The sequence below is a fragment of the Eulemur rufifrons genome, chromosome 5, assembly GCF_041146395.1.
Source record: "Eulemur rufifrons isolate Redbay chromosome 5, OSU_ERuf_1, whole genome shotgun sequence".
In the NCBI taxonomy this organism is placed as follows: Eukaryota; Metazoa; Chordata; class Mammalia; order Primates; family Lemuridae; genus Eulemur; species Eulemur rufifrons.
This window is the reverse complement of record NC_090987.1, coordinates 1,314,810-1,386,898: the sequence shown is the minus strand read 5'-3', so window position 1 is coordinate 1,386,898 and position 72,089 is coordinate 1,314,810.

Below are 72,089 nucleotides of genomic sequence, written 5' to 3'. Positions count from 1 at the left end.
CACTAAAATTTAAAATTACTAAAAATAAAAATTCTAGTCAATATACATAATTCTACATATAAAATGTACCAAAAATATGTGTAATTTAAAAAATTATAAAAAAGACATTAATACTGTTCTTTATTTAAACAATAATTTTTCTAATTCAATTATTTAAAATTTATTTATAAAAATTTTTAAAAACCAATAAATAAAAAATATTAAAAAGTTATAAACAAAGTTATAATTATAATAAAAAAATTTTTAAAATGTATATAAGTTTTTGTCCTAAAATAAACTGGTTATTTTTTAAAAAGTTAAGGCAAAACAAAAAGTCAAAACATGTCATAGATAGACTATATAAGTTATAACATGGTTTATAAAAAATTTATTAAAAAGTGTTATAAATAATCAAATTGAGTATATTTAAAAAATTGTTTTGGTTGAGACAAGGTTTTCTTGTAGTATTGATATGCTCTTAATAACACTGCAAGAAGTTTTGATTCTAATTCTATATTCTGCTTCCTTTGAAATGTATCAATTTATTTCTTAGAAATTCAACTTTTGCGATGCCTCCCTGTTTTCCGCTCTTTCTCCCCTGGAGAAGGCTGGGATGGTAACATCCTCTTCAGCGCTTTCACTGGCTCCCGTAACTTTCTACCTTCCGGTTCTAAATCTGTTATTACGGCCTGACGCTAAAGTGTTTTATCTTAAAGATTTAAAAAAACAGTATTTTCCTCCAATATAACTTAATTCTGTACTTGGCTTTTCTTGATATGTCCAAATTATTCAATATGGTGAAAAAACTTTTCATGCTGTTGGGAAGAGCCATTTCCCCTCCACTCGGGGTGATTCTGGACCTCTGGTTCTTGCTCCCCAAGTCAATAGAAATTGGCACAAGACCAGGAAGATGTAGGGAGGCGAGGCTGTATTCCGGGCGTTTGCTTGAACGAAAGAGAAGCACAGTAGTTAAGGAGGCGATCAGCCTGGCTGTCTGTGCACAGGGCTGGGGAACTTTATGGGGCTGTAAAGGGAGAAGCAGGTGTCAGCCCCGAGGTCAGCGCGCAGGGCCAGGTGCTGCTGCAGGCTGTGCACCCCCGGGTCACACTTCTTCATGCATTGCGTGAACCAATAGCTTTTTAAATCTCCACCCTGAGCATGATTTTTAGCATTAAAATGAGATGATAATGAGGGAAAAGTCAGGGTAAGGTTAGTACGGGTTTTTTTCCTGGCCTGAGGCAGTTGGATTGGGATAGGTCTGGTTTCTTTGCATCGTCTTCTGTGGGCTTGGAAACATCACTCGAGAGACAGTTTGGCCCCCTCCTTCTGTGGGTATGGGCTGAATTCCAGCAGCTTGGAGGTCACTTGTTTCTTGCTCTTTTACAGCTAATTAGGCGGGGTCTTGCTGTCCCGTGCTGCCTGCCGTTGTGAGAGGTGAGGCCCGAGTCCTGGCCCTGTGCCGTGGTCAGAGGTGAGGCCCGAGTCCTGGCCCTGTGCCGTCGCACTGGGCCGGCTTTCCTCATTCACCTTCCTCGATGACAGACCACGTCACCCGACCCAGTCACAGGAGCTGCCTACTCAGTCTTGACACCCTCAGAAGTAAACTCACCCACCCAAAATACAAGATTATAAAAATATCAGAAAAGGCAACAAATAGCCCCTTATTGACCTGGCTCCTCCCCTTCCTTGAGCCTTTGGTGAAAATCTTGCTTTTGTTCCTTTTTGGCCCTTACATTCTTAACCTTTTGGTGAGCATTGTCACTGAAAGACTCCAGATGACTAAGGTACAGATGGTTGTTACCCAGAAATGTAAACAGCTGGGAACAAGCTTGGCGGCAACCACACCTGCCTTAGGCTAACAGACTGTTGCTCCTCTAACCCGGGATCGGCAATGCCCGGATACGACAAAAAATACATCTTCACCCTTAAACAGTCCACAAAAATGAGAAACAGAGGAGAGATTTTGTTACCAGGATGGCCCTGACAAAGCAAATGGAAAAACTTTAACAGTCTTTTTCCTTCTCTTTTCTTTCTTTCTTTTAACAATTCCCTTTGGTATTCATTATCTAGAAGCACAGCTGCTCAGGGACAGCTGGGGGCCCAAATGCTACAAAGAGCCATGTGACCCCCACCAGATGCCAGAGGTCCACCTGGGCAAAGCACCACGGTTACCTTTAGCTCATTGACATATCATTATACTGCTACAAATCACTCCCCTAAGTGAGAATCGCCACCGTTTTCTGTACGCGTGATGCACAAAAGCACATGCACGCACTGCGTCTGCTCACCTGAAACTCGGCCGTCCGTGCCCACGTGGCTCCCCCAGCCCTCACCGAACTCTTTCAAACCCCCACGTCTCCCTTTGCCTGGGGAAGCGGCGCCTTTAGAGCACAAACTCTCCCTTCTGCCTTTCATTCTTTTCTCCAAAGAATAAAAAACCTAATACCTTACCAATTAGATGTTCTTTCTTTGCGCCTAACCTAAAACAGAAAAAACCCGTAGTTCTTCCGTAACACTACGGTGCTGCAGGCAGATGAGAGCTCCCTCAGCCATCCGAGAGGCCACAGCACGGAGCTGAAATTACCTGGATCGATAGCTTGAGCTTGAGGAGGACGCTCAGGACAAAACGCTCCCTCCTCCTGGCTCCTGGGCGCTCCCTCCCCTGCGGGCCAGGATGGGAGAGGACTCAGGCCAGGTGGTCAGTGCTGCCAGGTGCAGGAGGTGAGGGACAGCCCGGGGCCTGGAGGACTGGGCACTGGGCACAGGGTGGATTCCTAGGACGGGGGGCCCTGGGGAGGTGTGGGGAGCACGTGGGAGTCACTGCCCAGAACGGTGTCCTGAGTCACCTGCTGGAACAGCCTGTGCCCCTGTGGCAGGGCCTGAGGGGTGGTGGGCTGGGCCCCACCTGGCTGTCTCACGGGGGAGGACAGGTGGGGATCCCAGACACACCTCCCACGTGCCCTAGGACACTGAGCTCTCTGAATCTCAAAAGTTCCTGTTAAAATGCTAGCAGCGCTCGGGGACCCCAGCTCACGGCAGAGCGCCGTAGGAGGAGCGTGTTCCGGACAGTCTGTATTGCACCTGCGCACGCCACGCCTCGGGCAGCCGTTACAGCAGTAACTACAATGTGTTAAATACATCATTCATTATTGCCTCCCGGAAGCTTAATTTTAATGGCACAGATTTAATTGAATTTTAGAGCCAGAAAGGATTTAAGAAATCACCAATCCTCAGTGTCTCACTTTGCACACTGGGAACCCAGGGCCCCCCGGTGCAACACATTTGCGTGCCCCCCGTGTTGAAATCCCAGCCTTCAAAGTGGTGGTGGCAGCAGGTGGGGCCTTTCGGGGGTGATTAGGTCACGGGGGACAGAGCCCTTGTGGGCGGGATTAGTAACCTGTGAAAGAGGCCCCAGGAGCCACCTGCCCCTTCCACAGTGACCTCACACAGCGGGGCGTCTGTGAGCCCGGACGCCACCCTCCCCAGACTCCCAGTCTGTGCCCGGATCTTGGACTTGCAGCCCCCAGAACTGAGGGAACTAAACTCCTGTTGTTTGTGAGTCCCCGGCCCGTGGTGCTCAGCTGCAGACCCCAGAGAGGACCGAGATGCTCCAGGTGGCTCCAGCTAGCTCCTGAGGGTATCTCTCCCAGGTGGGGTATCTCTCCCAGGTGGGGGGGGTCTCTCCCAGCCAAGGAAGCACAGAACTTACAGATTATTTAGTTTGAGAAAGGGGAAAATAAATTGGTATCTCAAGCAGTTACCTTCACACCCGGCCGGTGCGGACGCCTCTGGCCTCTCCCGAGGCTGCCTCCGTCCTGCGCAGCGCACCGCCTCCCCGCAGAGCCTGAGGGTTAACTTCATGTCAACTTGCCTGGGCTAAGGAACGCCCAGACAGCCGGTGAAACATTACTTCTGGGTGGGTCTGTGAGGGTGTTTCCAGAAGAAACTGGCCTTCCAATGGGTGGACTAAGTAAAAAGACCACCCTCTCCGATGTGGGTGGGCCTCATCCATCCCCTGGGGGCCTGAATGGAGCCCACGGCAGAGGAGGGCGAGTTCGCTCTCTGAGCTGTGACGTATGTCTTCTCCTGCCCTCGGACATCGCCCCCTGGTTCCCAGCCCTTCAGGCTTGGGCTGGGCTGGAATTCAGCCGCCGCCACCGCTGGGTCTCGGGTTGGCAGGCGGCAGACTGGGGACTTTCCGGCCTCCATCTTCCCGGGGGCCACAGTCACTCTCTTTCCGCACAGCTACACAGTCCTCTGGTCCTGCTTCTCTGGAGGGCCCTGACCCATACGGTGGGTTACAAGCAGCCTAAAGCCAGGGACTGTGCCTAACAAATAGATTCGTATTTTTATTTGTGATTTTTCTATTGCTTCTATTGCTTATTTGAGGACATCAAAAAGCAATTTTGTCAAAAAGTTTCATAAACAAAGTTCAAAGCCATACGACAGCTAGAAAAAACGGTGAGAAATGTAACAGATATTGGGTTCACAACCTCAGACTGTCAGAGCGTGCCCAACCCGGCAGGCAAGGCTCCGGTCAGTGATTCACAGGAGATGGAAACGTGTAATAAATACGCAATGCGCTTTTATTCCAGCAGTACCAAAAGGAATACTGGTCAGCTATAAATTGACAAAAATGAAAAAACCAGATTAATATTCAGGGTTGATCTGGGCCCAGAGACACAATTCTCCCTCTCATTGCTGGTGGAAGAATAAGCTGGTGCAACTGTTTCGAAAGCTGTTTTACAACATTACCAAGGGAAACAGAGATATTCCTACCCTTTGATTCCATGATTGTACTCCCAAAAATATATCCTAAAGGGTTGGTTCCAGAGGCGGACAATAATTTATGCATGTAGGTTTTCATCCCAGTGATATTAATTATATTGAAAAATTTTAATCATTATAGTTAATAGTAGGGATTAGTTAAATACATTTTGAGAAATCATTATAAAGGAATATCTTATAAGCACTGAATGCATTTTTAAGAAGAAAATGCTAATAAAAAATTAATTAAACTCATAAAGGAAAAAAGGTTGCATATAGAGTATGATTCAGTTATATTTAAAAAATAAACTCATTTAAAAAAGGCTGAAGTAAAGCCCATGCAAATGCTAACCAGTGTTATCTCCAGGCTGTGGGATTGTGGGTGGCATCAATCTATTAATTATACTTATTTTCATATTTTATTCCATGAGTATATAGGGGGCTTATTTTTTTTAAATTACATATATTCTTAAATCATATAACCTTCACATCCACCCTCCTCCCAGAATTTGTTACTCTTACAGTTAGGTTTGTAAACTCACTCCCGGTTTTTTTCCTATGCAACTGTGCACATTAAAAACACACACACACGTAGTTATGGCACATGATTTTCTTAATATGTTGATATTGTACTACTATAGCTCACATCTTGTTTTCTCAAATATCTTAGAGATGTTTTCATGTCATGACATGTAGTTCAACTTACTCTCTTTTCTTTTCGACTTGAGAAGCTTGATCTGTAACTGTGAGCACTTCAGCAAGAGTCATTCACACAGCTGGGTGACAAAGGACGTAAGTGTGGCCCGTGTCAGGACACTTTCCCGCACAGAACAGGGGATATTTACCTGAAAGTCTCAGTAAACTATTATACTTTACTGGTCACCTTCCATGTGACAGGCAGCAAGGCAGCCAATGGGTGGACAGGCAGGCATGGTGCCCAAACCTGCGGTTGCAGACACAGCCTCTCTCACCTGAGCATCTCATGAAAACCAAAGGTAGCTGTTGGCAGCTGTTGGCATGGTTGCCACACCTTTTACTTTGAAACATTTCCTTTTTTTTTTTTTTTTTTTTTTTTGCTTCTGTAACGTTATTTTCTCCTGAGTTTTTGCTAATTCTCTGTGGCTGCCTCCCAATGCCGGTTTACTGATCCTTCCTTCTGCGCCATCTTTAACCACCGCAGCTCTTCCGGACTGGACCTTGTTCTCCTTTCTCTCTCTCTCCGTATTGTTCATCTGGGGAACTCACTGATCCATTGCTTTAAATATTAGCTGTATTCTTAGGACCTCCTTTCAGAGGGAATTCATTGGTCTTATCGGCCCAGTTAAAGGCGTGGAGAGTCTAAACCCCAGACTATTTTCCCTCTGTCCATTTTGGTGGACAGTACCCTCCCGTAGCCCTCAGCCTCCTGGTGAGACCAGAGCGTGTCCTCGTCCTCTCCCGCCGCTGTTCTTCTAGCGGGAGCTGGTTTTCTCCTGCCCTCCATGCTCCACACCCCCAGCATTGAGTCATTTAGCTTGGAGGAGGGTCCACGGCAGGAGGGCACTAGGGAGGGAGGTCAGAGGCTGAGCCCATCCCTGGAGACTCTGGCCACCAAATGTCACTGATGAACAAAACAGAGTTGCTGTTGTTTATAGATTTTTTTTGTCTGCTCTCTGCAGAAGCAAATCTAAACATGCAGAAAACTTGCTTCTCTTGCCTTTCTCTCTCTCTCTTAAAAAAAAAAAAAAGAGTAGCTTTCAACTGTTCGTAGATTCTTGTGTTGGGATCTGTGACATACTTGGCATGTCTCTTGTCTCCTGACAGTTGCAAATGCCACCATGATCAGATTAGCACTTGAAACCCTGATGCCATAGCATTCGTCCTGAGCTGGCAGGTGAGGGCCGGTCCCAGCACAGCTGGACGTCTGTCCTCATCAGAGCAGGGTGGTGGAGGTGCTGTCAAGGTCGGGAGGCTGGAATCTTGGGACCACACTTTGGCAGGCAGCACCTGGCCCCGGGACTGATTTCTCAGAACTGATTGGAAGAATAACTGTTTTCTGACAGATAATAATTAGTGTGGACCAAAGTGGTTCGTGATTAATATCCTTCAACCTTGAACACCCACGGGGAGCATAATGCTTCCAATAACCACGTTGGCACATTACTCACGGAACAAAGTGCCCTGGTCTTTATTTCTGTTCTTATTCGAGAGGGACAGCCAGGGAGTTTTGAGATCAAATTCTCTTCCCTTTGTGGTAGCGGAGCATGACATTAAGTGATTCACATAGTGTGGAAAGCTCTGGCAAGATGACATCTTCTCAAGTCAGCACCTTCCAGGGTTGAGAAAAGTGAGTAAGAAGGTGGGTGCTCATTGTTCTGACACAAAAGTGCTAATTTAGAGGGAGAACACTCTGGGAGGGAAGGTTCTTAGAAGAATGTCATTTCCCATGACTTACGATGCAAGCTGAGTGCATCCCCACACTGCCGGCATACTTGCTCTTTTTCCGAGCTAATACAGTTCCCAGAGTTAAAGAGTTCTCTTCTCTTCTTCTCAGAATTGCCTGTTTGTGTGATTGGATTCAACCAGAACCACAGAGAAGTTGGCTGTCCCCAGAGGCCCGGTGCTGAGCTGGCTCACAATGACGCTGGCAGAGTGGCAGCTGTCTGGGCACCAAGTGTGCAGCGACTCAGGGAATGCCCGTCCTGACAGGTTGCTTGATCTTGTGTAAACCGGGGAGAGGTCGGATGACACTTCTGAGATGACACAGGGCGAAGTAGGCAGAGCAGGTGCGGCTGGCCAGAGCCCCCCGGGGCTGGCAGGACACACGACAGTGATGAGGAGACACCTTGAGAAAGATCCGGGCGAACGTGTTGAGTAGCTGTTTGTGGAGCAGGTATGCTCCAAGCTGGTATTTGGAGTTCACGTGAATTTGTATCTTCACTGCTGCAAAAATGACTGCTATATCTATGTTCTTTAAGAAGTGTGCTTTTTCATACCAACGACTTCTCAGTCAAAAAGGCTTTTCCCACGATAACGTCCTGTGGTTGATACTGCATCCCGTGTTGTTGCCGGGTAAGGGGAAGTGCGGGGGAGGAAGTGAATTTTCTAGGGTTGCACAGTCTGGAAACTCTCAGAACCAAATGCGTGTCTTGCCGACCCTAAAGTTCAGGATTTCCTACAAAACCTCCACCTCCCACTACATTACTCATGTCCAAGCAAAGTCTTATTGCACCAAACATTCCTGTTTATTAGATTTAGCTATTCACTGGAAAAATAATCTGAGAAGTCATTGCCTTTACAGACCAATTGACTAAGGATGTTTCAAACTAAAATTAATCTAAATGAATACTGAGCTGCATCAGGGCAGAGGGACAGGCTTGTCATGCAGGCGCATTAAGTCTGTGTGGAGCTCTGTCACTCCCAGAGGTATTGCAGATCACCTCAGCAACATTTGTGGCCAGAACAGTCATTAACTCCTTTAGCTGTACCTGCACTGACTAGATAGTGCACTTCTATGCTTGTCTGCAATGGAGACAGAAACGAAAACCTAAAAAAATTTTTGCCAGAGTCAGTTTTACCATCCGTGTGGAATGGCATCTCTTTAAAAAAAAGACAATTTTCCCCTTTTACATTCTATATTTAAATATTCCCTTAAATATGCTGATTCAGTTTTGGTAATGGTTCAGATTCATCCAATCATTTGGTGAAAATTCAAAAGTCTGTAAGGATTAACTCATAAATACAGCTATTCACATTGCCAAGTCAAAGATGGTGTTTACGTAATGATCCAGTGACTCTGGGACAGTTTTAAATGCCAGTCCAGTAGAATTGAGTTTTAAAATATCCAGGGGCTTTTGTAAGTTATCTAACTTGGTTATAAAGAATGCCATGAAATCTGGTACATAAACAGTTTATAACTTATGTGATAAATGGGTTAACTTTGCTCAGCATTTATTGGCTCTTTCCATATAATAAAATATTGTGGTGCCACTACAATATATCATTTTGCTGAGTCACATGGGCGCCTTGTTGCAATAATATTGCTGGGAGTGTGAAAGGCAAATGGTAATTGGACCATTATTACAGTTGGGTTTTGCATGGTATAATAGAAACAAACTGAATGCGGCCAGAATGGAACTTATTTTCTCTCGTTCCCACATCCCGACCTGTGTGCCCTGCCCTGGCCTGACTTAGAGAGTGGGTTGGGCATCCAAGCACAAGCCAGGCACCCAAGCCAGAGCCTGGAATGCACTCCCCATGATTTTGGTTTTTTTCTCTTAACTCCAGATTTAAAAATTAAAAAACAATTAATAGAAATTAAAAATAAAAAGCAACTAATTATCAAGAGGGGCTGCAGGCATGTGGGGGACACAGGGCTCATGTTCAGGGGCTCAGTATCCAAGGAGCCCCCCAGAGTCTCCCACTGAGGACCTGAGAAGGAGCCCCTGGTGACCCTGAGAGAGAGAGAGGGGAGAGGCCCTTCTCCTCTCCAGTGCAAATGCTTCACCAGAGGACTCCCAGGAACATCACCCCACCTGAAGAAAGGGCCCCCCCCAGCCTGCTGTGACCTTCCTGGAGACAGGCCTTTCAGGGGACAGCCCCAGGATGCTATGCACAGGGAAGGCAGGGAGGGGGAGGAGACCTGGGACCTGGGACCAGGGCTGGAGACATGTGAAGGCCACTGCCACGCCAGAGGGCCCTAAGGGATGAAGACTCCATCAGAGGATCGTAGACGTTCCTCCCTCCCTCACCCCACCTCCATGCCAGGTTTCCAAGCTGGTAGCAGCCGATTCCAGCTGAAACGGCTGCAAGAGGCAGGCTCTGTCTGAGGCTCTAAGCCCAGAGTCTCACCTAAACGTCGTGTTGGGGCACTCAAGGCAGGGCTCACCCTGAGCAAAGTCGTCTGCCGCTGTGAGCCGTGGGACCAAGCACGCTGTTGTGCTGCACAAGGCAGCGGTGGACAGGCGGAGGATGGACACTCTCCCCGCCCCCCCCCCCCCCCACGGAAGCACCAGGAAAGAAGGAAAAGCTGGCAGGGCCCAGTGAGTCCAGGGAAAGCTTCTGTGGCTCATGGGTGTTTTGCCACATCTCCGTTTCTCTCCGCCGTGGACCAGCCGCGCTCCCTGGGACACCCTGTGGGACCGAGGGTGGCTAACCCGATGGACACGCAGCGTGAGGAAGGACCGAGGCGTGGTAAGCCGCTGACACGGGGCTTATGAATAGCTCAGAGCCCTTTTTCTCCTATAGAAAAAAGGAAAAACTTATTAAGTTCCTTAGAGACATATTGGGTAAAAAAATCACCCACTGAATCACATTTTTATAACTTCATTTTGAGAGCACTGAGTATCTTAGGGAACACTGACATACGACGAATACCTATTATACTGATGAGTGATTAAAAATCCATTTCAAAATGTTCTTTTCACTGCTTCTGCATTGGTTCATAGATTGCTTTCTTTGTGCCAGAAACTTCTATGTGTCATTTTGAAATAAAAGTTTAGACTCTTTGGCATTTTAATCTTTTGATAAGTGTCGGTGATGTAAAAGCACTGAGCATGGATAATTAAAACACATTTCACTTTTACTTTTTACTGATGAATTATTTATCATCAAAAATATACATATTGTAAGTTTCACAGCTCAATGATGTTTTTGTTTAATTGGAACTTGCCTGTGCGACCAGAGCCTGGATCAGGGAAAAGATCACGTCACTCACACACACACAAGCCTCTTCGCAGCCTCCCTAGGTGTCTGCCCAGGGCGGGGGTCGCCGTGTCTGAGCCGCATGGACCAGGCGCTCCTGGTTTTGTATTTCATACACGTGGAACCACACAGCATGTGCTCCTTCGTGTCTGGCTTCTCCCCTTCAACTTATTTCCGTGAGCTTCATCTATGTCGTTGAGTGTGCCCTGAGTTTTTGTTTTTCTCTTTTAATTGTTGTGCAGTACTATTCTGCATGAATAATTTGTTCACATATTCTACTAGGGATGGGCATTTAGGCAGTTCTAGTCTTGCTTTGAGTTAGCACAGAAGAGTGCTGCTGTGAGCATTTTCGTACATGCCTTTGGTTAATATATACAGGCGTGTCCACTGGCCACACGCCTAGAAGCACAGTGTTGGTCATGGGGTCCACGGGTGTTCAGCTTCAGTGTATGTAGCAAACAATTCTGCAAAGATCTCGCATCAGTTTCTTCTCTTGCCAGCAGTTCATGAGAGTTCCAGTTTCTCCACACGCAGCTATTTGTCTTTTTCCCTTTTGGCCATGTCTAGGGGTGCATATTAGCGTCACGTTATGGATTTGATTCACATTTCCTCTTTCAAATGTTCAGTTGACAAATAATAATTGTATATATTTTGGGGGTACAATGTGTGTTTTGATATACACACACACACACACACACACACATCATAGAAAGATTAAATCAAGCTAATTAACATACCCATCACCTCACTTACTTTTTTTTTTCTTGTGATAATATTTAAATCTACTCTTTAGCAGTTTTGAAATATGTGATGAACTATTCACTATGGACACTAACCCTTGCTCCTTCCGAGTGGAACTTTGTCCTGTGACTCACACCTCGCCTTCACCGTCCGCGAGGACTGGCTGAGCTGCAAACGTTTTAACATTGTCACTGACCATTTCTGCAGTCAGTTTAGTTTTATAAATCATTTTTCTAACGAGCTGTTTACTTTTTCTTATTCAGTTAAGGGGTAGCTCATACATTTGGATACAAGTCCTTTTCTGGAAACGTGTGTTGCAATTACAGTCTTCTCCTCTGGGCTGCTTTTTCACTCACTTTTTCATTTTTTATTGTTATTGAATACAAGTTCCTAATTTTAATAGAGTTCAATTTACCAATTTTCTGATAAAGTAGCACTTTTCTTGTCTTGTTTAAGAAACTTTTGCCTACTCCATGAGAAAGAAGGAGTTCTCCTGTCTTTTCCTTTAAAAGAGTTTCTTCTTACTTTTCTCATTTAGATCTACAATCTCTGCCATGAATTTTTGTGTATGGTGTGAGAGAGGAGTCAAGATGCAATTTTATTCTAACACAGTTATCCAGTAGATCCAATAATAGTTACTGAATTATATTTTTTCATCAGTTGAAGTATTATCCCTGTCTTGAGTCAGATGACTTATATGCAGAACTGTTTGTGAACTCTCTTTTTTGTTTCACAGGCAATGTTGTTTACATTATCACCAATATCACACTCTTTTGTTATAGCTTCATAATGTCTTGACATCCTTTTTATGAAATTGAGCAAGATTTATTCTGAGATACATGCACAAGTGTGGAAATCTTTGACATAGGCATATAGATATATAATTTCTCTAATATTGTCAGCTTTTCAGAGTATCTGCAGGAAATGTTGCATCATAAACATGTTACTCCTAGAATGAGACTTTTATTTTAGTTATGCCTTCTCTTCTAGGTAGTGGGTAACCTGGGACTGCAAATACTTAAAAGAAAAATTAAAGAGCAACACAGAAAGATTGTGTACTTGGGTACACAATTGACCAATTTTTCATGACGTCTCCTCATCTTCATTCTCGGAGAGGCTGACAATTTTAACCTTCCTGGATCTCAAAAGAGCAGCCGCATGACAACGGCAGTCATTCCTGGGAGTGGGTGCTTGAGATGATGCTTTTCAGTTTTAAAACAAGTAGCAACAGTGGCCCACAGGAAGCCAAGGATACTTGCATTCATTTGTTAATTCAGCAAATTTTTATTGGCACATCTACTCCTGCAAATGCATCAATGAACTAATTAGACAAGAATCTTGGCCCTCTGTGGAACTCACTCTGTAGTGGCTGGAGGCAGACAATAAAAATAAATTAATTAATTATGCGTTTTGAAGGAGGACGGAACATAGAATTTGATAAAGTATAGCATACAGAACACGAGAAAGAGAGCATGCAAGAATGGGGCTACGGTTATTGGCCTGAAGATGCAGCTGTCATTGACTAACACGAGGAAAATTAGAGGAAAAACAAGTGGATCTCCAAGTGTTTATTTAGAAATGGCTATTAGAAATCAAATAAGATATTTTGAGTGTTACGTGGCTGTGTGAGACTGGAGTCCAGGAGAGAGGTCTGGGGCAGACACACACGTCTGGGAGCTGTCAGTGGTGGGGACATTCAGAGCTGCGGCACCGGAGGCTGGCGGCGGGGCAATGAGTGCGCTGGAGAAGACTGTAAATTCCGAACACGTGCCCTGGAACACCGTAACCTTTCGAATTTGGGGAGAGAAAGAAGAACTAGCAAAAATAATTGAGAATCAGAAGCCAGAGAGGTGAGAGGAGACTGCTGTATCCTGGAAACCAAGCGGAGCGGTGCTCCCAGGAGGAGGATGAGACCGACTCTATAAACGCTGCTGAGCGGCGAGCGCACAGTAAACAGAGTGTCGTGGCTTCAGGGGGACAACTGTGGACTCTGAAAGCAGCAGGATCGAGAGGAACGGAGAGAGAATCGGAGAGAGTGAGCAGGGAGAACTCCTGGGAGTGATGATGTTCTTGAGAAGAAGTGTGAGAAAGGGGTTGGCATCTGCAAGGGGATAGAGAGTCAAAAGGGTTTTCTGTGGTGTGTATTTTAAGGTGGAAGGAGGTAGGGTGCGTGTGTCCTGACCCGAGTGAGTCAGCAGAGTGGGGAGTGGGTGGTGCACGAGAGAAGAATTTTCAGACCATAATATACATTCTTTCACGGACTATATTGGTGAAGAATGATGGTGCTAAAAGCCCTTTCACACACAGGGGGTTAAATTTGGTTTAATGTCATATATTCAAGAAATAAGCTAATAAAATGAGTTAATTCCAGACTGTCTTAAAAACCAATGATACAATACCTCACTTCGTGCTGAAACCTGGCAGCAAACAGTCCTGGCCCCGTAAGATGGAGGGAGGGAGGGAGTTTCTTTCAATTAATAATAATACGTACATTTTATTCTTTTAGATTTGCATGTTGTTAACCTGCCCCATGAAACACACTGTGAAATGCTTTCAGGTGCTCAATAAATGAATGTGTCAATGTACCCAAAGCAAAGTTATAATATGATAATTTAATTCATTGAAATCTGAAATCTATGTATTCAGTGTAAGTTGTTTTTTAAAAAAATATTTGTTCTAAAATATAAAATGTTACTATTTTTGAAATAAGGATAATTGTCAATTTTTGATCAAATGATGTATAATAATATGTCATGTATTAATGGAAGATATAATTTGACATAAATTCAAACTTAGTCCATGAAAATAAAGGTATTCTCTTTTTTTATAGTAAACCATGACCAAATAGAGTTTATTTCATAAAAGTAAGGATGTTTTTATGTTAGCATGTATCTTATAGTATTCATCATAATTGTCTTAGGAGGAAAAAAAATTATCCCCATAAACCCTGATTGGGCATTTGGAAAAAACAAAAATCCATCCTTCATAAGTAAATCCATAATAGAAAATATATCTCTTTTTAAAAGGAGACTGTAAACATATCTCAAAGGCTAACTTACAGCTTACAGGTAGGTGATACATCAAACTTGGCACAGTTCTTGGAGAGTGTTGGCCAGAACCAGGAATGAAATGGTGTGTAAGACCCGGCACCTGCCTTGGGAAGCTCGACCTGCAAATTGCTACAGCCCGAGACAAGCTGTGAGTTGTGAACGGGGTTGCAGGGTCACGAAAGAAGGTTCTATCTCTGCTGACTTTTCGAGGGGATGATGTGCAATGGGGTATTATTTATCTTTTAATCATCAAGCTACCTCATTTCAAATATTTTGCAAAAATAAATTCTTAAAAACTTGAAAACTAGTGGAGCCAACCAAGGCACAGCATTTTCTATAGATTTGTAGCTTCCAGTATTAGTGAAGACGTCCTGGAAGAGGAACCTTCCGTATCCTGCATAATGGCTTAAACGTTCTCATTGTTCTGAAGCTTACTGAGGGGGTTATGGTTCGGGTATGCGTGATTCCTCCTAATTCTGAATTGCAATAATCTAATAATCAGGTTGTATTTTCCATTGTGAAGTTCCCCGTCTGTTTGAACTCAAAAAGCAGTATCGGAGATTTCCAGTTGTAACCAAGGAAACTCAATTAGGTTTTACCTTTAATCTTTTATGCTGTTAAGGTTGGTGTGATGAAGAGGTCAGTGCAAGCCTTTGAAATGACAGTGCTCGTTTGTGCTCCTTCTGACTTCTGCGGTTTCCAAGGAACACTGCCATGTTGTGCATCAGAGCGAGTAAAACGGCAAAATAAATGAGAAAAACTATTTGAATGTCGTGCTCCCCTCAAGCTGTGCCATTAACCTATTTATGTAATAAGCCAGTTTTACCAAATTTGCTAAATCAGACGCCTCCTGCACTCCTTCTCCCATCTCTGTTCCAGCTGTGGCGGGTCCGTCATCGTGGCTGGAGGTGTCTCGTACAACCCTGGCCTCAGCCGCTGCTTTCCACCAGGTGTGGTGGCACTCACAGCTCTTTTGGAACCCAGAAGCGCTGGGGAACCTGTTCCCGAGGGGTCACCTTGACCAGCAGTGCGCAGAGCCGGCAGATGAGAAGACAGATTTAGTGTTGCCACTTGGATGGGTCCTGTGACGGATGCCCGGCCTCCGCTCTCTCTTCCAGACTTGGCCGCCTGGGACAGAAACTCCCGCCATGGTGAGCAGAGGTCTGCCCTGCAGGGGGCTGCTGAAGTCCACGTTACTCCTGGCAGAAGAGCTCCTTACCTGGGGAGGGGGTCGGAGCAAAGCCAGGCGCCTTGTGGTCACTGGGCTTCTTGCCGGCAGGTGCCACCAGCATGCTTAGACCTTGCTCTGCCTGGTCATCTCCAGCCAGGCAGGGAAAGGGCTTCCCAAAGTCGGAAGCAAATTGGGGCCTCTGACGCCCTAGCCTCCACCTGCCCGCCATGAGGGGGCCTCCCTGCACACCGGGCCCAGCCGTGCACTGGTCTGAAGGCTCTGCTGGAGAGCATGGGACACCTGGGGGGTAGGGTCGGGGGTGGGGTCTGGGTTGGGGTTGGTGGTAGGGTGAGGGCGAGACAGTGTTTGTTTTCTGCTGGAGCTGGACTAGACTGTAAACACATTCCTTGGAATAGTTGTTCTTTTCCCTCCATGAGCTGCCGCTGAAAGCAGAGCAGAGGGAATTTATACTGAATTATTGCAATAGTGAGGGACCAGGGGTCGGCGAAGTTGAACAGACACTGGGGACCCTGTAGCAGCTAGTTTTGAAAGTAGATTTAGAGAAATTACCAGGAGGAATAAGTCTCCGGAAGGTTATTTTGCCGTTGATAGACTTGCTAGGAGCGGTGCCGGCTGGTGTCGTACCTGAGGGTTGGCTACGTGTCACCAGTTGCAGACTGACAGCCCCCGACGGCTCCTGGCTGCAGGCAGGCACGGGAATGTGCGGAGAACCTTCCAGGCTCATCTCGTGGGCACGTGTTTTAAGTTTACGTAATTGCACTATGGTGCGTAGGTCATTTTCTTTCTTAAGTTTTCACTCTTGACGAAGTTGTTCACCTTCCCTGCTTCTTGGGTTTCTCTTCTTTAATCACAGGAGCTATCCGGCAAGGTTATTGTGAGGATTGAATGAGACACAGAATACAGACCAGCATATCAAATATATATATATATAGGAATCTGTGAAAGAAATACCTAGGGCATGGAAAAGAACCAATATATTTTATGAAAACATTCTAGGAATAAAAATTTTGACATTATATATCAAAATGGTGCTCCCGTACTTAGGAAAACCAACATAAAATCAACAACCCTGATGTAAAATCTCATAAAACTACTGGACTTTAAATAAAAAGAAAACACCAAGAATCCAATGGAGATCTACATGTAAACAAATGCAAAATATGTATTTAATGGTCACCTTCAGCCTTTATGCCATTGTGTCTCCAATCATTTTGGGTGCCGAAAGCTAGTGATTGAAAAAAAAGCCCTCAGGAGCAAGGCATGGAAACACGACTCCCCGAGTTCTTGCGTGTCCATCTTCCTTTTTACCTTTCTTTATTCTAGAACGTCCATCCAGCTGTCTGCAAAACCGCCTCACATTTTCTTTTCCTGAGCATCTTAAATGTGTTGCCCCACCGCCTTTTGACATAAATCGTTACTGTTGAAAGTCTGATGTTAATACGATGATTTTTTCCCTTTGTAAGTAGCACGGCATGGTTGGCGTTAGTAATGGTATTGTTCTTCTGAGACTTTTGCATACATGCTGTGGAATAAAGAAAGTGAGTTAACGTGCTGTTTAATGATCTTGACAAAATGTATTAGTCTTTTCCAGACAGTTACCTCTGCTTCTGACATTTCATATAATGTGCTCATGAATTTATAAAATTTTTTTAAAAAACTATTGTCTGAAAAAAACATATTTTGTGAAGGAATTTTACTAAGACAGTTTTATGGAAGTCCTTTGTTTATGTAATTTAAATATATACTTTATAGGACATTTATTCAAATAGCAGTTAGGGATAACTTTTAAAAATGAAAGCAAAAATAAAGCTATTTCTTCATCAAATTGTTGAAAGTATGCAATTTGAAATAGCTAAACCTCACGTTTTTACATTAAATAAGTTGTCATGTGAAGGAGGTTGTCTTTCCTTAATTTGAAGAAATTTTTCATTAGCATAGACATTTTCTTTAAAAAGTCAATATAAAATTCCTTCGGTAAGTACCCCTATTGAAGTGAAGATAGTCTATACAATTGTTACCATTATATGTAATTGTGGCCTGAATAAAATATTAAATATCAAAATTGCATAGTTGATTCACGACCTTCCTAATCAAAATGCAGACGTTACGATGGCCACATAGCAAGTTAAATGTGTATTTCCTTCCTTTATATTTAACGTGCTGAGCTGCAGAATGACCTGTCCTCCCTGCAGTGTGAAGGTGGGAGGATTTATTTTCCCGGTTGAGGGGCCGCTATGACATGGGAAGTTACAGGCCCTGACTAGAGGCAGAATTTGCATCCAGGTTGCTCCAATTACCAGCTGTGTGTTCCTGGGTAAATTATTTATTCTTTCTGTGCCTAAGTTTTCTCATCTGCAAAATGGGAATAATAGCAGTACCTATGTGATAGGATCAGTAAGTTAACATACGACAGTACTTAGAATAGCAGAGTAAAAGTTTTGACATTGTATATCAAAAGGGTGCTTCTATACTTAGGAAAACCAACACAAATCAACAACCCTGACATAAAATCTCATGAAGCTATTGGACTTTAAATAAAAAGAAAACAAGAATCCAATGGGCATCTACACATAAACAAATGTGCTGGCAAACACATTTTGCTGTCACAAAGTAAGCCTTAAATAAATGTTTGCTTTGATAACTGTGATGGTGATGATGGTGATAGTGATGATGATGGTGATGATGATGGTGATGGTGATGATGGTGATGATGATGGTGATGGTGACAGGATGAGGATGAGGATGATGACGATGGTCATGAAGGTGATAGTGATGATGATGGTGATGGGCATGAAGATGAAAATGATGGTGATGATGGCGATGGTGATGATGGTGATGAAAATGATGGTGATCATGGCGATGGTGATGATGGTGATGGTGATGGTGGTGATGAAGGTGATGGTGATGGTGGTGATGATGGTGACGGTGATGACCATGATGATGATGAGGAGGAGGATGGTGAAGATGTCTCCTTTCAGGATATTATCTGTTTCTACATGGTGCCTACTCAGACTTCCACTGTCAGTTTCACAGTACCTCACGCCAAACAACTATGGAGTTTATTTATTTATTTTTAGTTAGAAAGGTTTTCATGTATATTAACTAAATTTATCTCACTAAAGTTCAAGTGTATTCTCTTCAAGTACAATAAAAATGAAGTGTTAGAATGTACATATCCACTGTGTCCTTCAATTAAAATAGAAACTAAATAATGAGCTTCATTTTAGCTCGTACAAAACCATAATAACTGGGTAACTCGGTGACAATAGTAATTCTTGTACCCAGGGGAGACTTTCGGTCAAGCAAGTTTAGGATCCTTCACAGCGATTTGGAACGCTGGGTGCTGTGGCAGGTATGTGTGGTCTTGTGTGACTATTAAATACTTCATTCAGATGACTCAAAATGCAGACTCGTAAAATTTTCCCCTTAATGTTGTTCTTTTTAAATGTGAATTGGTAAGCAAACAAGTACCCACATTAAAATGTACATAAATCTTTCGGGTTTTGGTTTGACTGAGTTTCTTTTTACAATCCCAGAAAGTGCATGTGAGTAACAGAGCAGAAAGGACAATTTGTGTTCAAAGGATAATTCAATTCTCTGCTCAGTATTTTCTAGACAGAAAGCACACTTTCACATGTTATGTATTTCAGTTACATAAGCAGTTCGGTTGGCTTCCACCTTCCCAGTTCACCCGTCCCCGGGGGTCTAACAGATGCGGACAAGAGGTTCGGTCCTATTGGGTTGGTACGACCTTGGACTCAGAATATTTCAAAGCTCCACAAATGACTTTCATGTAAGTCAGAGTTGCAAACCTATGTGACACGATAGACAGTTCTCATGCCTGGCGTGGGGCTGCTCTAGTTGTCTGATCACAAGGAACAATACCTGAGACACTTTGCAAACGACTATCGATAGGTCTATAGATGCTGTAAAATGTGTTGTCACGCGTTAAGTGCACACTTCAGGGAGGTGGCCCGTCCCATCCAGGAGGCTCTGTCCTGTCATTCTCAACACTGTCCCGCATGATTATAAGATCTGATGCCCAGGTTCCCTGTAGCACATACGGCTGGTCACCCACCCACAGCTGCTCCACCTGGTGATCTTTGGAAGGAAGTCGCTCTGTGCAGACGGGCCTGACGCTCCAGCTGCTTGGGGGAGGAAATCTCTACAAATCCTCTGCTTGTGCAGTTTGCCTCTTCTCTGCCATGTATTTATTTACTCAGTAACTTGTATCACTGTGAACTTGTGAGCATTTATGTTACACTTTGTATTCCATTCCAGTATGGTTATAGTCCAGTGCTACTCAACACAGCTATTGCTCAAATTGTTTCTGCGTGGGCCCTGGGAAGCTCTTTTGGTTATCGCTTATGATGTATCCCTCTTCCTGTGTGGGGTTTTGTGGCTGTTTTTGTTTCTTTGTGTTTACATACCCCTACTTTCTGGCACTATGGGACACTCCAGGTTCATCTTACATATTTCCTGCTCTTCTCCTAGAATCAGTAATTTCTCCAAGAAACCCTGGATCTTTTCATTGGAAAATGGTGTTAGAAACCGTGATCTGGGTGCTGGGTATGTTTGTAGCTACCGGAGTGTTGTTTATTCTACTACCTTTCAGCTGTCAGAGCAAGGAATCATTTGCAAGTAAACTAACCCTTGTACACACACATCTATAAATATTTCTATGTGCACACATCTGTCTACATTAAGGTAAATGTGAGTGTGTATTGATGTCTTCAACTCTAATCCGTTACTAAATGGGTCCTGCTAGCCGTGTTTCTCTGCTTACCTGTAACCTTCCCCTCCAACAGTGAGAAACCTCGCATCTACCGTCTGCCATCTGTTTGCGTCATTGTTCAATTCCAGCACGTGGTTAGTGGTTTCAGGACTGTTACCCGGGACCCCCGTGGGAGACGACCTATCAGCTAGAGCACAGTGCTTACGTGCAGCACGTTTTGCCTTTAGTCTTGCAGCCCCTGCTCATTCCTAAATTTCGTAGGGCAGCACCTTTCCCCCTTCCTTCAGTAGGAGGTTTCACACATTTGTGATACGATTAGATTCTTTCACCAACACAAAGCTGTCACGGTTACTTGTTGCCTCCCTGATTCTTGTATTTTACATGTGTTCTTGTAAACAACATATAGTTGAGCCTTGTTTTCTATTTATTTCTTCTCCGAGGCTCTTCTTTTTTCCATGTAGATGCAAATTTCTGACCTATAATCTTTTCCTTCTGTATGAAGAACTACTATCCGTTTTTGGAGGACAGGACTCCTAGTGATGGTTTCCCTGTTTTGTGTTTGCTGTACGCTGTGCTCATGGTCATGTGCAAGAAACCCCCCCTCCCAGTAGTGTCCTTAGCTGTCCTCCCCACTTCTTCATCCCCGTAGCATTAGCCGCCAAGTCTAGCATCTTTGCATCATTTTGCTTATATTTCTGGTGCATCAGCCTCGTCCACTTCCCCCCATCTCTCACCTGGACTCGCTCATTAACATCAGTCTCCTAAGATGTCTCATCTCACACCTTTCTGCTCTCCACTCTGCAGCAAGAACATCATTGCACCATCACATTGTACAGACTCCTCAGGATCATAGAATAGATATATTTTTCCCTAAGTTTACATGCTTTCTCTTAGGTTTATCGTGTGTGTGTGCATGTAGATACTTACAGATGCACACATACATGTAACATATAGTACATGCAGCACTGACCTAAGCCCCACAGCATGGTTATCCATAAGCACACGAATGAAACAGGCGTAAATACATGAATGAAAGTTTGAAAAATTGGGGATTGTTAAAAACTGTGAATAATGGTGGATTTGTTCAGAGTATGGAGTTCAGAATAATTTCTTAAGCAGCTCTCATCCTTCAATTCAAATTCCAAGTATGATTTTCTGCGTGCATTGCATTAGTCACTTATTTGTACGTTCAAGTGAGTAAATGGCTCAGAATTCATCTCTGAGTGATTGATTTAATTCAACCTGCATGAGGGAGATAAGAATTACTTGTTGGGCACCAGCTGTGGAGTATTTTCCACGGGAGGATGTGGCAGCTGTGCTGTATTCAGTCACGCTGCCCTGCAATGAATAATTAATATATTGGACTTGCTCATACTAACTAGCTTGAAGAAAAGTTCGTTAAAACCAGTATTATTTCAGCCGCTGATCTAAACTCGCCTTCAATAACTGCAGTGACAGATACGTAAATTGAAAAGAAGCTATGCAAAACAACTGTGTGTAAAGTTGTAAGAGAAAGACACCTAAGTCCTTCTGTTTCTCCTGATAACAAACAGGCTCGGTTGTTGGTGATCACTTTGCCAACAGTGAGCCACGGTGCTTAAAAGTGTGAAAACAGGAAAACAATGAAGAACTGCTACCTATCAGCAGTAGGTAGGTCCATCACTCGTGCTGGGCGTATATTAAATATTTCCTGTTGTCACTGCAGGAAATAAATGTCGTTAATGATTCTGAGGCCGGGCCATTTGTTGTAATAAGTGTTTCTTGATAGAGAAGACAGCAAGTAAGCAGTAATTTTAGAGGAGTTTCTATCATAAATTTTGGATAAGAATAATTTTTGGGCTTCCTATTAGTTTTCTATGGCTGCAGTGACAAATGACCACAAACCTGGCAGCTTAAAACAGCACAAATCTATTATCTCGTAGCTCTGCAGGTGAAAATGCTGGGCCGTGCCCCTTCCTGGGGGACCCGGGGAAGGACCCGCTCGCCTGGCTGCTGGCAGGGTTTGGTTCCGTGAGGTGTAGCACGGAGGTCCTTGTTTCTTTGATGGCTGTTGGCTGGGCAATGTCTTCAGCTTTTAGAGAAAATATTCTATTTTCTGTGTTTCTTAATTGCTCCTTTATAATTTTAGTTGTATGATTTGTTTTCTATCTTTAACATTGGACTCTTTTCCCAAGTGCGTGGTGCTACTTGGCTGTGGTTACTCAGGACTGGCACACGGGGAAGCTGCTGGGGGCACCTGTGAGCAAGGTGAGCGTGCGGACGGCGGCCTTCACACCGGGCCTCTGTTTGTTTGAGTCACCCACATGTTTTGGATCTGCTCGCCTTTCCCTGGTGTGGTTTAGTGTCTCAAAGAAAGAGCCTCTGATTTCTTTCTTTCTTTCTTTTTTTTTTTTTTTGAAAGAAGGAATAATTTTCATTTTATTTATTTCAGTAGACCTAGGGGGTACACATTCTTTTTTGTTACATGGGCAAGTTGTACAGTGGGAGCAGCCTTGGTTCCGGAGACACGGAGGTCTCCTGTTGCAGCCACTCGACTCTCCAGTTGTTTTATTTTTTTAACGTCACCTTGCCTTCTTCAGTGTCGGGGTCTAGAGTGTTTCTGATGGAATTTCTTTGGAAACAGAGCCTTTTGTCTCCCGCGTGTCAGGGGACAATTCCTCAGCTACCCTGGGGTTCTGGGGGGTGAACCAACTTCCTTCCCCTGGTTTCTGCAGCATTTGGGCCTCACCTTCCTTTGCTCTGCTAACTCATTTATTATGTCCACTGTTTTGCTTCATAAATTTTGTACTGGGTTACAAATGTCTCCTTGTGTCATTGAAGATGGTCTTTATGTATTTTGTTCCTAATTCTTTTTTATTCCAGGGTGAAAGAAAAGACAATAAAGGTTTTTACTTCATCATCTTGAACCCAGCATCCTGACTTCGTGTTAGAGATGAAGAGCCTGACATTCAGAGAGATTAGGTGGTTTGCACAAGGCCACCCGGCCACGTCCCTCCCCTCTCAGTGTTCAGCAATGTGCGTGTATAGACTGGACTGTGACATTCCCCTTGGTGCCTGGAGCCCGAGGGTGTCAGACGGGAGTGACCATGCACCTGGGAGCGAAGCGCAGACTCCACAGAGCAGATCAGGCCACATCCGTGTTCCGATGGCGGCCGTGTCCGTGTCTGAGAGTCTGTTATCCCTCCCTGTCTTTCCCGCAGAGCTACGGTGAAGCTCACATAAAATACTGCCTGAAAAGGTATGTGTATAAATAGATAAAGCACTTTTACTGCGTGTTGAATTATATGGGTCTTCCTAATTTTGCACATAGGACTTTGAAATACTCTGGTATTTCTCGAGGACATCCTTCCAGAGCCTGTGTAGAGCAGCTCCCTGGTAAAACTGGTGTCAGGATTCTGAAGTTCCTCATTCCCTTTGTTTTATTCTTCCCTTACCCCACTGTTCCATCTGGGCTCCGCGTCTGACCCAGACCCCGAGTCCTGGGCCCCTTACCCACCTTCAGCTCTGGCGCCGGCGAGGCCCTGGGGGTGGACTGGGGGCGGCCTGGGGGCGTTCGTACTGCGAGGCCACCACAGGGTGCCGTGGGATGTGTCTCCTTGTTGCTGTGGCCCAGAGGGTCAGGGCACCTGGGGGCTGTAGTGTCCACACCTTTACCTGTTACGTTACCGGTGCAAAGTGTGAATGAGCTGCTGTTGGCTAGCGGTGGGCCAGGTGTTGTAGGAGGTGGGGGCGTGTCTCTGACAGCAGGTGGGTGGCTGTACTGTGAGACTATACCCACCCCTGACTTCGCCATGCGTTTGTGAAGTACTTTTAATTTTCACTTCCACAAAACACTGCTCCATTTTGCAGACGCAGCCTCAAGGACAGGCAGCTTAAGTAACTGTCTCCAGCCACAAAGTCCCTCAGAGGATGCTCTGGGAGTACACTGGAGTTTTCAGAATTTTGGAGCATATTGTGCTCAAAAAGATGAATTAATAATTTGCACTGAGCTCCCTAGAAACAGTTTTCATTATTTTTCACCTGAAATAAATAAACTCAGTTTATAAATTGTTATTAAGGACATTTAGCTGGGAATTTCTTTAAATTGCTGTGCATATTGAAATTGGTGAGGAGCTGTTACCGTCCTCAACAGGGATCCATTTAGTTCAAACTTTATATCTATACGCGGTAATGTGCCTCAGGAGCACAGGAGGAAGTGTCACAACAGAGGTGTCATGTTGAATTCAGGAGCATGAAAATTATTCTAGCTGCTGCTTGATGCTTAACATCCCGGATCCTATCACGGCCAATGCGTCGCCAGAGAGGCAGGAAGCAGAGACGATCACCTGGCGCCACTTCAAACCTCTCATTACCAGGGGACGATGTGATGGGAAAACACAGGATGGTATTAGCCGTTGATTCCAATTCAAGGCTTGTTTTCACAATGTTTCATATTGGAAGGATGAAGTTTACTTTACAAGTGATAATCTCCCCAAGGCGCCCAGTCATCTCCCATATGGAAAAAATAGACTTTACTCATTAACAAAAACTTGAAAAAATTAAAATGTTTTCCATTAATTTTGATATAACACCCTTTTGAGAAAAACTGGTACTTAATCTTTTTGATTAAAATATTAAAGATTTAGAAAGTAGAGAAAATTCACTTGAAGCAGTTTATTTCCTGCCAGCTCTTGCACAAAGTGTTTATATTAATATTTTCTATGCCCCTGTTGTCTTTATCTGTAAGAACACGTTACTGATAAACATAAAGCGTGTAGTTGGGACCTGCCTCTGAGAACCCTCCAGGACTGTTTCACGGACATGGCTGAGATTGAGCCAGACACGGCACACGTGTGCATGTTCCTCCCGGGGCCATTTGCTAAGCATGTTGAACTCTGTGCCCTTCTGTCTGTAAACAGTGGGGTATTCAGGAAGCTGTCAACAGGGCAAGTGCAGATGGGCAGAGAGGACGATGGAAATGATTCAAGTTTCTGTAAAGTTCAGGTTCAAACTAAAAGCCATCTGAGAAAAGGGCCACAGCACATGTCCCAGCTGGGCCACTCAGGTTCTACCAGCAAATATTTGTTCTGTGGCCTCCACATGGAAGACAGGAGACTGCAGACACAAAACCAAGCAAGACATAACCCGGACAGCTGCAATTTGATGAGGAGGGGGCAGATTATGGGAAATCGACCATCAGGACGTCAGCGGACAGTGGTGTGTGCTGTAAAGGTGGTGCCACAAGTGTGAGGACGCAGAACAGAGTCTCTGCCTCAATCAGAGGAAACATCCCGGGAAGAAATTTCCGGGTTCACGTCCAGGCTTAATGGAGAGATTAATTGGCTAGGAAAAGGCAGGGAAAAAACAAGCACAGAGGCAGAGGGAATCACGTGTCCAGACGGACAGTGATGAAGCCGCGGGAGGCTTTTATTGGTGCAGTTGTGACCTCCCGCGCAGCTGCGGGCAGGAGGTCCCGCGGGGAGCGGCAGGAGACGGCGCGGAGTGCTCCTCAGAGCCCACGCACCTGATGTGCGAAGGTGAGGACTTGCAATTTATCTGGAACCATGCAAAAGCCACGCAAAAGTTTTAGGATGAGGAACTGCTCAGGAAGCGGCACAGCAGGTGGGATCTGAATGGAGCACAGCAGGGACAGCCAGTCTGCGCCCTGTCCCTGGGCTCAGCTGACGATCGCTCAGGCTGGACCGGGCTGGAGCCCAGGACTCACATCCCCAGAGGCTGGTTCACTCACGTTTCTGGTGTTGGACGATGGCTCGCTGGGACCTCCTTATACGACCTCTCCACGTGGCCTGTGGTCCTCAAGATGTGACAGCCAGGTCCTCGGGGCCAGTGTACCGAGAGAGACTGTGGAAGACACACGGCCATCTCTCACCTAATCTTGGACGCAGTGTAGCATCTCCTGGGTGTACTCTGCCCACAGAGTTCCACGCGGGCTGCGGGGGAAGGACATAGATTTCCCATCGTCCGGAGAAACAGATTCTAGAGGAGCTTGTGGGTGGCAAAGACGGCTGCTGTCACCTGTGGAAAACACAATGTTCTACGTATGAGAATCCAACAGTCAGGGAAGCAGCGGTGTCCAGTGCGGGGACCAAGGCTGCCGTAGAAGAGGCGGCGGGGTGGGGGGGTGGGGAGCACAGTGGGCGGGGGAGGTGGGCTGAGCAGCTGGACTGGTCAGAACAGGGGTGCTCTTAGCCTGTGGTTGAAACTTGGATTTTATCCCGTGCGTGATGGCGCTTGCTGGACAGCTGTGAGCGTGTGGGAGGTGTCCCGGCTGCCTTGCATATGTTTAGACATCCTATGGCTCTCGTAAGGACACTGACTTACAGGAGGGCAAGAGTGGACGCAGGGAGACCCAGTGACTGACATGAGAGGTGAGGGGGGATTTGCAGTCGAAATGAAAACAAAACGGGCCGATTCTGCATGGACATCTGGCCTGAGCCCGGCCCGATGTACAGGGAGGTGAGGACTCCAGGGTGGATCCTTGACGTTTGTAATTGAGCCATTGACGGGTAGAGAGAAATACCGAGGGCCACGGGCCAGGAAAGAGGGTGTGGGCAGACAAAGCTGGAATTCTCGGAACCCAAGGGGAGCTGGCAGGTGTGTTATGGGATGTTAGAAAGGTCAGGGCCAGAGATAAAGGTTTGGTAATATGATGTGGATGATATCTGAGATGCATGTTAAAAATTGAGCAGAATTAGCCAAGGGAATGAAGAGAGATGATGGCGTGGAATTCCAAGGAGAGGAAATAGCTTGAGCAAATCAGAGGCAAGAAACAGGAGACGTTCACCCCAGCGATGCATTTGTACGGAGAGATTTCAAAGCAACAGTTAGACTCGGGCAGAGGGGCTCAACTGTCTCGACAGCAGCAGATTCATAGCCCTTAGTGTAAAACGATCTCTCTTGTCCACCCATAGCTCATTACTCTACGGTATCTTTCCTTACTGTCTTTGTGCTTAATGTCACTAATCCCATTAAATCCGATCCACATAGACACAGAGAGCTCTGAAAGCACAATACAAAAGCAGCTCACGCATTAGTGAGGGAAAGAAAGAGGGATTAAAAGGCAAGATCGTGGCGAATGACCCACAGGTTTATGAAGTAGACATTGCGAGACTAGGACTAATTCTGCAAAATTAAAACAGAGGGAAAGTCCTGGCCGTTGCAATAGAAAAGAGCTCGTATGAGACGCGGGACACAGGGGCACTGTCCTGGAGGACCACCCTGTGGTCTGGCTGGGGCATCGGTGGGGAGGGGTGTTCAGGCCTCAAAAGATTTTCAAAGAAGATGAAACTGGGAAAAGCAATCATAGAGAGCATATACCAGCAAGAAAGATTTCAAAGGACAAACCTACACTTGCATTTTGTACATATGAACACACATCTGGGGACGGTGTGTGATCCACCCACTTCCTGTGGGGTGAGGGGCCCCTGGTCTCCTCAGTGCCCCTTGGGCCTGTCTCCATGGAGCCCTGTCCACGCTGCACCGTCTCTTCCAAAGCCCGTAGACCCCCACACGGCGCCGTTACCACACACACCCCTGGCAAACCCTGTCATTTGAAAACATAACTTTCTCGACGGCAAGGTATAAAATTTGCTCTTAGGAACTGAATAAGATACGTACCGATATTTCTTTGCTTCCTTTATTGCCTATCTTTTTGTTAAGCATTTGACATGTGTATTCTCATTTTATCCTCAAAAAACTCTATAAAGTAAATACGATTATTATCCTATTTTACATATCAGAAAACAAAAAAACTAAAAAACTTGTATGTATCAAAATTTATGACAGGTGAAGCCAGGATTTGGAGCGGGTTCAGTCCCCCTCCAAAGCCTGTTTATCTTTCCCTCACACCCTGCAAACTTTCCGGGCTGTCCTTCCCTCCTCATACTCCAGTGAACCCCACACTCCCTTTCCTCTGCACCCTCAACACAGGCGAAGAGAGAGAGAGAAATAAGCATCACAGACACCGGCTGTTCGCATTCTGGTCTTGTTTTCCATCAGCACCTTCTGCTGTTTGCCAGAGTGACAGCCCAAGACTTCCTTGCTCTTAACTCTCAGTCGCTTATTGATCCATATTGAATGGTTACCAATAAATGGTTACCTTTTAATCAATAAACATTTATTGAACATCTTTTATATGAAATGCAGAAGACTAAATGATATGGGGAAAACTCTTTCTGGTTTCTGAGTAAATTTTCTTAAAGGGGTTTGATACTGTGAAAATGCCAGTCCATGCCAGGATTTGCCTTTGAAAGATTTAAATCCTGTGCAGCGAGATAAGGTTTCTGTCCACGACGGTTCTATTATACTGCGTTACGGTCAACTCTTGTGTTTTATGCACACTTTATTCAACAAGAGGATTAATACTAAAGCTCCTGTTAATATTTAATCTGTTTCCTGGCTCCTTCCTCCTTCCTCTGCAAGCTACGTGTCCGCGCTGCCTGGTGAGTCACTGAGCAAGGCCAAGAGCCGTGTCCTGTGACACCCAGCCACAGCTGGGGTGCATCATGCTGGAAAACGCGCATCATTAAAATGAGTGTCTTTCATTCGCTCTGGATTGTAGCTTTGTATTAAAACAAATACAAATAATGTAAATGAGAAAAACAAAACCACTCAAGTTAAGCAATCAAATGGGTCATTTCTTACCTAACTTTAAAACATTCTGTAAATTCCCATTAAATTATACTGATTTAAACTATTTTGAAAATGAAATATATACATGTGATTCCATTCCTCATAAATGATCAGCAATGAGCCTGCCTTGAGTACCTCAGAATTAATGCCTTTTTTTGTTAGCTACTTTAGGATTGCTTAAGTTTCAACTCTGAAGATTAAAAATAATTAACTAATAAAAACATAATGAGATGCTACAGCAATTGACAAAAGTAAGCCATCGTTTTATTACAGTAATTTTTTTTCTTTCTCTTATAATGGAGCTTCTTAAATAATCCTTCTGAAAATGTAAAAGTTTAAAAGGTACACTTTTTATTATAACTGCTTAAGGACAAAAGGATAATCCCTACATTTAATATTTCTTGTCGAAGCCTCATCACATCTAAAAGATAAATACACTGTAATAAATTATCATTGCCAAGGGGCAGGCATTTAATAAATATGTATTGAATGGATAAGGATCACAATTTCTATAGCACCAAAAACTCTAAGAGATATTATTAGTCTTATTTAATAAAGAACAGTCTTACTTTGAATTCTGTATTTTCCCAATTTCTTGGTATGACGGTAAAGGGGCAAACATTTGCAGACATTTCTGGGATAAGAGGCCGCGGCGGAAAGGCATTCTTTCTCTACGTTTTTAAGTTATGCAGAGTGTGTAGGGCATGCTGGTGCCATGGTTGTTTCCATAGGAACAGGAATTTCTTTAAAGCAGACAGGAATGCTAAGAGAAAAAAAGCACATGAGGAAATAATAATTATACAAAATATTAGTTTATGCCTCTGGAGTATTCATTGCATTATTCATATCCATATAAGAAATAATAGCTAAACTGAGAGTATTCAAAAGAAAATTGCTCAAAGCTCTTTCCGTTAAATGGATTGATCGTTTTGCAGTTTCTATCTGATCTAAAGATGCCCAGTAATGATAGAGTTGATTAGGGAATAGTGAATCTGATCTCAGGGGAAACATTACAACTGAGCAATGGCCAAAATGGTGAAGTGACTTCAGTGCCCAGTGTCTCTCATCTTAAATTGGCCTCCACCTTCCGTCCAGACGGCCTCGGGGACGCCCGTCTCTTGCGTTCAGTTCACTCTTGCTTCCTGGGAAGGATTTCTTGGCTGTGTCTGGGGGAGTTTGATTGTATTAATGTATAATTCTCCCAGGGCCATATATGCTGTGCATGTGCTCATTATGGGATGGATGATACTGTCCCTGTCTATGCACAGACATGTTTCAGGCCTGGGCAGCCGCCAGGGGACGGCGCGTCCACACCGTTATCTCTGGGATGATGCGACAAAGACGGCTACATACGAAGCTTGTTCTGAGCACTTCCCCGTGTTCACGACCGTCAGAACATAGCACAGAGACTGGCCTCTCCTTCCAGAATTTCTAACAATGAGATGAAGCTCCTTAGAGAAACTTCAGCTGTAATGTTCCGAGACAAGGCTGGGGGCAGGGGCATTAGTGATGATTTAATTAGGACAATAAATTTATGCACATGTGTGTTGTCATCTCACTCTAACTAGACACAATGTATGCACCTATTTGATTGTTTTCTTGTTTAGACTTTCATATACAGATGGCAAACCTACACAGAGTAGAGAGGACAGTGTAAGAAACCCCACGTAACCCTCATTTTCAACAACTGTCACGTCTCGCCGTAGCAAGGCTATCCATGCTCTCAATGGGACGTATCGCTGAGGATGCCAACTTTGAATACCCGCTGATTTAGTGTTTCTTGGGTTTTTCTCATGCAGATTTACTTTTGTTTTTTTCCTATTTCCTTTCTGCATTCTTTGGAAGGAAGTCACGAAGCACAGCCCACACTTACAGAGTACGGAATTATACTCTACCTTCGTGAGAGAGAAATGTCTACATAATTTTTAGGCAATTCTTCTGCATAGAAAATTTGAATTTTCTCTTCCATTTATTTATTTCATCATTTATGTATAACAACATAGACTCTTGAATATTTATTTTATATTTTGGATTATAATCCAATACAACGTCACTGATTTTTTGGGTCATTTGGGAGGCCTGGCAGTCGGTAGCTCTTTCAGTTAGCTCCTGCGTTTCTTTGACGTGCTGCCGCCATGGTATGTGATTTTTTTTTTTTTTTTTTTTCAGCTCGATCTTACTTTCTGGCACTACAAGATCCTCTGTTCTGAATCTGTGTGTTTCCCACTCCAGTCCTAGAGCCAGGTATTTTAGCTGAGGGGCCCCAGTTTCTTTTACTGGAGACCAGTGTCAAAACCAGTGCCTGGTGCCAGGGGTGCTCCCTGTCGCTAAGGCGGTGTCCTTGCCGGCCCTCTGAGTGGATGGGAAGGGACTGTGTGTGCAGGCTCATCTGTACGCTTTTCTGTACACAGCCACTGTATGCACAGTGCGCCAACCGTGGTTTATGCAGACGTCCCTGAGTGCAGTCACTACTGCAGGGCCTTTCTCTGGGCATGCTCTTCTCCCGCCTCCCATTCCAGCAGCGAAGCCTGGCTCCCACGTCTGCCCTCCGTCCCCAGAACTACTCAGTTCTGACACATACATGCAGGACTTCAGAGCCGCTGATTTGTGCCCCACAGGGAGCAACTTCACCACTGGAGTCAGAGCTTCTGCCGGCCACGCTTCAGCTCCGCTGGGCTCCCAAGTTGCTTAGGTCAGCATCCTTTCCCTCCCCGCTGCAGGGAGGTTATTTCATAAACTTTTAAAACAGTGGGATTTTTTTTTATCACAGTCTGCATTTCATCCTGGGATCCTCGATCTCCTAATTTTTTAAAAAATACATTAAAGTCTGCTCATTGTGTTGTAAAATTTGGTGGCTTTGACAAATGCTTAGCACAAACGGCGCACCACACACCACAGCTCCACACCCCGGAGAATCCCCTCGACCTCCTGCACGGCACCCCACCACCCAGCCCCTGCAACCCCAATCTGTTCACTGGCTCCATAATTCGCCTTGTCCAGAAGGTCGTGTAAATGGAAGTATACAGTACGTAGCCTTTTTAGATTGGTTGCTTTCATTTAGCACGATGTATTTAATATTCACCCATGTTTCTGCAAGGCTTGGTACCTCACGCCTTTTTATCGCCGAGTGGCAGGTATCCTGCTGCGGGGACCTGCCCCACCTGTTAGCCGTTCACCTATTGACGGGCATCTCCGTTGTTTTCACTTTTGGCAATTATGGAAAAGCTCCCATAAACATCTGTGTGCAGATTTTTTGCGGGTATACATTTTCAAATCAGTTGGATAAATGCTTAGGGGTGTGATTATTGTATCATATGGCAGGATTATATTTAGATGTGTAAGAAACCATCAAACGGCCTTCCAAACTGGCGCTACTAGCTTGCGTTCCCACTGGCAATGAATGGGAGTTCCCGTTGCTTGGTGCTCTCGCCAGAAATAAGTAACATCAGTTTTTTGGATTTTAGCCATTCTAACAGATGTATTGTGGTATCTCAATTTTGTTTTAATTTGAATTTCCCTAATGACAGATGATGTTTAACATCTTTTCATTATGCTTAATTTCCACTGTTATACCTTCTTTGGTGATGTGTGCATTCAGATCTTTCGCCCATTGTTTAATAGGACTGTTTGGTTTCATATTTTTGAGTTTTAAGAGTTCTTTGCATATTTGGATACAAGCCTTTTTTCAGAGATATGTTTTGCAAATATTTTCCTGATCTGTGGCTTGCGTTCTCATTGTTTTAACTGTGTTTCAAAAAGTAGAAGTTTGGGTTTTTTTGAGTCAGGGTCTCACTGTGTCACCCAGGCTGGTGTTAAACTCCTGGGTTCAAGCAACACTCCCACCTCGGCCTCCCCAAAATGCTGGGATAATAGCTGTGAGCCAGACAGGCGAGTCACCTGGGGGACCCATCACACTGTCTGCAAGGATGACCTTTCACAGGCAAATGTAACTTCACTGCTGTTTCAGAGGTTTGGTTTGTTGTAGTAACTTGACCAATTCCAAGTGGGTTTGGGACGGGGATCGTGCTGTTGGACGGGGCTTCCTGAACCAAGTCTCAACTTCACCCTTTCAAGGCCCCAGTCAGGTCCTCACGTGTAAATAAATATTAATTTTATTAATTATACTTACAGTCATCCTTTTAGCTGCTAACCAGCATGTGCACAATTTCGCAGCCCAGTTGCTTTGCGTTTGATGCCAATTCTCTCCCAGTGACAAGGGTCTCTCCTCGCCTGTCTGTGGTAAGCTCTCGGGGACATTCCTTGTGTTCCTGTCTTTGTAGTGCGGGAAGACTGCTCTTCCCCTCACCTGCCAATTAACACTTCCTGATCAAATAATTTTGGGATCAGGGATGGTATCTTCACTAACTTTCGGTCTCTGAACTTCAGCTTAATGAATCTGTGTCATCTTGGTGTATGCGGTGGGCATTCTTTTCTCCAGTTTTTAAGTCTGTAAATGTGTGAACTAAATCCTCCGGTGTTCTGGAGAATTTTACCACCCACTTTTGTGATCTGCTATTTGGTTCATCTGGAATGGGAGTTTTTCTTTTCTTGCCTGGAAGCACAAATTATAATCCTTAGTAGAAGAAATATGAATACAGTTAGCTATGACAAAAAAGGCAGAGTGAAAAGATTTGTGAATTGCAAAGAACGTGAATTCCTTGCTGCTCAACTGGCAAACTGGAGAGTCCCTGCTGTGCTGCGTTCTCAGCCCGACACCGGGAACACTCTCATCAAAACCCAAACAGAGTTTCTCATGCTTCTGACCAAATGTTCTTTGAACAATTGCTCTAGCCTTTCATCACTGTGCTTATTGCTGCATGAATACGTGTGTGCTGTTATTTCAAAAGGGAAAGTGCCTTTGGTCAATGTGTCTTATCTTTCACGCTGCTCAGTCTGCACATCAACAGAAAAGGAAGATGTAAGTCAGTTAAAAGGAAGATGGACTATGGGACTTTCACATTCATTCTACCTTAGAAACTATGCAAGTATGTTTAATTTTATTAGCTAAGTCAGAAAGTGAAATATTCTTGTCTTCAGCCCCAATCTACTTCTCCTTTTATCCCTAACCATCCATCGATTGCCCCAAAGTATGACATTTCGTATTGTTTTATTTGTCTATGGACTATAATTCTCATATAAAAATTGTTGGGCATCTTCCTATCATTTTCTAATTACCTTTCTATATAATTGAGAACACAAACATGGATAAGACTATTTACCTTAAAAAAAATCATTCTATGGTTTGAATGATTTAGTTTGGACTGTAGTCCAAATGTGTTTTTGTCCCTGATGTAGTTTTGGTTTGAGGCTCATTTCGTGGATCTCATGTCTACTTGGATTTGTTTTGGAAGGGTCTTGAGTATGTACTATATTGATTTTTTTTTCCAAATGGAAAAGTAAGTGATGTTGGCTCTCCCATTTCTAAAATTGACTTGAATTGTGCTGAATGATACTTTAGCTGAGTATCAAATTATAGTTTCTAATCTTCTTTCTCTGTAGCCTTAAAAAAGATGTGCACTTCACTTTTAAATGTCTGCTGTATAGTTTTCTTCCACATTTGTCATTGTTTTTACACACAAAAAAAAATTAGGAAAAGTTTGGCTTGAAAATAAATAGTGCAGGGAGTTGAAGTCATGGCAACCTTGGTAGATCCATCCAAATCTTTTCTAAGCCTCGGAGTCACATTTTCTTTTATGTCATTCTTTCCCCTGACTGAATCGCTACCCCTCATTCTCTAGTAGCTAACATGCATCACCATGCCTAGAATCAAAGTAAAGTATTTAAATTACCTTCAGAGATAATTTTTCAACCTCTTTTCTCTATAGCTTTATATTATTATATTTCAGTTGTTTTATCAAAGCAATATTTTATGGAAATGAAAACAATTAAGGTACTTTGTGGCACTAAAATATTATCTCGGGTGACTCAGATTTAATTTAGATGTTTTATTTTTAGACTACAAAGTAGAGGTTTTCTATAAAAGAAAATGTGCCCAGGCTTGCCCAGGCCAGGAGGGAGGCTGAGGATCCTGCACAAGGACCCCTCACGGCTCTGCAGACCAGGAGACGGGCGAGCCGCTAGAGCCACGCAGTCCCTGTCTCTCCGACAGGCCTTTGGACTTGGCGAGGTGGCCTTGGGTGCCCAGGTGTCAGGGTGCTTCAGGGACTGCTGATGGAGAGAGCAGAGCGTGGGAAGGGAAGGAAAGGGAAGGGACAGGGCTGGGGGCCTTGCTGCCCCACGAGTGGCCCGTGGACACCGTGCACAGAAAATGTGAGCGGTGTTGTGGCAGATCACTCTTTGAAGACAAAAGGGTGACCCAGGTGCTGGCCAAAGGGATGTCCGGTTGCTTCTTAGAAATGCCGCCTTCAGAAAGAAGAGGGAAGTGTAAATTTAGAACAATTTAAATACAGTCGCTATGGGAAAAGTACATCTTTAGATTTACTGTTACTTCTGCTGGAGAAGTAACTCTTGGGACGAGTTTGGGAGCTCACGGGCCAGTCCCCACCCGGAGCCGGGAAGGGAGCCGGCAGACCCGCGCCCCAACCTGCACCTGCGCCGGGGCCCTGTGAGCTTGGCCTCCCTCCGACGTCACCTGCTGACGGCATTTGCACGAAATCTTGGCCTCCTTCTGCCTCTGGCGGTTTATCTTCGCTGCCCACCGCCGTCTGGTTAGCGTCGTGTCCCAGGTGCGGTGCCAGCTGCTCTGCGCGCGCCCCGGGGGTTCGCACAGACCGCGCCCCGCGGACGGGTGCGCGCATTCCGCCGTCACACCGCGAACGAGCACGGGGTCGCCCCCGTCACAGGGTGGAGCTGTTCCTGGGCCTGACGTGTTTGAGTTCTCCAACAGCTGTAGGCAGTTTTAGATTTTTCTGTTCTGACTGCAGGACAATCTTGTATCACAGTCACAGGTGGGCTACTTCATTGTAAAATGACCTGAGTTAGAAATGTCTCTGTCTCCATTAAGGATGACGTATCATTTGAGTTATACCACATGGTTCTAGTTACAACGCATTAATACCCAAAACATACATTGGAAATTCTCTCTTAGCTTAAAAGTCAGGCAGCTGCAATATATGCTATAATGAGTTCTCCTTTCTATAAACTTCTCCAGGTATCATGTGATACATCTCCCAAGACGATTTTCAGGATAAAATGACACCAAATGTAAAATCGATTCAATTTTTAGTGAGGGTAAAATGGCATAAAGTGGCTGTTTGTGTTCGTGATACAGAGAAGTTGCATAAATATTTGCTATGTTCATGGCAGTTACTTAAAACAGTGCACATTTTGGTTATGGTTGTTAATATTATGGTGATATGGGTTATAAGAAGTTTCCGTATTAAAAAATGGCCCTTTTGTAAAATATATTTTTAATGTTTGGAATAAAATTTGTTTTAATTAATGTAAGGTAATGAAAGGAAACCTTAATAAGACTGACAATTTTGGTGGGATGCGTGTCTGGTGATTTGCTCAGACCCCGAGTAGAACTCGCAGGGACGGGAACGGGGACGCGGCGCTGACCCACCTCTGGCACAGCTGCTGCTCCTAGGACGATCCGCTTGCTCAACGCCGGCGTAAGCACAGATAGTAACATGCCTGTCCCCGAAGAAAAATCAGTGACTGCGAGAACCCATCGTAGAGAAACAAATAACCTCTTGGTGTCTCTCTCTCTCTCTCTCTCTCTCTCTCGTGTATGTGAGATTTCTTTGCAGTGTCTCCTTTTTATTTTTTCACTCGCTACCTGCACTCATTCGGGGCTGCAGACCCTGCCGGTCCTGCCGTTTGCAGCTGCGGGCGGAGCTGTTCAAACCCCCGGCACCATCTGTCGGGTGGTTACGCGCACACAGCCTTCACCCTCACGAGTATCGACATGGATTTCCCACTTCTTCGTGTGATTATTTGCAAAGCAAGGTGTATATTCCTGCTGAAAGTATCCCTTCAGGAGGGCGGGGTTCTCCTTTGTTGTCTAACAGAACGGGGGCCGTGTGCCCGTGGGGACAAGGGCCACTCTGCCTGTCCCAGCTGCGCCGGAGACACCGACCCCCTCTCGCGCCACGGCAGCTCCTCCCCCCACCCTCCCAGAGACTTCCAGCAGTGGCGATAAAAGCTCTGTCCTCAAAGGCGGGAACAACCATCACCTGGGTGAAACTCGGTGTTTAAACGTGCCCACGCTCTTCAGAATGACTTAAAGTGTGAGGTCAGCGGTACGGATTCCAAGACGTTTGCTCACGCCAGCGCTTCCCTCTTCACGTTCCGAGTGTCGGTCACCCCGTTAGTTAGGAACCCCCATCCGTGACTCCAGCTCACTGCCCCTGGGAAGGGCTCTGACACCAGCGTGCTTGCTGTTCCTGGTTTCCATGGTGACGGGCCTCTGCAGCCCCGGCAAGGGCCCACGTGTTTATGACATCTTCAAGGAGGAAGCGGGTTGTGAAGGGCAGCTGCCTCTGATCGTTAAATCATTAATTCCACCCCAGCCCAAGCAATTGATGGTTTGCCTCCCACTTTGTTGAGTGAGGAAAGTGAATCAAGTTTCCACTCCAGAAACTCTAACTAAAAAAAGTCATCCTTGGTGGCGGCACTCACAATGCAAACAGTGTAATCTCACTATCAGGTTTTATTTTGAAAAGTGGCCACGTAATGACATTAGCAAGGGACAATCTGATTAGACCGAAAGGAATGGCTCTCTCCCTCTCTGCGAGGTCGAGTACCAGCGGTCCTAGAAGCCGTACTGAGGACATCCCACGTTCTTCTCCTTCTGAAAAGGACTTCAGGTTTCGCTCATCAGTCTGAGACGTGGCAACTCAGGAAGGCAGTGCCTTTTTCACTCTTAAAATTTACTGAGGCTCTCACAGTAGTGTTGCTTATGTGAGCTGCATAAAAATTTAGAAAGACCTTCTGGGTAAATATACCCAGAGGAAAAGTAATGAAATAAGATATATCTTTGCTCCAAAACGAACAAAAATGTACAAGTTTACATTAAGAAAGAGGACACTTTGAATCAACTCTAAGATGACCTTAGAGAAAAAAATGTTTTTGCTTTAAATAAAATGTTTGCATCTAATCTATTTTTCCTTTTTACTTCTTAAGTGTTGATGCATTTTGAAATTTAAGTAGGCATTTTAAATATGCTTCAGAGAAAGAGAAATAAGAACGTGCGTAGTATTACTGTACTGAACTTTCCAGATATATCAGTGATGGAAATGCGGTGCGTAGCGTGTGTCTAAATGTGATGAGGCACACTGTCCTGGGCAGAGCCACTCCCCGTGACAGCCCCAGCTGGCAAACCGTACACGCTTCCAGTCGTGTCGCTATGGAAGCCGATGGTGTGTTAGAACTTAGCCTTCGAACACAATTCTTTTTCCTTACAAGAGTAATGTGACTTCCTTCACTAAATTGACCATGCCATAAAAATAAAACATATTTTGATTCACTTATCACTAAGGAAGTAAAGCCTGGTTTCTAGGTATGACTTTGTTGCCATGGAATCCATGCTAAGAAGCTATTTTCGTTATTAAGTTATATTTCCATCTTCAATTAACACCGCATAGCCATGCCTGACATTAGCTGCAATAACAGCCTTGTTTTGGATGAGGGCCCCCGATATTTACATATGAGGTTTATGTTTATCCTCCCTTTGCTTGGCTTAGGGCTCCTTGTTGATTAAAAACAATAGCTTGACCAAACTATTAAGCCATTTCCATGTACAACAATCATGATTTTTATATTACATTTCCTAAACGTTGAGTTTATAAAATCTACCACTTCCTGACAAATTCTTAGCTTGCAATCTATTTCCATGAGGTTCTTCCTAATTCTGAATCGAATATGATTGATAAGAATATTGAAAATACACATGTATTGACATGTCTCATGGAGGTTATTCCCGTCTTCATGGTCCTAAACATCTGGAAAATCTAGAATCTTTTTTCATTGAGCAGTGCTTAAGGAAAACGTCCATGACTGGCTGAGGTTTTCACCATTCGCTGGAATCCCTCAGTCTTCAACGTGAAACACCAAGTCCCTCTGGCCTGGAAGACACCTGTGAAGTTGGAGGGATCTGACCTTTGATTTCTTTGCAACCGAGTCTTTGTTCCCACCTCTGTCCCGGAGCCTGTGCCAAGCCTGCAAGTTTGTCCTCATTCACAGCTTTGAGCTTCTTAGCATCCTGTACACAATTAAGATTCCCATTTCCTGTGCACTTGATCAGTTTCTTGGGGGTGGGGGTGGCTAACTCTGGCTGTCTGCAGGAATTAAGGAGAAAAGGGCTTAACCAATCTTCCGTCTCACCTTGTGGAAAGTTTGGCTTCAGCACTTAACACACAGTGTCAAGAAGGAGGAACAGCCTGTTTATCTGCATGCTGGGGAGAAGACAGGGCAGGAGTTGGAGGAGTGGCGCTCCTGGTCTCCCCCCCACCCCCCCTCACCCTCCCGGCCCCTCTGAGACAGTTACCCGACTGGACTACGGTGACAGCCCAAGGTTTGGCCAAGGTCATCTCTCCAGCGGGACATGCAGCCACCCCAGCCTTGGGGACACCGTGGTCCCTCCCAACACATCTTCACAAGACCTCTCTAGGAAACATTTAAAACCTTTGGTGTTTTGTTTTGTTTAATTTTGTTTTGTTTTGCTCATTCAGGGTCTTTATAATTGTTGAGCATAATAATTTCTACTCAGCTGAAGCTTTCACTTAAGAAAACAGTGTATTATTCAAATAATGTTTTACATGATGGCTGTTGTCTTGCTGGCTAATGTGATTCTTCTCTTTTTTTTTGCATAATATTTGGAATTTAAAAACTGCCTTATGTTTCTACACCTCCTAACCTTAGGTCCATAATTGTAAAATTGGTAACTATTTTCTCAGACAGTAACCATTACTTCCATCTCACAGATAAAAAATCTAAGACTCAGAGAGGAGTAAAGGAAACAAACATTCGAAGTATCTTTAGTATCTAATGTAAAATAGGCATATGTATATCACAGAATACACTATTCCTACCTTATTCAATTAAGCATTCCTTCCCCATTGATTTGAAATGCAACTTTTGCTAGATACTGAAGCGTTATATATGCTTTAAGACTTCCGTTCTGTTTCTCAGCTGTCTGTTCCAGCCCATTGACGAGTTTGACTATTTTTAAGCCGGCAGCTCTGTGGAGGCTGCAGCTTTACACTACAGTTTAACGTCTGGCAAAGCAGACGCTTTGCTTTTTCTTTATCTTTTTTTCTAAAAACTACCATGATTTCTGTTGCTCATATAATTTCAAAGGAATCTCTAGAGTAATTTTTTAGAAGCATTCCGGAAGAATCCTCAATGGGATTGGAAGGCGTTTCCAGACTAATCTGAGAAGAGTCGACGTGATTCCAACACTCCATGCTGCCCGCTCAGTGACGCTGCAGGTTTCTCGATTTTTCCAGAATCTTTTATGACATTATCATTGTTCCTCCTATAGCTTCTCTGCAGATTTTGCTACTTTTATTCCCAGATTAGATTTTAAAAAAATCAAACAGAATATGGGCCCTTGTAAGGCAGAAATATGTGTCTCGTTGACATTTATTGTCATAAAAAATAAATGTGGGCTTACCTATTTTATCTTCATTCTGAGATTTAAAAAAATTCTTGCCTACTGTTTCACTATGAACATAAATGATATTTCTATTTCTACATTTCTCTAGCACTTTTAAAGGCATAAATTCATTAGAATTCTTTAATTACATTCAAAACCACATTTAAAATAAATCTATTTGAATCTGTATTTTTCTTTTCAACATGAAAAAGTAACAAAAATTTTATTAATAGGTTTTCCTAAATAAGATAAGAAAATATACAACATTCTTCTTCTTCTTGAATGATCTCATTTCACTTCCTGATTTTGTGGTATAGTTTGGGAATTATAACAGTTGCATTTTACATAGATGAAATGCCTTGAACTTTTTTTTGTCTTGAGTTTTAATTATTTTTAAGTAACAAGTAAAAATTGTATGTATTTATGGTACACAAAATGATGTTTTGATATATGTGTGCAATTGATTTGGCTAAATCAAGCTATTTAAAATATCCATCACCTCACATGCATGTCATTTTTTTGTGTGTGGTGAGAACATTTAAAATCTACTCTTTTAGCAATTTTCAAGTATACATTTTTATAAACAATAGTCACCATGATGTACAATAGCTATCTTGAATTTATTCCTCATGTCTAACTAAAATTTTACATCCTACGTTTCAATCATATTTGATAGTAATGCTTTCTTAAATGAAATATGTTTTGTTAAGTATTTTAAGAAATAGACTTAGAAAATATATTTGGTAAATGGTTATTACGAATGAATTAGTATATACAAAATTTAACTCAGTTGCATTTATAGTAAATACACATTTGTCTTCTATTTTCATATAGCATTCTAATTATATTATATTTTTATATTATAAATAGAATATTATATTGTTATATCATAACATTATTATAATTAAAATGTTATTCTATAAATAGAACTTTAGTTAAAAGAACATTTATAAAATTAATACATGTATGTTGTAAACAGTAAAAATATAATTAAAAATGAGCTTCTCTTGTACACCCGATTTCAAGTTCCCCAAAGAGGTGAGCACTGTCCTGAGTTTCTCATGGAGCATTGCAAGGGTGTTCCTTACACATATGATACTATGTACGTGTGTATGTTGACATGGATTAACTCCAAAGCTACCAGACTAGACCCACTCTTCTTTGTGCATCTTCCAGCCGTTAATTTTAAACTCAACTAAGTATCACAAAATAGTTCCTAAAAAGACTTATCTTTCTTTATTCACTAATCATTGAATGGCATTTGTAAGCAAAAGATGCATTGATTTCTAGTAGCAATGTGAAGATACCACGGGGGGCATTGTAGGAGAGACGCGTCCTGCCGTCACCCCTTCTCTGGGTCAGCCAGAGCTCCTGTCTGAGAGCAGCCGGGACAGGGGGCGCAGATGGAGCCCCCCAGCAAGGAGAGCCCGGAGCAGCACTTACTGGGGCTGCGAGGAGACCCGATGCGGCGTCCCGCGTGAACACGCGGCAGGAAAACTGCGTGGCTAGAAAATCACCTCCAAGACAATGCTACAGGAGGACCAGAAATTCCAAGGGATATTATTTAAGGGCACAGAACAAATCTTAGCATTTTATTAATGCAAATGAGGAAAATCACTTGCAAAGTCAGTCCACCTGAGAGCAGTTTAAAAAAATGTGTTTAACAATTACGACATTATTAGGATGAATTATGTCATCTAGGCAGGGATCTTTTAAGACAACAATTTTAAAATCAGATTTCATTGTGTTCTCTCAGCATTTGACCTTTGGCCTTGCCATTTGGTTTCCAAGAACTCCGTTATCATTATTTTCCTTCCTGGGAGAATTCCGGAATGTGTTTTCCTTGCTGCGTTGGAAGGATGGGGTTTCCTAGTGGTGACTGCACGGAGCGGGGCCGTGAGGAGAGTATGTGGTCTGTCCTAGAGATCTGATTTCGTATGACTCTGCTCCAATTTGATGGAGAGCCCTGGGATCATTTTTAACTTCTTCAACTTTGGATTGACTGTCAACAAAATAATGGTGACTTAATAATTCTGTGCAACCTTTTTCAAAATCTGTACATTTGGTTGAACACAATGCAAGAGTATTGATTCTAAGTTTTTTTTTTAATTACACAGTTGTTTTCTCTCCAGAGACACTGTACAATGGCCAACCACATGTTCCAGAATTTTATAGCTGAGGAGTTAGCTCTTCTAATACAAATATGCATCTATACCTGTAAAAACATTGACGAGTGTTCTGTGCTTTAACGATTCTAACCAAGATAGTGAATTCAGCAGCCAAAAGTACCTGTTTTGTCACCAAGACCTGAAATATGGGCTCCGGCAGTGTCTCCATTCATAAATATAATTTACCACCAAGAAGCAAAGTGAAAAATGAATGGTTCTATATTAATTTAAAAAAAAGTGTTTGTTAATATTTATGCCCATGAGTTAAGCTTGTTCCGAGTACTTAGAAACAAGACCTTTGTATATATTCCTGTTTTTCAGGCCTCTTATTTCTGCTTAAAGATTATGGGTAACATTTTTCTCTTAAAAAGCTCTATTATTTTGCCTTCCTTTTATCATATGTGGTTTCATACTTTGCTCCCTGATAGCTTTCTAACAGTATGCTGAAGTAGAACTCTAGAAAGAAAAGAATAAGTAAGATTTTGATGTAATAACAGTGGCGAGAATACCTTACCTTTATAGATCTTTGTTGTTCAAAAACTATTTTCACATGTTTCGTGTTTTGATCTTTAGAACAGCCTTGTCAGAAAGGCCAGGCAGACATCGCTGTCCCCATTCCTGTGTGAGGAAGCCGGCATCCAACAGGCTTTGATAAATAACAAATTGCAGGACAAAGATGTGAATTCAGATTTTAAAACTTCAAGGCTATCTTTTCGTACAAATTTGGGAGAAAAATCAGTTTAGTGCACACTTAACTGCAAACGACTCAGTGGTAATCTGAACTGTACATTGTTAACATAAGGAGCTCAAATCTTCCATCACATAGGTGAATGCCAATGGTACAATCGTAACTTGCTAAAAATGGTCACATAGCAAATTCTAGAGGAGGTCTACATAACTCTTTAAAATGTTGGCCCAAAGTAAAACTTCAAGTTTATCACACCAACTTGGCTCTTTTTATCTCAAGAAAGGGACACACAGTTAAAGCAGAAATCATCTGTCCCCCAAATGATTTGCCATTTTGGTCTTCAGCTCCTCGGATTATTGTGGAACGATGTAGTTTTCTTCCTAGTGACTCCCTATTTTTTCATTTCTAAACAAAGACATTCTGTGTTCTATATTTGCCATGTTTCTATTCCTGAAGAGTCTGCAACACCAGCAATCCAGTGAGCTGCGGCCGAAGCCCCCGTTCCAGCCGCAGGCTTGCTGGGCGTGTTCATAACTCCCCAGCGAGCCAGTTGCACCTGCTCTTCAAAGCCTGGTGGAGATCCCGTCCTTGGGAAGCCCCCTCCTCAGAGGCCGCCTGGCTGTCTGTCCCCAAGCTTCCTCCTGTGTCTCTGACGCATGGCCAAGTTAACTTTTCCTTGGGAACAACCCTGTCTAGAACAGCCTCCCGGCCCCGACACCCTGCTGCATGATGCTGACCATGACCTAAAACCACCGCATGAACTTGGTCATGAAATCGTCTGTGACGATGTTTTGTTTTCTGTGTCTTTATGGGACATGAGGGACCTGGTCTATCTTGTATCTCAGTGTCCAGAAGGATTCTTAACACATGGTGGATGGTCAGTAATTATTGAGCGAATTAAACAATGATTTCTGTAACTTCCCAGGGTCTCAATGCTCCTTCCAGCAGAAGCCCAACTTGCAGGTCTCTCTGCACCCTCTGCAGGGCCAGCGCATCGGTGCCCACCCATGCTGGGGTGATGAGGGGACCCTGTTGATCCTGGGCCCTGCGGCCAAAGGTACAGATGACCAACTTGGAAGCCCAGTGCTCAAGTCCCAGTTCTGCCTCTCACTACGAAGAGCCTTTCCTGAGCGAGAGGCTGTCTCTGCCTCAGGTTCTGCCATTGCAAAAACTCACCTGCGCGGTCGAACCAGGACTTCTTCGCAACGAGGTGAGAGAGAAAGTGACCCTCACTTTACCGGATATACAAATTTAAAGTACTATCATGGAAAGTGAAAATAGATAAGGAAACAAAATAATGAAACAGAATTGTAACTGTTGGAAGGCATAACATGCCAACGAGTTGTGCTGAACTCATTTTCCCTCCTCTGCTGACTCATGGTTCTTTACAAATATTTCTTAAGCAGGAAGTTATTAAAATATGAGTAAGATTTTATGCACTCTGTGCCAATTTCCGCAGAGGCAGGGGGTTTTGAAAGATTCAGCTGTCTGTGGTGATTGGCACTTCTTTCTGGCATCAGGAAATTCAATTGCTTATTTTCTCCTTCCTCTTACTTGACAAATGCCTTTCCTCTCCTGCTAGGCTAAGCCAGATCAGAACACATCTGTAAAACTCAGGTTAAAGAGCTCTGGAATGTTTTGTTAGGTCAAAATTACTCTTTATCTTTTGCTTTATAATAATCCTGCCTTTGCTAAAACATTAAAATCCAGATGGAATTTAGTCAGCTCACAGTGAGATTTCAGTATCTTTCTAAAAGCACGTTTTCATGCGGGTGTGGGACCTCATTTGTGTAAATAGTGACAGTCTTGTCCTGTCCCTTCTGAAATGTCCAAGCCCTAACAGCCCAGTTTGTCGGGAGCTTCTCTTTTCATAATATGCTCAAAATTTCCTTCTGCTCTGGCAATTTTCTCTCTCATTCTTTGTCAACTAAAATGTTACACATAGATCTCTCAAATGTAATGTGCCTAAAATGCCATTGTATAATGAATTAAATGGTACTCAGTTTGTGTAGAAAATTACAGTTTGGGTTAATTTGCTATCAATTGGCCTGATTCCAATTATATTTCTTTGTTTATTGATCCAAGTGAAATTCCCTAATGATTGAGACTTGTACCACCTACATTAAGAAAAACATCCACGTCTTTTCGAGGCTCTTAAGTTCCTATTTATGACTATAATTTTTATATTTCACCTAGAATTTGGGATACTTCTGGCCTGATATTATTTGCCCCTTTTCAATTAGAAGTCATCATAATCACAAAACTGGATCCATTCTCAAAAACAATGTTATTGATAAAACTGGAAGACACCTGAATATTTCCTGATTTCTACTCTGAGGTGATAATGATATAGAGCATCTAAAACATTTTTCTTCTATTGCAGAAAGTGATAAAGGCTCATTCTGTGGTAAACACCCTAATCTGTACTTAGAATAATATATTTATTTTTTAATGATCCAAATGAGCTCACTTGAACAATAAAAACCACATGGACAATGTTATCTGGAAAATGAAACAATGAAAAAGTAATTGAAATTGGTTTCTCATTATAAATCCTTTAGCTAACACCTCTATTAACAAAATAACAATATGATCAGAATTGTGCTGTGCATGTAATGAGTTGATTTACAAACTTGTTTTTCTCCCATTAAGTACATAAAAATACAGATGTTATGCCTAAACTTCTGAAAAGCACATAAACTTTGGAACACATAGTGATAGGTAATGTTCCAGATAGTTACTGCTGCAAAACAAACCTTCCCAAAATTTACCCGCTTAAATTAAAAACCATTTTATTGTGTCTCAGATTTTCACGTGTCAGGAATTTGGACAGGTTCCTCTGAGCGACTTTTCTGTTCCACATGCCTTCGGGTGATGTTGTTCAGTGGTGTCTAGAGGATGCACGGGGGGCGTCACGGAGCCCAGGGCTGTTCCTGGAGTCGTGGCTGGTGCAGCAGGGTAGGCTGGGCTCAGCTGAGACGGGAAAGCAGAGAGAACACGCAACGTCCTGCTTGGTGGTCTCAAGTGTGGCTTCTTCCGTCACCTGGGGGGGTTCCAGAAGGGAAAACGTGGAAGTCACAGCTTCTTCATGTCTGCCTGTGGAAAATCTCAGGGTTTCCATCACATTCTATTGATCGATCTCTCGTCCCTCTCTCCAAGATTCAAGGAAAGAGATTATAGATCCCCGCGCTTCTGTGAAAGGACTGTGGAGATGTCCACCGAGTGGCTAGAAATCGACGCTGGAGCTGAAGCACAGGGACCTTCAGAGGCTCCGGGTCAGGTGCTGGAAACACCATGGCTGGATTCCACAGCGAAAATGGCTAACTGTGTAAAATAGCTTTTCTAAAAAAGAAAATTTGTGTCACATTTACCATTAGACTTCGGGGGAAACCCGGCATCTTCTCCAGTTGGCGCATGTTGGGAATTCTCTCTCACTGCAGCCACTGCTCATCATGTTCCAAGCTATGAAAAAAGCAAAACAACTCAGTAACCATCTAAAGTAAATTCTTGAACATGTCAAAATGAGAGAAACATTTAAAACTTTTCGTTTGGGTTTAATCTAAACCTCCTCAACTTTTTATATTTTTTTATATTTTTTAGAGACAAGAAACCCACATCACCTTCCTCCCTCAGACACGTAACATGGCTATTATCCGCCGCCGTATCAGCATTCAACACCTCCCAACTCCCCAGATTCTAATCTCTGGTGCTGTGTTCAAGTCACAGTCTGACTCCCCGGACCCAGAACTGAAGCAGCAGCACGTTGGCCATAATCTGCCTCCCTTTGAAGCCGGCTCCGGAGACGTGAGACCTGGGTTTCAGTGTACCGCAAAGCAAAATAACAAATACCATCCCGGGGCCTCGGTTAATGGCCTGCCCCCGGGATCCCACTGCACTTTATCCAAATTTCTTTTTTAAACTATTATGTATGTTATTACTCTTAGTGGTTAAAATTAATGATACAGAGGCCCCATATTGAAGCCTAAAAGAGAAAGGCACCGTTCCAAACCATAGAAGCTCTAAAATTATATTCCTTTTCTTCCTAAGCGTCAAAGCGGGATCTATTAAAACAACAAAAAATGCCCTGTTGCTTACACAATGGAATATGTGTGTGTTATGTCCAATTATCCAAATGACACAGGTAGATGACAGCTCGTCGCTTTAGAATAACTCTCCCGAGTCCCAAGTTTTCCCAGACTACAGTTATATGGCTCTCTGTTAGAACCTGTTTTTCCCTAAAGGAAATTGTATCTAAAATTTAGGTAAATTAGTTTCTTTAAAGCCCAGCATTAGATTTAATTGTGATGGATACTAAGAAATCCAGAATGACCAAAAGCATGTAGAATGCAATGGCTCCATTGGCAGGGATGCACATTAAGAGATGTCAGAAACAGATCAGATCCCAGAAAGACAAACATCGCAAGACTTTCTTTTCTGCTATTCATTATGGGACGTGGATGTTTATTCAAAGAGATGAAAGAGAATTCATAGAGGGCTGGAGAATATACTTTCATATTCAACAGGCCTTGAATAATACAATTTTGTTCATCTATCCATTTAACAAATGTTTAATAATCAAATATGCACCAGGCAGTCTGCTGGGCCCGGGCAGCAGAGCGGTGGTGAAGGCACAGCACGACCCTCCTTCTGGCAGAGCCTGCAGCCCGGTGAGAAAGGGACTAATCAACCACACAGGTGCATGCGCCATTATAGGCAGAGACGAGAGTACTACACAGGCAGGGGGCACAGGGCGGCTGGGGGTGACAGCAGCAAGGCTTGACTGGAGCATCAGTGGACCAAGGTGAGAACTGAAGGAAGCGTAGGGGCTCCCTGGACAGTGTGGACACAGGAGGGCTGGGAAGTTGGGCCAGAGAGAGCATCATACGTGTGTCTCGATGGCAGGACCTGTGGTCCACTTCAAGGACAAGGCACAGAAAAAATCATGATGGAGATGTTGGCTGGGTCTCACAGATAATGTTAAAATTTACATGTAACCAAAATGTTTGTACCCCTATAGTATCCTTAAATAAATAAATTAAAAATCATATAATGCTGTTAAAATGGCTAGTTGTATTAAACCAATTGCTCTAAGATATAAACATGAAAAAAAAATGCTGGTCTTTATCCTAACAAGAAATAGTACAAATTGAATTATTTGAAAGCACGAATCATTTACAACCAGAATGCATTTTGAAAAGCTTGATCTAGCTGTAGTGTACAGAACTGTTTGGAAGGGACAGGGTGCCTGGCTGGATCCCAGGGGATAGAGAAGTAGATAATTAGGAATTAAAATGTGCACGGGCAGATAGAGTATCTATGTAGCACAGAGAAGGTGATATTAAGGTGAATCTTTGGTTACTAAATTTTGGGCCCATTGGAATATTTCCTCATTCACTTTAGAGAAAACACAGACAGGGAAATTGGATTTTTTGCTTTACTTGATAAGAGTAGGGCCAGGTCATGAAATTGGTTTGGGATATAATATTGTGATACCTGCAAGACATCAAGTGTAAAAGGCTGGAAGAGAAAATTGCATGTATTAGTTTGTACTCAGAGGAGAGTGCTGGGGATATGTTTGTGAGTCACCGGTTTGATAGATCAGAGAGAGACAGAAAGACAGAGAGACAGAGGGACAGATAAACCTCCCGAGGGTCTGAAGAAAGGGCCCCGAGTGAGTGCAGGACCCAGAGGCCTGGCCCTGGGCAGTCCGGGGTCTCTGCCATCAATGCCTGGCAGAGACCGATGGGCCTCAGGAGCAGAGAGGAGGAGCCCTCCGATTGCCAGGAGGGAGACGGGAAAAGCTGGAAACTCCTGAACTTCCTCTAAGGAGAGTAGGACACAGACGTGGGGGTGGAACAGCTAATGAACGCAGAGGGTGACAGAGCAGAGTGTCATCATTTCCCAGCCTGACCGTGACTGTGGACCTAGGTCGGCACCATCAGCAGAGGCCAAGGCCAGCAGTCGGAGGCAGATGCAGAACTTCTCCGAGGCGGGTCGGGCTGGGAGCCCCAGGAATCAGCCTCCCTGCCACGTGCTCTCTGCTGCGATGCAGCGTGATGTGTTCAGCACCTGCAGTGAGACGCGCTTGCCAAAATTTCAACCAGAACGGATCGAGTCTTCAGATCCACGAAGCAGCTAACTGGCAGCAAGACAGATGGAGGGACGTGGTAGGTGATGCAAAAGGGACATGTTCGGGCCATCTGTCATGCGTGCAGTCCTAAGACATGACCTAGTTTCTTCAGCAAATCAGTGGCAAGGCATAGAACAGCGGTGGGGGGGGGGTGGCGTCGGGGATTCTCGGAGACGGGTAGCACATGGCAACGAAATGCAGCCCACAGACTGTGTCTGGGTCCGGAGGAGAACAAACAACTGTATAAAGCTGTTTATGAGACAAACAGGGACATTTAAACACTGCGTTTTAGATGATAAGGAATTATTCATTGCTTTAGCATTGGCGATGTTATAATGATTGTGGTTAAAAATGTCTATTTCATAGATACATACTGAAATATTTATGAATGACCGGACAGGCTGTCTGATGTTGGCTGTGCAGTGGACCTGGGTACTGGGAGTTCATCACAGGTTTCTCATGGCTTTTTCTAAACCTGGAAATGTCCACAGTAAGACTCTGTCAAAGGCCGCTGTGTCCATCTCTCTGTCTGTGACACGGCGCCAGGCTTTGGCGTCACACACGCTGTACATTAACATTAACATTAACTGTTGCCCATAAATAGTATTTTTTTGCTCTGATAGTTGTTAGTACTGCATGTGATGAGGACTCCATATACTGACTTTGGGAGATTATACCATAAATGCCACTTAGCTCTCTGAACACGATTTCTCCACCTAAACTACTTGGCGTGTTTTCACCTGGCAGGTCCGTTCTACCCAACCCGTCCTTGAAGACTTCGGATGGAATGCAAAGTGCATTGTCACGTCACTCCTGCAGGAAGACGCGGTTCAGACTTCCTAGGCGGAGCTGCCTCGCGCTCCCGGCCCCCGGATTCCCTCCTTTCTCTCCCGTCACAGGCCACAGGGTGAGCTGCGTCGTCCCACTCTGTGTGAAGCCAGCCCTCCTGTTGCTCCCAGGACTGCCTCTCCCTCCAACAACTCAAGTCTGTCACTGCAGTTGGTCCCTTCTCCCCCAGGCGATGTCTCCCTTTTCTCTCCCCATGTCATCACTATCACTTAAAAATATGCTCCAAATATTTCACAGCAAATGTGTTGAAAGAACTGCCTGTGCTGATTATCTTTTTCTCCCTCTAATTTTCTCTTCCACTGCAAGCAGACATCCAAAGCCAAGTCCTTCTGGGGTCACCCGTGACCTGTCTTGTGGAGCCCTCAGTCAGATCCCTGCCCCCCCTAACTTGACTCCTCTCTGTCTCTCTTTATGTGGATTTACGTGTCCAACGCCACCAGCTTCTCATTTCAACTGTTTGCCCCAGTGCCTCCTTTCTATTCTCTTACAGACTCTTCTCCGTCTACCAAGCTCTGGAGTTGAAGGAAATTGTCGCTGACTCCCCCGTTCGCTCTGCCTGGGTTCTGAGCCCACCGAGCAGTGAGTGAAGGAGTCACAGTGATGTTAGCCACAACGCTTCTTTCTAACAATGACAAGTTGGACTAAATGGCTCGCATATAGCAGGTGATCTTCCTAGTATAACCCCCTCATTGAACCCATCCCCCAAATTGCAGGCCTGCCTTCCTGGAGGCAGTGTCCCTCACTGCACAACGGATACACCGGCAGAGATGGAGACCACAGAGCGGGGAGGGCGTGGCTGAGCCGTCCTTGTCACATTCCTTTCCCAAACTCAGTTGTATGAGTCACTTCTATTTCTCGGGAAATAGAAGTGGGCCAGGGAAGGGAGAGGGGCTGGGAGGATCGGTCCCTGCATTTCTCTCTAGAAGAACCCACAGGAAAAACAGAAATGAGAAATAAGTGTGCCCATTAGTGTTCTTTACCCACACCTCGTGCGGCTGTAACCCCAACACCAACAACTGTCTCTGGGACCAGCTTAGTTCTTGTCCTCAGAAGACTCTGAAATGGGTTAAAATGGAATTTTTTAACTACAAGGCCATGCTGTGCCAAGGATGTGGAAAAAAGCCATTTTCTATTCTATTTTCCATTTCAAATTATGTTCAGGAACATTACCCAATAAAGCTCATAAGAGATTCTAGAATAAGATTATATAACAACTTATATGTAACTCTAATAAAAAATGCATTCACTTACTCCCCTAATGAAATTCCAGCATGAGCTGTGCTAACTAAGGGCAGGATATAAATTCCTGTTACAAAGTCCCGGTGCGAACCCTGGAACAAAGATCAAGGTTAGAAGGTTGAAAGTTAAAGCCCAAAGAAATTAAAGTTCCATGCGAAATTATCTGTGTTTTCTGAGTCGAGTGGCTGGAGAAATTCATGCCCAAACATGGTCCTCCCATTTCTGCTTCCTCCTGCCCCAGCGGGAGGGGCGTCGCCCGGCCGGGAGAGGTGAGTCCCTGCAGCAGGTGCCGGCACCACCTTCACGGAAGGTCGTGCTCGCTGCAGCCCACGGACAGCAACGCCATGGCTCAGCGGCTCGGAGTCCTCCCCGAAGAGCATCACCACCCTGGCCACAGCCTCAAAATATGTAGAAATAAAGTAAACACCCTGTTCCATGGAGTAGTTTTCCAAAGCAAATCAACGTTAATAGGATTATCGTGCTTAATGACTGCAAAACCCGGTCTGCGCTGAGTCCTGTCTGAAGAGTGAGCGGCGAGGGCAGGAGCCCAGACAGGCAGAGTCTCGGCAGCAGCTCCTGGGGTCCCACTCAGGGGGCGCCTTGCGGGGGTCTGCTCTTTTCGGCTCCTCCAGCAACCACTTCTGAAACCACCTGGGATCCCTATCACGCTGTGCAAAGCCTGCCCCCGGGCATTGCTCTCAAGAACTTTCCATTTTCAACTTTAAGAAGAGACAAATCAATAATTTCACAAATCAATACTTCCCTGGATTTCAGCTTCCTCTGACAATCAGGCCTGTCTAGTCGCAGGGATTTTCTTGTTCTGTCCGAATTTCCGGGTCTCCGTCACTGTGTAGCCTCTAACAGGTGCCCTCTGCTCTCCGTACAGGGAGCGAGACCCGGGCACACCTCAGTTTCCCTTTGCTGCCATCTCATTCCAGCTCTGGAAGCCTCCGTTTCCCCACCACCTCCTGAGCCCTTTTCCAGTGTGCTATGCTTCCCCTTCCACAAGCTCCTCTTCTTCTAGTGTGATCACTGAGCGTCTGTGTTTGTTTGTTCCCCTGCTCTCCTGGGGAGATGAAAACGCATTTTTCAGACCACTCCAGACACTCCCCTTTGAGTCCCTGGCGACTCAGTTCCCAGAGGCAGGGTTTCCAGGCGCTCGTCCTTCCTACACCTCCTGAGCCTTAGGGTTTTCATTTCCTTGTTTCTTATCTGTATTAGAGTTCAAAGGCTGCCAGAATGATTACCACAAATCTGATGATGGCTTATTCCCCTAGGATTTAGAGTTCTGGAGTCCCGAGTCTGAAATCAAGGTGTTGGCATAGCCGTCATGCCTCCCAAGTCTGCAGGGGAGAATCCTTCCTTGCCTCCCCCGCCGCCCCTGCCACCTGGCACTCTGGCCCCGTGGCCACATGACCCCTGGCTCTGCGTCCACCTTCGCGTGGGACTTCTCCGCATGCTGGTTTCTCTTCTCCTTGAATAAGGACACCAGTCATTGGCTTGGGGGTCATCCTTAACCTAAGATCCTTTCATCCCAGGATCCTTAATTAATTATATCTGCACAGACCCTATTTCCAAATAAGGTAACATTCTGAGGTTCCAGGTAGAAGTTTTGGGGGTTACCACTGAAGCCACCACACCACCCAGTCAGAGCATGGGCATGCTTTTTTTCTCTTTTCCTATCATTTTGTTACTTTTAGTAACACTGACAAGTCTTTAGGTGAGCTGAGGGAAACACGAGTCTCAGAAATCTAACGCCATCCCTGGTCACAACTCATCTGAGTGACAAGTTGGGGTCTGCCAGGTAAGCCACACAAATTCCAGATTCATCCCCTGTGGTTTCCTTCCTGGTCTCTGAAGGAAATTCAGAAACAAAAAAAAGAGGAGTAAAATTCAATGGGTGGACCTCCCACTGCGGGCACCAGATTGCTAGAGTTTCCCCAGCGCTTTTAGCCATATTGAACTCAGGGGCCTTTGCTATTTAAAGTTTTAAACTAGAAAGTTTGAAATGTTTAAGTCTTTTCAACCAGGAGACTCAGATAAGTACCACAGGAAAAGCTGCGAATACATATTCTGCTACCTAATGGCCCAAGACCTGTATGTGGAAAGTCTACCATTTCCCCTTAAACACATTCTAGTCACAGCTGCACCTGCTGCTGAATTCGAGGATCCCATTTAAAAATAAATGTTCTGCACCTGTAAACACAGGCCCCTGAGGCTGAGACACTTACTCGAGACACGTCCCTCTGTCCCAGGCCACACCGATCAGAAGCCAAACTGCACAAATACGAGGCCAACCCCGTGGGTCGGTACACACACTGCCGTCACCGAGGTGCTAGGCAGCGCCTTGTTCCTAAAGCCGCCTGCACTGGACTCTGGTCCCAGAGCCCCGTCTTCGTCTCCCACGGTCCCCAGGCTACGCTCCAGAAGTCAGGGTTTGAAGGAGCTGATTCCCAGCTGTCCCCTCCAGCCTCACGCCTGCTCCATTCTGAACCAACAGAGAGAAAGACCAGGGAAGGGAGCCGGACCCAGCAAAGGGGGCTGCACAACACCACGTTGCAGGTGTGGCTGAGGCCAGGCTAAGGGCTTCCTCGCAGCCTGCACTGAAGACAAGCCTGGGCCTCCGACTCAGCGCTTGGTAGAGAAAGCTCATCGCACGGGGAAGAGGAGCTGTTGGCCGAACACACGCATGCGGGGCTCCCTCTCCCGAATGGAACACAGGGTAAGTCGTCCCCATAAGCCAGGAAGCACCTGGCACGGTGTTACCAAAATGGGGGTTCCCAGGGAAACAAGAGGGGTGGAGGAAACAAGTTCCTGCTGTTCTGGCTTACCTGCCCGGCTTACCTGCCTGGCTTTCCTGCCCAGCTGGTCCCACTGTTTTTAACCCTCCTCTCAGACATCCCTGAAGCCACCTGTGCTGCCTTCATGTCCCTCAAACACACCAACCTGTCCGCCTCTCAGGGCTCTGTGATAGCTTTTCCTTGTGCTTCTAAGGCATTTTCTCTAGATATTTATGCAAACGTCGTCTGATAATGAATTCTTTGCAATGTCACTTCTTCGTACATAATATGCATTACCATCCTGGTTAAAGCAGATAATCTCATCTCTAATTCTTCTCCTTGTTTATTTTTTAAATTTGCCTTTCTTTTGTTTATGAAAATCTTCTGTCCCATCCAACTTGAATGTGAGCTTCCTGATGGCAGGGACATTGTTCAGCATATGAGCACATATTAGTTGCAGTTTAACAAATGTTTGTGTTCTGACTGACTTCTAATATATGTTGTCACAGCGCTTCATTTAGAATTCTACCAATCGTATGGGAATTAGTTTTTCCTATTTGTCTCCCCTGAAACCAGGTCTCCTGTGACTTTGAATGGAAAGACGGAACACGGAGAGATGACCCAGTGTTCACTGAACGGTCAGGCAGCCTGGACCAGCACAGGACCGACCGGCTCCGCCCACACTGCTCCTCTCAGTACGGACTCCCAGAGAATAGTCCTGACAGGAAACACTTTCACACAGATCTGTTACATTTGAAAAAAATACTACTTTGTATCAATGTGTCACAAAACTAATTAAATCATAATCTCTAACAATCTCCAAAATGTCACTTTCTTCTTAAAGCCAAGAATAATTTTAATTTAGTTTTTATTGTTGCTGTGACAATGTTATTTCTCAGTGCAAGAATTTTCATTTGGGTAGAACAGTTAGTGATTATTTTTAATTATACTGTCTTCAGTGAGGCTCACAATCAAAAAATAATGAGGCCATTGTAAAAAAGAAATATCTCTTCTGAGGCAATAGATAGTTAAATTCATTTTTGGCAGTTATGAACGTCAAAGCTTTGAGTAATCAGCAGATAATTTATGGATTGTCCTTTGCTAAACCCTTTTATTAAAGTCCTCTTATATACCTTAGTAAGTGAAGTTTATAGGAGGAAACATTATATGCCTAAGAATAGCTTCTGATCTAAAAACTGCTTTTGGGGGACTAAGCTATAAAATTTTAATGAGCTACGATTAACCAATCACTAATGGAAATTGTGATAAGTCAAAGCCAAGATAAACATATTCTTAAGAGAAAATGCATTATTAAAAATATAACTTTAAAGTAAGTAAATTCATACTAAATATTACAACATTTGGTCAATAACACATCCTACATACTTTTAAATTAATGTGTTGCTATCATTAGTCTCTTAGTAATAAAGAAAATTCTGAGTAACATTACACTAATAGAGGTAATCTTAACAGATGCTTTTCAAAAGTCCTTTAAATGTTGGCAAAGCTAACTCCGAAAGCTGCTGTCATCCTGGTTGCCCTTGGCAGCTCATTGGTGGCCACTGTTCCCCAGGCCCACACTTACTCAAGACACTTCCATCTGTCCCAGCCACACCATTCAGAAGCCAAACTGCACAAATGTGAGGCCAACCCCGTGGCCCAGTGCACGCCACTGCCGTCAATTCCTTCTCTCCCGGCATGTGCATGTGCTCCCTGATATTGCAGGGCCTTTTCTTGAATGTAATTGCAAGCTGCTTTGAGGAATGAAGCTCTTCCTTCTCTTGGAAAGCACCAATGAGAACCATTGAACTCTAACATCCTGAGTTATCTGTAGTCAAACAAATAATTGGGGAGAAACCAAGAAAACATAAATCTTTGCAGTTCAAATAAGCACAGGCTCTGGCTCTATTGTCTGGTAAGGATGATTCTTTAGACTCAGAGCTTACAAAGTAAATATTCATTTATCTACACTCTGTATAATTCAGAGAACCTGGAGATGAATTCTGAAGCAGTAAGCAAGGTCAAATACGATCACTTGAAGTCCCATCACTCAAAATATAACTACTGTTAATATAGTGGAGAACGTACTTAGAGATGCTTTGTTTATCTCATGGATAAATCTAAATTCTGTAAGTGCATGTGTGTGTCCACACATGTATGCATGTGTAGGTATTCAGCTGGCCCTCTGTATGTGATCTGTGGATTCAACTAAACTTGGATCAAAACTATTAGAAAAAAATGTGTCTTTACTGGACATTTACAGACTTTTATCTTGTCATTATTCCCTAAACAATACAGTATAACGACTATTTACATAACATTTGCACTGTATTAGATAAGTATCTAGAGACAATTTGAAGTATATCGAAGGGTGTGTATAGGCTACACGCAAACACTACACCATTTTATATTATGGCCTTGAGCATTCACAGATTTTGGCATCTGTGGGTGGTCCTAGAACTAATACCCTGTGGATGCCAAGGGATGACTGTATAATTTGCAAAAGTAGAATTATATTTTCATCTCGATTATCATGTTGATCGCTATACAATATTGCATTGTATGGATGTAATAATGTTTAACATTTACTTTATCGAACAGTTGTTTTGAACAGCACGGTGGGAACAATTTTGTGTATACATCTTTACATACTTAAACATCATTTCTAAAAGAATTCGTAAAAATCGGACTTGGACACAAATAGATATATGCAGTTTCAGTGCTTTTAATACTTATTGCCAAATAAGCTGGAAGCATAGTATGAGAATGCATGCCTTTCTCCCCAGTATGTTAACTTTTCCATAATTTGATGTTCTGCAAAATTATAACTCATGAGAATTTGCATTCCTTTAATGACTAATGAGATTGGGACCTGTGGTTCATATGCCCTTTTATATTTCTTCAGTGGTGATGTATAGTTTATTTTCATTGTTTAACTGAGGGTTTCTTTTCTTTACTGATTTTTAAGAGCTCTTTATATATTATGGGTAAATAATATCTTTATTGTATACACGTCCTCCAAATGTATCAGATCCATTTTAACTTTGTACGTAACAGTTCTTTATTTCAGTTTGTGTCTTTATAACATCAAAAGAAAAGGTGGTTTCCTAAGTGTTTTACTGAAATTGTGTTGCTAATCAGAATAGAAATCTTACATAAAATATAGGTGAAATTAGGATAAGTATCATGTACTTTTTTAGTTTTTTTCTACAATAAGTGTCACTATTTCCTATGTTATTTAGGCTTATGATAAAATATATTGTGTGGCATAAACTATGACCTTCTCAGCTTGAAGTTCAAAGTCTTTATCCAAATTACATCTGGGATATGTAAATATGTATTTTTTTCTTCTTTTTTTTTTTTGTTTTTCTCCCCCCCAAATATGTATTTTTATATGCTTTCATATTCATTTGTTCTGCCTTCTCACTCCTCCATGCTCTTCCAATTGTAATGAATGTCTTCTTTACAATCAAATAACATTAGTGTCAATCCCAAAGTTCAATCAATACATTAATTCCTCCATTAAGCATTATTTGACTGATAGCTCTGACAACGGTCCATTTATAATAGTGAATTTCCCCTCTTTTGTGTATGCTGTGCATGACAGTTATGCACTGATTATTGTTTTGGAATTGATTTCCTGCTGATTTACATAAATCTAATCTTGTCTCTTTATGTTGTTTTTAACTCTTTGAGAGAACCGTTTCTATTCCTAATCAGTATAGTTCTCTGTACTTGCAAATGTACAAAATAGATACCTAAGGAATATTACATTAAAATAATTAAGGAGAAATGACATTTAATTTCAATACGTGGTTCTCATCTTCCTTTTACTTAGTGTCTTATTAAAACGGATAAATGTAAAATGCCTTTGAACTATATGAAGAACAACGTAAGGAAATTATAAAATCAGAATTCCAGGTTCCAGATGGTGGCTACTCCGGGTGGGGAGAGGCAGAGAGATGAGGTGGTAATGCGAGCAGAAGGTGAACTTACAATTAGATTTACAGTATTTTCAAAGATCTAAGTTTTATTTTGGTTGATCAGGTGCTTAATACATATTGAAGGTTAATAGATGATAGAAAAATAGAGAAAGAAAAATGTGGCTCATTACTGGTCCAGTGATTAAAGTGTTTCAATAAACCAAAGACATTAAGATCCAAATATATATACACACGTGTATATACGTATGTATTAATATGTAGGCAAAGTTGAACATGTTTTGATTTATATACATTATGATTTTTAGCAGTAAATATATATTTATGAACCTAAAATTGTTTTAATATTTTATTAAGAATTAGTTTCTCTTTACTCTGAATTATCTAAATAATTATTTCATTTATGTACATAAACTAAGTTGGCAATACTAAGTTGGCATTTTACTCTTTTGATACCAATTTAGTGGTATCAAAACATTCAACTTTAATAATATTCTAAATAGTTGATGTAAATTATTCTCATTCTGTACTTTCCTATTTTCCGGGAGAACAATTTACCCCCTGGTGCATAAGCAGGCTGTCTTGACACAGTGGTCTATCTGATGACGCACACTCTTGGCATTGGGTGTGTTTGAGGATTAACTCAGTAAATCGAGTCCTTTGGCAAGATAAAGTTCTGGAAACTCCGAATGGAATGGAACCCTTCATGTTTCAACAATGGAATGCCATCTGTCCTGAAGAACATCTTAGGTGATTTTGCCTCAAAGACAGCAACCCAAAGGAGTACCTTTTAAATTCTGAGTACATTTTCCAGGACTTCTCAACCTGAATTATTAAATAGAGCAAAGAAAAGTAATTTAGCGGTGTTCCAACTACTGAGTAAAACCCAATCACAAAACCAACTTCTAAATTGCTAAATCAAACCTATTTCACCAGTGCCCCCCGTAAGAGTAAAAATTGTTTTTGAAGACTACAATCTACTGTTTAAAATGGGACATTTCTCTATTGTCATCTTACTCTGTTAATGGATTAGCAACTAGTAATCCAATCCCGTTGCTGTGGCAGGAGGTCACAGGACAACACCTTCGATGTCACAAACAGGCCTCTCTAAACCATTGGTCAAATCATTTAGTATCCCCAAGCCTTGGTATAGACAGATGCAGTCGTTTCTATAAATAAAGCACTAGTAAATACAATTTTTATAAGTATTGAAAAATCCATGATCAAGTTTAAATCTGAAACTTTGACTTATCTGGAAATGATTAAGTGAACACAGCACTCTTGACTAACACAGATGCTGTGAATTTCCAATTTGTCCCATAATTGACTATTTCTCAGTAAATCCTACCACACCTCAGCAAGAAATTAAAATATAGATTGGGTAATGATGTCACATGCATTTCCCACTGGGTTAGAAGCTGCTACAGAGACAGACTGCATAGATCGGTGTTCTATGCAAAAGGCTACATAAACTAGTCACGTTTTCTCCTGTTCAGTTTCTACGTTTGTGTGCACATTTTCATGCATGTGTAACATACAGCTTACGAATTGTATCTGCATGCCATGAATATACAAGAATGGAGAGAAGACAAAACAATACACAAATCAATTAAAATGTGCTTATTGAGAGCAAATGATCTTCCAGAACCTAGCCATTTGTATTAGTCAGTGTTCTCCAGAGAAGTGGAGCCAACAGGATATAGATAGATTGATGGATAAGAGCAGATTTATTATGGGAATTGGCTCATGCAATTATGAATGCCTAGAGGGTCCACGATACACTATCCACAAGCTCGAGATCCAGGGAAGCTGGTGGTGTAGCTCAGCCCCGATGCAAAGGCCTGAGAACCGGGATAGGGTATGGGGCAAGTCCCAGGGTCCAAAGGCTGGAGAACCTAGAGCTCTGGTGTCCAAGGACAGGAGATGGGTGCCCCAGCTCCAGGAGAGAGAGAGAGAGAAAGAGAGATTCTCACATCGGGGAAGGTGGATCGTCCCTACTCAGCCCATTCATTTGAATGCCAGTCTCACAGACACACCAGGAAATGATGCTTCACTGGCCACCTGGGCATCCCTTAGCCCAGTCAAATTAACTTCTAAAATTCACTATCGTACCGGTGCAGACTGTTTATGTTCCAGGTAAGGGAGGCCACCTCTCTGTGTCATCCATGTCTGTTTCCATATCTCTCTCTCCGTGTGTGTGACATTATGCACTGGAAATAACTCTCCCTGTTTGTTCATAAGGATCATCATGATTCTTTTTTAGAGCTTCATAATATTTCATTGCATGACTACGTCATAGTCGGCCTTTCTCCTATATATGGGTATTTATGTTGTTTCCAATATTTCACATTTACAAACAACTCTGCAATGATTAATGTGGATGTGTATTTTGTGCTGTTGAAGTATTTCAGCATGAATTCCTAGGATTGGAAATGCTGAGTCAATAGCAAGTGCATATGCAGTTTTGTTAGATATTGTCAAATTCCCTTCCAAAGGTGGGACCGATTTGCATTCCAACCGTCAGTGTGGGTCCTGTTGCAGTTTAACAATGAGAGTGTGGTCATATTTCCATTTTCACACTAAATGAGATTTCTGTTGTTTTGATATTCATTTCTCTAGTTAGATATGAAAAGATGTTCCACCTCACTCATAATTATTTGCATTCCTTGGGTTTTCCTTTGCCATCCTGACAGTTATATTGTATGAACGTGGTTTGCCTTTTTTACAATTGCCTCACTTGAGGCTTTGTCCGGGGGACCTCTCTTCTCTACGAGGGCCTCATAGCTCTCGGGGTAGTGAGTGTGTCACAGGAAGCATGTGTGGACAGAAGGTGTCACTACCACAGGCACAACTGACAATAGTTCAAACATGCAATACAGATTGTTGTGATTTTAGCAAATACCTCAGGTGGGAAAAGCAACGAGCGTCTATGAAACCAAATACACATTTGAATTAATTTCTTAAAAAATATGACACATGAATTTAACCAGGAAAAAGTATATAATTACCACCAATATGAGATTTGTGAGAACAAAACAAAAAACTCTTAAGACATTGGCAAAACTATTTTACTTGGCCGTTTATCTATTATGTTTGTTGATTTTTAGGCTACATTAAATTGGAAAACGGAAGGAGAGCAACGAGAAGGAGTAACTGTGCAGGAGACAGGTGTTATGAGAATTTAGTGAGTAGTCCCCTGGGAGTGAGAAATTATATGAAAGACGTGTATAAAATATGATTTTTATGGCCATAAGTGAACATGACACTGAAATTGCAATATGTTTTGAGTGGGAACAATGAAAACTAATGAGCTTTGTTATTATTGTTTTGTATAATTTTTGATTGGGTACCTGAGGGAGAAAAGCTCAGATAGGAAATAACTAGAAAATGAAAAGGGCACACAAGGATGTGAAGAATTCATAATACTTACAACAATAATGCTAAATGAAATAATAACACTAATTTGAGTATTTATTGTAGATCACCTTTGTATTCATTGTTTCCAGACTATTGAGTTTTAAGAGAAATATAAGGACATACTTTAAAGAAAGTTGAATCCATAATCTAGTCATCAAAATTTATATATTATAGGCTGGGTGCAGTGGCTCATGCCTGTGGTCCCAGCTGCTCGGGAGGCTGAGGCAGAGGATGGCTTGAGCCCAGGAGTTGGAGGCTGCTGTGAGCTATGATGACGCCACCGCACTCTAGGCAGGGTGACAAAGCAAGACCTTGTCTCAAAACAAAAAAAGAACATATATATATACATATGAAATAAAAGAAATGAGGAAGATAAATGGACTTCATGACAATTTTATTTTTTATATTGAAGGGCAGGAAGTGGTAAGTAGATTCCGATGTTTCATTTCCCCGCTGATCTGTCAGAGAGTCCACTGTAGTTTGCGTGCTGGCGCCTCAGACCCTTGAATGTCCCTTCTGAGTGGCAAGTTAGAAAATGCCTGATCCTCTGGAGCAAGGCATTTGCCACTTTCTCAGAGTGATGAAGGAGAGGGAAAGGCGCCGAAGGCCAGGGCGGAACCGCCTCTGCAGCAGAGCCCAGGTCGGGGTGGAAGTCCTGGGGAAAGTTCCAAAGAGGCAGAGTTCCAAGAGACTGCGCGACGAGGACGTCCTCTGTGCTCTCCACCTCCTGAAAATCTCTCCTGTCACTGATTTGCTACCAGAGGTTGGTGAACAAATGTACTAAGTAAAAATGCACAGATATAATCACAGACGATAACACCTTGAATAAATTTATCCCATTAGGTGCTCGATAACAGGTGCCAGCACCCGCGGGAGAATAAAACTGAGAACGACTCTCGCCTTACAGAATTCAGCGTAGCCTGGTGGTTCCTAACCATGGGAGGCGTCCCTGACGCACCAACGTTTTACTGAGCGAATGGACGGTTGCTGCAAACTCACCTGCAGTCGTGCACGCCCCGCCCCACCACGCAGGTGCTCACGGAGCTCCAGGATCCCATTTATGAGCATCAGTTTAATCAATGCCAGTTTAATGGAAAAGATGCATTGGTGGGTTTTCCATTTTTGTTAGTTATAAAATATTTCACACACCCTTTGCCCCGGGACCATCTCATGGCACTTGTGCTGCTGGACTCCGGGCGCGAGGCGACTGCTCACGGGCTCTTCCACCCCCCAGCCCCGGGACGCTGCACCACTGCTTTTAAAAAGCCCCCGTCACAGCTGTGGCTTTCTGATGTTATTGTTGATTTGCTTTAAATAATGTTCCAGAATCTTACTTCTGCCGAATTCAGGGAAATTTAATAGCTCCCGTTCGAATGCGGATGCACACGCGGTCTCCGCCTACACCGCTGCCGCGCGGACACTCCGCACGTCTCAGCCACCGCCACCGCCGGGCCCAGCGACAGGCACAGTCCCTGCTCCGTAAGACCCCGCATTTCAATGTTTTCCTGCCTTTCTTATCGTCTTTTCTGCAGAGAGCAGGATCTCGCCACAGACACCCCTCTGCGTAGCAGCGTGTAATGTAGGCAGCAACACGCTTATTGAATTCCGCGGACATTACCCAGTTTGATTAGTTTATCCGTAATGCGGACTCGGCGCTCACTCGGCTCCAAACTAAATCACGCTGAAGGCAGCGACTCTGGAGACACAGGGCTGCGGTTTTCAGCGGTGTTTGTTCCTTTAGGTGATTGACATTCAGCTCACAACAGAACACACTAAGGACCACCTACCCCAGCTGATTCAACCAAAAATGGAAAAAAAATTAGTGACAATAATGAATTCTTACTTTACAAGTGAAAAGAGAGGCGGTTTGTGTGTTTCTGCTTCTACGTTGTCAGCTGGAGAAGAGAGGGTTGTGTGTGAGCCCATCGGCCACAGGTATGTTTATTTTGTGAGTCAAAATTCTCCTCTAGTTGTGACAGAAATGCTGTTGGTGGAGACTCCCAGCCTCACACGCGGCCCCGTGAACCACACAGCACCTGGCGGGCTGAACGGTCGTGGAAAATAAAATATATGAGCGTTTCTATTTAGAAAGCAAGGAAAACAGCAGCTGAAAGTTCCTTGACCACCTTAACACAGCAATGATAATGAACTGATTTTTATACAGCATCCTTCTGAAAGGCGGGGCGGGGGGGACCCCCACAACACAGATGGGCAGGGGGCCATGGACGGGGTTTCCCAGCGCCGCATGGCAGCCAGATTTCCTAGAAAAGTATTGATACTTAAGGTGTCTCAGTCAATTCCAGGAAGGTGGGAATTTCAAATACAAATGCCAAGTATTATGAATACTAATTTTTAGTGTGTAACTAGTATGAAGGTTTTGTCAAATATAAAATTGAAAGTTCTCAGAATTATGAATCATTTGTTCCTAAAAACTGGAGGCAAAGGCAGCATTTTGCATCAGGAGCCCATGCGGTCCACGAACTTGGCTCAGGTCGTGCTTTGATGTCACCGCTCTGAGGTCCCTTCGCTGGTGACTCTGCGGTGAGCTCGCTGATCTGTGGTGACCCGTCTCACGGTTGGGCCACATCCACGGTCTCTGATAGAAAAGAACGCTTTCGTCTAGACAGAAACCTGGGGAAGACATCGGTTCCTCCGTTCATTCAGCAAACAGTCCCTGAATGTTTTCAAGGCGCCGCCGTGCTGGGCGCTGGGACATAGGGGTGCGCACAGGAGGTGGGGACGGCTTGGGGTCCCCCTGCGATTGGAAGGGTGGGAGTGTTGGACAGACAACCACATGCACAAACAAGCGCTGCCGTGGAGGAGCGTGCACCGCACGGGGCTGTACCCAAATATTTATCTCAGCACAATTCACAATTGCAAAGATATGGAATCAACCTAAGTGCCCATCAATCAATGAGTAGATAAAGAAAATATGGTATTTTTCTAAAATCTTGCTCAGTATTATAGTTTTATAGGTGTCTTAGTTGAAATGTCATAGCCATAAATATCACAGTAATATTGAAAATATTCTTGATGTAATGTCCTAAGGGGTTTCCGCTAACTCCCTTTCTCTTTCACCTCACCTGAGGGCATCGCTAAGATTTCCACCTACTCTAACATCCTATAGCCCTTTTTATAGTGCAGGGAAATGATTGTTCGGATGGGTGTAGTAACAGAACACCAAATCCTGCTGAATGGATTTTAAAGACTTTTCTCAAGGAAGCATATATCAATAATACATTAACATAGAGTCAATCAAGTGGAGAAACCTTATCATCATTCTTCAATTATGTTTTGAGAAAGATAATTTAGTTATCACAAGTGATTTTAGCTTTTCAATAAACAGTACTAAAGGCATCATTTGTTATAAGCAAAGTATGGGCTAATCTAGGATGCACCTGCCATTTCCGTTTTCCTAACTTAATCTTATTTGTATTTGTCAGTTCCTCTCTTAGCCACTTGGAATTAACTCCCTTGGCCACTGGATATTGGCTCATGCAGATCAGAATTGCATAAACATAAATTTTACCAAGAATTAACTTCTAAAAATACAAAACAGAGAGATACACAGTCTAAGTATAGTCTGTTCCTCCCCGTCCTCTTCCTAGTAACACCTATATTGCTCATTCTTATCATTTCAACCATTAAAAGTACAAATCCACGAAACAGTGTGCACAGTTACTCATAACAGCAGCCGCAAGTTCAGTCCTGACCAAACAGAACTGCGAATAATTCCTCACAGTGGTAAGATAAGATCCCAGGTGTGTGTTTCTAAGAAGACGGGTTTACACCAGGTCTGTGAGAACACCTCCTGTGATGTATTTATGTGCTTCCCCAGACTTCCCTTAACCAGTTCATTCACATGGCATCCACCTAGTTATGTAAGTTAGAAACTTAGAAATTATTAATATCTTAAATAACATACATCTCGAGTCGATAGTCTCTCCATCCTGTCCGGAGTCCATCTGTCTTGAATCTAGTCTCTTCCCCACAGACACTGAAGTTGGCCCGGCCGCCAGTGTTTCTGTCCAGACTCTGACATCTTATCATCTCTCTGCTCCCTCTCACCCCTCTGGGTGGCCCCGACATGCTCTGTGCAGCCAGTACCCCATGACCACCCGCTGACTCTAACGGCTTTCGGGTTTCACTTACCTCCATTTTGCGCTCACGCTGAGCTTCATCCTGCTGTGGTCTTTGTCTGCGATATGGGTAAATATATTTGACTCGTGTAACTTCATCTTGTCTTATTTCTCGATTTGGATTCGCTCAGAATCAGCTACTGGAAACTTCCAACCCCCAATAACCATGTGTGAGAATATTTATGGCTGAATTTCTAAAACTTGCATTTGGGGTACAAAGGTTAGCTTGTACCCACATTTTAAATCATTACATTTTTGAAAGGAAATAAATATTCTTCCTCTTCCGGATCATTGCCCCAAGCTATCGTCTATTCTCAGAAAGTTTTAGAGGAGACATTTTTTAAATCAAAGCCTTATAGCATTTTATTAGAAAATTGTATTTCCAGTGAGAATTTTATTTCCATGTCAAATAAAACCAACAAAGATTTACTAATTACCTCCTAAGTGTCTTTATTATATATTATAGTCATTTTAAGAATTCAAAGAAAATTCAAGAACATCCCTGCTGAGGAAAAGCTTATAATCGATTCTGAGAAACAAGATATAAATACATGATGAGTACAATAACAAAGTACCACAACATCCGTTTTTAAACTTATTGTCAGATAAATTCCGTTGACATTCATTGCTTCTGCCGGTCCTATGGAGTGGCTCGGAGGGGGGCTAGGAAGGAAATGGGGCTCATGGTTTGAAGAGACACAGCAGGCAGAGCAGCACCCAGGCAGGTGACAGGCCTGTGTACCTGGGCGCAGGCGGAAGAGACTGACGCGTTTGTGGGGCAGAGAGTGAACCCGCTGGGATGGTGCCATGTGGCCGGAAGGTCAAAAGTGGGCAGAGGATGGACTCTCTGGCTCATCTGCAGAACTGGAAGGAAGTGTGGAAATCTGGAAAGAACATCGCCCACAGCTCAAAATAAGAGCTTTCTGGGTCTGACGTGGGTGAGTCCCGTGGCTGCCCAGCGGCAGGTACAATCCCTTCACCCGACACTGCGTGTAAGATCATACCTGGCCCCGCCCCAGAGCGTTTGGGACCCTGAGGTGAGACAAAGCCTCCGGCAGGTGCTTTAAAAGCAAGAGAATACCAGCAAATGCAAATTATTTATCATTTAGAAACAAAGACATCAACAATTTATTTAACAAGGAACATTTCGTGTTTGAATCCAGTGCTAGGCAAATATGAGTGGATTTCTTTGTAAGCGTAGAAAGGAGCTAGGAGGCAGATATAATATTCAGTAATTCATCATGTGAGGCAAACATCTTGTGCATCCTGACGATGCAAGCTCACAAGTGCTAACTGTGTCATTGCAGAAACCCGAGATGAGGGAATGAAGTTCAGTGGGTGAAACATTGCCATGGAACGCTGGAAAGCGTGAGAGAGGTTGGGGAGGCTGGTGATCGCGTGCACAAAACGGAAGGAGCCTTCACGTCCCCGAATGTGCTGCTGTTTCACCAGACCACACGTCTATTACTGGGAGGAGGAGTCGAAATAATTTTCCCCAATGTGGAGATTTTAAAAATACTTTTCTAGATGTTTCTTTTCATAAAATTCAGAGATGGGTGGGCTTATGTATTTGTTTCTTCTTTTGGGCTTAGTAGCACAGAATGGATCAAATTGTCAGTTCATGACTCGTCGTTACCCACCGAAGGACCCTAACTTGTTTTCTTATTTGATTTTTCAGTTCAAAAATTTCAATTTCCTTCCTTATATCTTCCATTTACTGCCTGAGAATTTTAATTCCTTTTTTTTTTTTTTTTTTTTGAGACAGAGTCTCACTCCGTTGCCCCGGCTAGAGTGCTGTGGCATCAGCCCAGCTCACAGCAACCTCAAACTCCTGGGCTTAAGCGATCCTTCTGCCTCAGCCTCCCGAGTAGCTGGGTCTACAGGTATGCACCACTATGCCCGGCTAATTTTTTCTATATATATTTTAGTTGGCCAGATAATTTCTTTCTATTTTTAGCGAGGTCTCGCTTTTGCTCAGGCTGGTCTCGAACTCATGACCTCAAGCGATCCTCCCGCCTCGGCCTCCCAGAGTGCTAGGATTACAGGCGTGAGCCACCGCGCCCGGCCGAGAATTTTAATTTCTTTGCTGAGGCTTTGCTGCCTTTTCCTTGTTTCGGTCTTGGTTGTGATGCTCCTGGAAGCGTTCTTAGGGCGGCTGCTCTAAGATCTCGGTGGGGTCACCCGGCACCGCCCACGGTAGTCACCTCCTGCCTGTCCTCCTCCATCCACCTGTGGTCTTCCTGCCTCTTGGAGTGACGCGTGACTTGCTGTTGAGCTGCACATTTCTGGTGTTACGTGTAGACTCTGAGTCTTACCTCTCCCACGTGACCCTCTGCTTGGGGACATCTTTCTGTGGAAGCCTGGGTCCCACTTGGCCTGCACAGACGGGGGAGGCAGCATTTGGGATCCTTGCGGCTGGAGGGCAGTGGCTGTTGCCTAGTGCTCTTCCGCCTCGGTGGGCTGCGCCTTTCTCCTGGCAAGGCTTTCTTCGTGCCTGCTGGCATTTTGGGGTTTCTGGCATCTTCTGCTCTGAGTCTGGGAAGACCCAGGGTTTTCCATTCTTGGGTCCTGGGGCGGCCAGCCCGTCCCCGGCCTTTGGAGTCTTTTTGCAGTTGTTTTACACACAGTGTCCAAGGTTGCTGGTCGTGCTTGGCGGAGAGAACCGGGAAAAGTGTGCATATCCCAGCTTCCCAGAGGGAAAGCCCCTTCTGTTCTTTTTCAACTTATTTTTTTACATTGTATTTTTAACCCTTGAGAATCGGGGTCCTGAGAATATTATGGCTGAAGGACCAGGAATGCCCAGACTGGGCCTCAGGCCTGCCACGGCTTCAACCCGTGTCCTGTGGAAGCCGGACACAGACACGACAAGGGACGATCCCCGCTGGTTTGCTGCGGGCTGTCACCCTGTGCCCACGGTAGCTATAGAATCTGGCATGCTTAAAACCGGAATATCCAAACTGAGAGTTAAAAAACTGCCAAAATAACTAAAATTATGTAATTTGAAATATTTGTTTAAAAAAGAAAAATATGTATTCATGTAAATTAAGACAAAATAAAGATATTTCTTTATAGTAGTAGCTGAATATTAAACACTTAAGCACAATGACATTCTTGTTACATATTCGCTCCATTTAAAAAGTCCTTGTCTCTATCTATACTAATACTATATTGTTAGTATTTTAATAAATGGTTACTTTTCAATTTAAAAAATTTTTTTAAAAAAATCTGCATTCCTTTCAAAGTTATGTATTATGGCCACAAAATTTTTACATTTTCAACACTTTGAATCAACTTTAGCTTAAAAAAAAGTACTTGCACTGTAGGTGCCGGGTACTAAGCGCGCTAAGAGCAAATCTGCGGAGGGAGGACTTTTTCAATTCTGTACTTTTTATAGTAAAATATTGAGTATTTGGTGGCCAAATATTTTGGCTCCATTCAAAGCGCCTTTGTTTGCCACTGATTTTTTAAGGCAAAATGCATCAAATAACTTGTCTCTAGTTATAATTTTTGAATATTTCATTAAACTTACATACTGCAAAATCATAGGTCTTCTTAATGTTATCTCATTTAGTACAGAGCAGATATACACCAAATTTAATTTTTCTAATTAAAAAAATGGGAACTCTAGCAAATGACTCTTTCTGTGTAGATACAGCCCAAAGCACAATTATGGAATTTCAAAATTAGATCTTCCCCAGGGTTTGCGCCAGCATCCCACAGTTTGCTCTCCAAGGCCACTGCAGGGGGAGACTTCACCGTGTCCCCGTTGCCATGGAGAAAATTTGGGGCACATTATTTCTTGAATATTACACTAAAGGCCACCAACTAACTGAACAAAATGACAGGTACCCTTAGAGTACTCATTCACAAAAATGTTCAAAGTTGTAGGACAATTAGGTTGATTTACAAAGTAAATTCTTAAAAGCTCAAACATTTCTAAACTTTGATGACAGGCAAAAAGAAAAAGCACAACTGCCACTCCCAAGTAGTTTCGACATGGCCTTTGTCACAGACACATTGTGATGCAGTTGCTCGAGTGTGTGCAACTCTCTGTGTGCTAATTTTAACAACACAACTTCTAGACTAACTGCCAGACTATTGCAACTTGTTTGTGCACAATTATAAACAGTATGTTCTTCAACAATTTCAAGTAAAATTCTGATAGGCATGTTTTCATTTTACCAAGAACACTGTTTATTACTGTGCAACTCCACTTCACCAAAATTCACATTTGCATTCTTACCACAAAACAAATAATTTTTACTTCACCCTTGAAGTAAATTTACAACCAAATTTTCAGCAGCATTCGCAAAAATCCCAGACATTTCACTCGTGCAAACACTCTAAATCCAAGCCTTCAATATCCCTAAATTTCCCAAATGGAGGAGAAGAAGGAAACACCCCCAGGCTCTGACAACGTCATCCGCAGACGTGGAGGAGGCTGACGTGAGGTCACACGCCCACTCCTCCCCTCTGGGGACCGGCTGTCAGAGCAGGGAGGGTGGGACGGGCGCTCTCCCGCTCTGTGTTGCCAGCTGTCATCTCCAAGGCTGTGACACATACCTGCATTTCCATGTCTCTAACTGTCAAGGTCAGGGAGCAAAGCGCAGCCCCTCGTGTACCCCTCTATGTATTCCTGCACTTGTTAGTGTGAACTGGAATTTGGGATCCAGGTTATCACAATTGCCATTACACTGTCTCTCCTTGTGGTAAATATATTTGCATTTTTTGCTTTATAATCATAGCTTCAATACTTATTCCTACTTATTCAATGCTTAATTTTGAGGTCACAAATAGTCATGTTACACTAGAACTTCTCTACTGTAAATTTACTTATTATCCATTGTGCTGGATTTACGTTGGCCTTGAGTAATTTGATGGGTGGAATAATATTTATTTAAACAATAAACACTTGGGTTCCTTTTTTTTCTCTTGGATTATGAAACACCATTTCCTGAGTATATTAGGGAGACCGACTCCATTTGTGATATCTGACCTTGGAGCACTTAGACCCTCCCCCGTCTTCCCTGTGGGCCGCACACCTGGCACACCTAGCACACCTGAGCAAGCGCGTCAGACACCCGACTGCCGCCTGCCACGTTCAGACCTTGCAGCCCACAGCGTGTGTGATCTCTTCCCCACGAAGGCCCAGCCTCACCTGCCCTGCGGCCCCCGGAAGTCCCCATGTGTGAGCACTCGGGCTCGGTGGCCCAGCATAGGGCGGCGGTGTCAGTCCAGACATCAAACTCCTCTCCTTCAACACTCTGCAGCCGTAAATGTGCCTACTGCTGTGGCCCTGCCAGGTGTCCACAGTGCTGTGACACTCTCCTATCCAGGGGCTGTCTGGGGCCTGACTGACCACTGAGACGGTCTCACAGGGGTGACGCAGCCAGGGCATGCTGTGTCACTTCCGAACTTGGGCAGAGACCACGGAGCTCCTGGTGCCCTTCAGGCTCCGGCACTGGTGTCTCCGCAACGCTCGCTCCGGGGCCTTCTGGGCTGCGGCAAAGCCGTCCTGGCGAGGCCAGAGAGGGCGTGTCCGGTCACAGACAGGTGATGACCCCAGGCCCAGCCGAAGTCTGACTGTGACCTCTCTGAGGAACCTGCGTGAGAACTGGCTTTGCTAACAAGCTTCCAGGCTGTCAGCAAAACAGGTGATGGTGCTTGTTTAAGCTGCTGCTTGGGGCTGTTTGTTATGTAGCCAACACAGGTGTCGATGACTGACGCGCCTGGTTCTGTTTCCCAAGAAGTAGCCAAAAGCCATTCTCATTTTTATTTGTTTACAAGTAAACTATTTATTTTTGGCTTGAGCATAGATTTTTTTTTTAAATGTTCTAAAGTCAGAAACATTCATCAAACTATCTCTTTGAGACATTTTGCCTTATATTTCAGCATTTCATTTCTCATGATTTCTAATTTCCTTATTTTTCCCCTTTATTCTCTGCATTTGGAGATTTTCAAGTTTACCTTTGGTGCTGACCCTTTCCGTAGGGCCGGCTGTGGTTCCGGTTCCAGCGAGGCTGTGAGGTTCACGCGGCTCTCGCGCCGTGCTCTGACCTTCCTGCCCCACCCAGGTCCCCTCCCCTGCTGCTGCCACTGACACTGCGTCCTTCAGCCCCCACGGAGCTCAGTGTCTGCACACGATTGAAAATGCAGTGCAAATGCTTTGCACCGTCTGCTTACCGACCACGGCATACAGCTTCTGAGTATATAAGGGCCCCGGTTCCTGACGGCCTCTTTGTCCCTGTGTCCCGAGTACTGCCGGGCTGGTGGCAGTGCCTCAACAAATACTTGTTAAATTGAATCTTATTTTAGTTTATTTTTTTAAATTCAGGATGTTATGAGGGTGCAAACATTTTGGTAACATGTAATGTGTTTGCCTCGCCCACGCCAGGGCCACAA